General features: G+C 38.4%; 1 protein-coding gene across 2 annotated transcripts; it reads right to left on the bottom strand.

Annotated features, from left to right (window-relative positions):
* Positions 1 to 303: 303 nt before the first annotated feature.
* Positions 304 to 40,573, bottom strand: LOC117307017 (suppressor of tumorigenicity 7 protein homolog). 2 transcript variants are annotated; one of them, XM_033791647.1, is made up of 12 exons: positions 40,421 to 40,573; positions 21,181 to 21,263; positions 16,992 to 17,121; positions 13,898 to 14,068; positions 10,404 to 10,485; positions 9,000 to 9,154; positions 6,730 to 6,827; positions 5,458 to 5,645; positions 4,761 to 4,863; positions 4,106 to 4,349; positions 1,607 to 1,746; positions 304 to 870 (listed from the first exon to the last, which is right to left on the bottom strand). In XM_033791647.1, the coding sequence occupies exons 1-12, from the start codon at positions 40,428 to 40,430 to the stop codon at positions 775 to 777; spliced, it is 1,500 nt and encodes a 499-aa protein (XP_033647538.1). In that variant the 5' UTR covers positions 40,431 to 40,573; the 3' UTR covers positions 304 to 774. The 2 variants fall into 2 exon arrangements, with proteins under 2 accessions (XP_033647538.1, XP_033647539.1); XM_033791648.1 differs by lacking the exon at positions 40,421 to 40,573 and adding an exon at positions 29,952 to 30,593.
* Between the last annotated feature and the right edge of the window lie 20,382 nt (positions 40,574 to 60,955).

Genomic DNA, 60,955 nt, shown 5'->3' with positions numbered 1-60,955 from the left:
TCACCTTGTAATTATATTCTGTCACATTGTACTCGTATGTACTAATAGTTGTACACTACTAATCCTCCACTCTGAGGCAAATCTTAACAGCAAGGTCTTTAAAACAGACCTGCCTGAACAACGACAAAGCAAGAAACAAAATATTTTTAATTGAGTAAATTGAGACGCACAGACAATTTGACGTTCATCCTGAGATTTTCTGTGATAAATTGCGGCAAGATGTTGTGATTTTTTTTGTCTTCCTTTGAGTGGAATTCACTTACATTACTGTGTCCAGTCTTGCTAAAATATATTTCAGTTTTGTTTTTTTTTTTGCTTAACAAAATAAATAGTAGGTCAGGTCGGTGGAAATACGCCACCAATGCTAGGGTTCAAAAATATATAGGAGGGGAAATCAAAAGGATCGCTTGTTGATAAAAACCCAGATTTCTTGTTCTGAAAAATTGCAAAGCAAATGTCACTTAAAGGTAAACTATAATCCATCAAAAGCTTAACAAAGCCACAAAAATACATACTGTAAGGTTTTTTACAGCGTAGAACAAACTCATGTGACCATAAGACAAACAGTTATAAAGACCACAAATATACCTCAGTTCAGTAATATTCAGTTTAATGTCACTACGAGAGACAGACAAAGTCATTTCAACAACAGGTACTAGGGGTCCCATTGGTCAGTTCCCCCATCACCTGATCAATCACATGCTAGACTAGCAGCCGGCCTATTGGCTTGGGGCGTAGTGTCACATGACAAGCACTTCGGTAGATGATTGGCTATTAAAGGCGTGTGAGCTGCTGCCAGAGGCTTGCAGGCACAATGCTCTCTATCTTCTCCAGGACAAAGCTGAATGGAGCAGACAGTGAAGACAGGAACTAAACAACAAAAAGACAGAAAAAATCAAACTTAGTCATTTCATTTCAAATGATTTCATTTTGCCATCAATAGAGAATAAATCACAGACAATACAGAGTGTTTTTACTAGAGGATAAGAGCTACAACCTCAAGCTCTGGTGCTTCTGTCATTGTCTGTTCAGCAGAGTGTAAGTTTGAATCCCGGTTGTGACACTTGTGTCCTTGAGCAAGACACTTAACTGTAATTGCTTCTCTCCACCCAGGGGTAAATGGGTACCTGTGAGGGCAGAGATGGTTCTTGTGATTGATTTAGCCGTGTAGCGCATATTAATGTTGCACAGGCTGCATACTCCCCACCAGGGAGCTGAGATGGTTTGAGGAGTGATTTAAGGCCCAGTGACCAGGGGTAATAATGTGAAGCGCTTTGGGACGCCCTTCGGATATGAAAAGCGCTTTATAAAAACGGCTAATTATTTTTCATCCTATTAACATGTTTCTGCTCAGCAAGATTCTTCAGTGCTAAGCATTTCTGTGTGCTAACAGCCTTATACAATTTGGTCCTGTGCCCAACAATTTCATCTGCATGACATGTAAGCACAAAAACTAGCTAAGAACGGAAACATTTTTCTTAGCAGAAATAGTACATGTACACTGTTCAGAATGGTAACCTCTTGCTGGTAAGCGAAATTGTTTTGCACTTAGCAGATTTTTGTGCTTAGCACTTAGCAGATCGACAGCAGGTCTGCTGGTACTCACTGCTTTGGCAATAACTCCCATGGGTTCAGGAAACTGGTGTGTGAGTAGGGCTAGCAGTGCTGTGAACGTACAAAGCCCCGCTGTAAACAGGATGAAGAATGGAAGCTCCTTCTTTGGGTAGACGGAGACCTCATGGAAAGCTGACACAACGGGAGGAAGAAAATGTTCAACCATGAATCTGGCGTTACTGCAAAGGGAAACGGGGGAACTCTGGGACAAAAGCTGGCACCTGGCGATCAGGGCAAGGAATTTTCACCACATCAGGGCAAGGAATTTACACCGCACTGTGGACCCGAGGCGAGTGATTTTACCACTGGGCCTCAAGGTACCCGCATGACCAGACAATTCAGACGGCCTTAGGTTTTTAAACTGAATAGTACATGTGCCTCATAATGGAGGGGAACAAAAACAACAACAAAAACTAAGTCTCACAAACATCTTACAGTTCTGTTAAGTATTGAAGTATGCTAACCGATAAGGCAAAAGAGATCAAGCATATCAGTGCTTGTTCAAATAAAAGAGTATTGATTCTCGTCCAGTGACAATAATTAAAATGTCAGATTCAAGAGTCTGCAACTTTAGTCACTGGTCCTCACGCTAATGTCCGTATTACACCAACATTATGAGCTATCACACAAGCGTGAGTGGAATACGGAAAAATATAGCGCCTATGGGACGCAGACGCGCTATCTTTTTTCGTATTTCACGAGCGCGTGTGTGCTAACGAATTTATCTTCCAGTCTCACTTGGAACGTGCAAAATTTGAAATTTCACAGCATTATTTCACGTGCACAAAATTTTAGAATGTAATTTTTGCACTGTCCGTATTTGGAGCGTGACAAAATGACATTTCACCATACGCACTGTGTAATAAAAACAGAGGAAGTAGGATACAAAACAGAGGTCATAGCATATATGTTTTTATGCCCCTAGTAAATCGAGCTTCTGATTGGTGGATTTAGCGCGTACTGGAAGATAAATATAAATATATTGCTTCTTTCTAATAGTGTGTTGTAATATTGTCAATGTCATGTACAGTGTAATTCAGCCTTTTTTTGGCTGCAATGTGTTTGTTTTTTTTAGCAATAAACCAATTAATAAAAAAAAGAAATTCTGTAACTCACATTACTTTCCTATATTGTGACAACAAGAAAGTTTGCATCGCTTTTGCAATTCTCATGAAGTATGAGCCAGGATTAATTGCAATCTATTGATCATTATCAATGCTTCATAAACACCCTAGACAGTTTCTCTACTCCTATTGGTGGAGAGCGCGTCACGTGGGTGTGCATAAACCTTTTGTTAATGACCACTAAAAAGTGGTAATTCATGAGCGTGACACGCGACCTTGCACCTGTTCTTATAAGACAGTTTCTTCATGCCTATTGGTCGAGAGCAACGGCTGAAACATTTGTGCCACATAACGTGATAGCGCGACGCCCACAGCATTCCCTTATAAGGAGTTGTTCACGCGAGGGCAGCGGAGGGCTCTACCATTTCATAGCTAGGGGGTGTTGTGTTGAAAGAAATCGTTTAACAATTATATTTTTTGCATTTATTTTACTTTTTTACCAAAAGTAAAATGATGTGTTTAATGGAAAAGGTATTTATGAATGGGAATCAAAGTGTGTTGAATCGGTTTTCAACTAGTGGTTTACACCCGCCGAGGCCTGGTTCTTTATAATTTAGCTCGACTTCGTCTCGGTAAAATTATCAAGAACCAGGCCTCGTTGGGATTAAACCACTAGTTGAAAACCTCTTCACCACACATTGATTCCCTTAATCAAGTTGATCACTGATCCCAAAGTTTGTCTGAAATGGGTAAACATCTGAGCACCATCATAAGCACCTGTTAGAATTGTTTGTAGCTCCGCATAGTGTGGGTAATCAGGGACAAACTATAAACATATAATAGATACCCGAGTAACATGCCTGTGATATTTTTTCACAGGACAGGACTCGGGAAAGTACTGAGTATACAGTGCTAACACACATCGGTGTATGGGTAAAAACCAAAATTAATATTCTTTATCCCCGATGCAAATTTAACATCTATTATATCGTTGCGGTACCCGCTGCCAAAACATAGGATTTGAACTGCCTCTAGCTGCCGGGAAACCTCGGTAGTCTAGTTGGTAAGACACTGCTCTAGAATTGCAAGGGTCATGGGTTCGAATCCCACCCGAGTAACATGCATGTGATATTTTTTCACAGGACTCGGGAAAGTACTGAGTATACAGTGCTAACACACATCGGTGTATGGGTAAAAACCAAAATTAATAAACTATAAACAGTAAACTTGCGGGTACAACCATACGTTTTTTGTTATTTTTTTGGTATTTTCTCTGTAATAGCGCCCTGAGCACTTTTGAGGATTTGTGTGCTCTATAAGACCTCGTTATTATTATTATTATTATTAGTGCTGGCTCTGAGATGAGCCGGTGGGGTCTCAACGTTTCAAACAGTATACTCTCTCGTCTTCATGAGAAACCATCATACCTGGAAGGAGTTCTCTGTCGACACTCTCCGTACAGCTAGGGTAGGGATAGAACAGGTGGCCCTTTTCCAAAGGGCTGGGTATCATTCTGAAGGTACCCTCCCACGTACACTGGAGAAGCTGCAGCGCCCCCTCTACCCTCTTCCAGTGGGGTAGATGGAAGAAGCTGTAGGCGATGGCCTCGCTGTCTCCTCGCTTCAAGATGTGCTCCGGGGGAAGGATGAAACTCTTTATCTCTAAGAGATACTGACATAACAATAACAGCAAATAACATGCATTAATATAGTGCTATACCGGGTTTCTAAGCACTGCAACAAGAAGTGTACGATAACAAAGACATGACAATTTCAATGACGTAATCAATTTCAAACTTTTTTTTTTTTTTTCTGTTCCGATCTTGTATAATGGCTTTAACCAGTGTCCAAAGAGACAAGAGTCAGGCATATAAAAAAAAACATTGAGCCAACCCTGGGCATTATTTCATAGAGCTGCTTAAGCAGAACAGTTTTCTGCTAAGCAGAAATAAGACCAGTCACAAAGTATACCCTTGCTGGTAACCGTAATCTCAGGTTAGCAAAATTTTGCTTCACTTGGCTACATATTTTTCTGCTAAAGCAGCTCCACGCAATTGGGTCCCGATTCACAAGACTGACTCACCTTTGGTACATGAGGATTAAACTCCACTGCTCTATGAATAGCTTCAACTGCATTCATTTCAGCTGTAGTTAGACCACGCTTAGAAGCTACCTCCGGCGAAAATCTGCATCCATTAAAAAAAGAGGTCAAGATTTTTAAATCATACTCTTCTCTCACAAAATCAACCATTTTTAATTGTTTGCTAGCTCTGTGCTTTGTATTTCCGCTGTGTAATATATATATAGTAATAATTTCCTGTTTAATATCCTTAATGTTAATTTCTATTAGATTTTTTTTTTTTTTTTACATATTGAATTGATGTTGGCATGTGCAATGGGAGACTTTGGGACGCTAGGTGGCAGCAGACTTACCAGGTAAATTTTCATTGTTTACGAAGTTATGAGCGTGCGCACATGACCGAAAACAATGGATTTTGGTAAGTCTGCTGCCACCAAGCGTCCCAAAAGTCTCCCATTAAGTTTTTAACTGCGATACATGTTTTAATAAACCATTTTTGAATTGAATAAATTGAATCAAATTAATTGATCAAATTAATTGATCTATTTTCTATTTCTGTCCTGTAATTCATGTGCAATTTCAGCTTCACGCTGCAAAGCAAGATCATAATCAACCATTAGGAATGACCAAGGGAATAAAACGGTCGCGGCGAGTTTTGACACGGCTGTTTAAAAACCCAAACACACACAACAGAACTCACTTGTCACACACTGCCCTGGCCTTGAGCAGGGCCGCCGTGTAGCAAATCGTTGCCGACTTTGGGAGACTGATGTCGTCATACTTTGCCAGCAAAGCCTGGACGTCTGCGTAGTACTGCATCTCCAATAGAGCTTCAATCAGATTTTCGTGAATCTGAAACATGCTGACCACTGGGAACTCTTTAATAAGCTGCTCGAAGGCAAACAAAAATAAAAAATGTATATAATTGCGCTGAAAGGGTAACATTTGATGCAATGGGAATAAAGACAGTAGAAAAAAAAATGCAGGACCAGTGTAATACTCTCCCTATTGGTAATTGTCAAAGACCAGTCTTCTCACTTGGTGTATCTCAACAATGTAATAATCTGACAGGTACTTTAGGACGCATAAGTAAAATGACACGGACAATATTCTAACGTCATGTGTGTGCTTTCATGTTAGATTCTCACATGTGCGCTGAAGCACTTAACATCAATGAACAAACACTAGTGTTGAAGCATTGTATAATAATAACACGCATAGTGGATATTACAATGCATAAAATAACAAACCTGTGAAAATTTGAGCTCAAAGTTGCGAGAGAATAATGAAAGAAAGAACGCCCTTGTTGCACGAAGTTGTGTGCTTTCAGAAGCTAATTTCTTTCAAAATCTAATTCTGAGGTTTCAAAATCAAATTAAAATATTTTAGTGAGAAATTACTCCTTTCTCAAAAACCGCTTTACTTCAGAGGGAGCTGTTTCTCATAATGTTTTATACTAGCAACAGCTCTCCATTACTCGTTACCAAGTAAGGTTTTATGCTAATAATTATTTTGAGTAATTACCAATAGTGTCCACTGCCTTTAATCTATTTTAATTTTACACTAGCACTGGCACACTAGTGAAACGACAAGCTGAATAGTCTCGCCGGACAGTCAATGAAAAGTTTATTCGTCAACGCTGGATAGACATGCGTTAATGTCCATATAATTTTCCCAGTAAGTGTTAAACAGGCATGCAACTGTAACATCACCAAAAAAAAAACGGATATAAAAAAAAATCAATGATTTTGTATATTTTTTTATTCCATAATGAATGGTAAAACTGAGATTAAAAAGAGAGGAAATCAGCTGATGCAAGGAAAAGTCTGGCTAAAACAACAATTTGTGTATACAATTTGCAGCCAAAATCGACCCATGCAGTTGAATGGTTTCAAATGGTTGGTTGACTCCCTCCAAAATGTTATAAAGATTTGGAGGGTACACTGTGGACTCTCAATGAATTGTGACTTACATCTCGCATTATCTTGACCGCTTCTTTTGTACGACCAAGTTTGCGCATACACATAGCAAGACGACGCTTGTTATACACCAAGATGTTCAGGTCACGCCCTGTATGACAGGAAACAAGGTTAGGAGTCTATGAAAAAAGACTTACATGTAGGACTAGATTAGTGCGTCTGCCCATGGAGAAAGGAAGAGAAGGAGCTCGAACGACCCGCAAAACCGCAGAGTAAAAAAAGAAAAAACCTGGTCTGACCAGTGGAAAAAGATAGGAGACCTCCAGCTGGAAGGCCGATTAACGAGCAGGATTAGGTGTGGTACCGCCAGTCTGCGCCGTTGGCTTTGTGTACAGTTGAATTATTGGAGACAAGAATTGTGAATATAAACGTTTTCAATAACCGTTTGTGGTGTTTCATGGAAATATTATGGCATATTTTTACATTTGTTGTGACTTTCCTGTCCCTAGCGGTGGTTCAAAATTTGGGTATGAGTACACGTGGGTGGTTGGTGCAAACTCGCATACTCCAGGTCGCCCATTGTTTGTATAAGGTATGTGGGTACGAGGTGTCGTTTAACGACCGCGGTACCACGGGTTCGACTTTTGAAGTCCCTTCCCTCGAGCTCCTTCTCTTCCTTCCTCCATGGTCTGCCAGTGTTGAAGAATAGGCAGCGAGTGCGATCTAGCCATAGCAGTATAGCTGAAGTTGCCGTTTCAGCCACAGCCTCACACATAAACAATAATGACCGTACATTAAAGATGACCTTTTTGAACGGTCAAATTCAGATTGTTTTGTGATGCACTCATTTTCCAATTGATAGAATCTTCAAGAAAGTGAAAAATTTAGAACTCTCTTTAATACTTCACGTTTTAAAAATGGTTTAAAATTCAATTATATTTGATACTCTTTTAGAGCGTGCAAAATACAAACGGGTCTGAACATGCAAAAAAGGAATTTCTTTGCCAGTCAATATGTCAAATGGACCTATTGAACTCCGTGCGTCACATGACCTAGGTACTGGGTGTAAGCAAACACGGCGTACTGCATATAAACGTGCCTTAACAAGATATGATTACTGTTGTAATTTTTGGCTCAAAAAAAAAGACTTAATTCTCAAAATCACTGAAGAATGTTCCGGAGCTTTTAGCTTCAGATCTTACCGGTGGCTGAACAATACCAGTAATGGGTAAACACAATTCCACCAAATAGAAAATTCCAAGAGAATTTTTACACGATGTCATGTGTTTGTGCACGGAAAGTGTGGTTTTACAGTGCCCTCATGTAATAACTTTGCTGGCAATATTTTCAATAAAAATCTCATTAAGAAGCTGCAAATCCCTTTATTTTCACCCTCAAAATGTTTTATTAGAATGGGTAGCTATGTCATCTATGAGTAGGACAACTTCGCGATCTCCCTTATCACAGCCCAACTTCACGCCGTGCACAACACAAAATCCACGGCGCTTGAGCTCGCTCAAACCTCAGTAGTTTACGTTACGGAGTCTAACCATACTCTAAAAAGAAACCTCTTTTGTAGTAGCATCTTCATCATCATCAAACAGCAAATGTGATTTAATCATTGTCACAATATTCAACTTTATAAAAAGGGCACAGTTTTTAGTTTATAATTGTTATTTATTTCAAATACAGCCAATTATGGTCCATTGGTATGAGTCTCCCCATGTCTTTACTGTGTAGCTGTGTTTCTCTATACCCACTATAGGTCACGTGATCACATGTGAACATTGGTAGCGCAATTGGTCTATTAAATGATCAAGAAACTTTTCATAATTGCTGAGATATGAAAAGGCCAAAACTAAATGAATATAAACCGAATACAAACTCCAACTGAAGTCCAGAAGGGGTTGAAGGAACATGTTGCCTTGGATCGGACGAGTTGGTCTATAAAAAGCGTTTGAAACCATTTGTTATGAAATGCATATGGTTAGAAAGATGTTTTAAAAGTAGAATATCATGATCCACACAAGTTTTCATGGTTTTCATGTTACGTCGCGAACTAACACGGTCAGCCATATATGGGAGTCAAAAATTTGACTCCCATAAATGGCCGACCGTGTTAGTCGACGAGGTAAAAAGAAAACCACGCAATTTCAAGGCATATTTGTGTAGATCATTGTATTCTACTTTTACAACATCTTTGTAACCATATCGATTTTATAACAAACGGTTACAGAACGCTTTTCAAAGACCAACTCGACCGATCCAAGGCAACGTGTTCCTTTGATGTTTCTGATATTATTTTGATGCTAAAGATACTCACTGTGTATTTTTTCATGCGTTGGACTGTGATGCTGTAAAGCCTGACTCCGCTTGAAGTTGGTATCGGCCGATTTGAGAGCTTGTCTGAATAACCGCTCTGCCTCGGCAATCGTTGTCGATTCTTCCTCCGCCAGAAGGATCAGTGCTGCTGCACAACTAGTCAAGAGAAAAAACAACAATGAGATGAGAGAGATTAGAGAAGAGGTGGGTTATGCACCTTGGTCAACTAGTTACATTAGAAGACAATATTAAGATGAGCAGAGGTGGAACCTTTGCCCAACTTATAAGAAGACAAAAATGATGAGGTTGAATTTGAAACTCTGCCCTACTGGTTCTCGACCAATAAAACTTCACAACTTGTTACCGAGGTATAACAATCACAGATGACACATGAGCAATGTAATGTTGGCTGTACACCTATGTCTGTACACTTGCGAAGAAACCTTTCTATTACAGAGGTTTTGCAAGCGTACGGATACAGATACGGATACTGATACGTTGACACTTTGTGTATTCACGCGACGCGTATCCACGACTATTGTATTTTGCATACATGTTAGCAACGGATACCGGAGTCGTAGAAAAACGGATACTGTTTTGCAGATTTTTAGTTGTATTTTTGTCCCAGATAAAAAAACATTTCCCATGGATTTGCTTTCACTGGTATCGTGCTTGATATAGATAGAAAATTGCTAGCCATTTGCAAGCAAAACGATGTGTATAAAACCTGGGATCTCTATCGGTCATGTTTGTCAGAAAAACACTCATAACACTCATGATGAATGCAAGCGCACTCAAGTGAATACCTTTAGTTTGTGAAACAAAATCCAACAAGCGGCCATTGTGAACAAATACGGTTATCATATCCGTATCTGTATCTGTATCCGTTGCGTGCGAAACCTTTCTATTAGAGAGGTTTCGCAGAGTCACCGATACTCTTACGTGAACGGATACGTCATAATACGTCATCACTTTTTGAGGTCCATGTGACGTATGACCGTTGTACACAAGTTAGAATAGTTGCTCAAAACGGGAATCTGTCGCCATACACGTAAGTAAACAACGAGTATATTTTGTTCATGTTTTTGTAGCGGATTGTTATTTTTTAAATGCACCAGGTTTTCACCATGTCTATTAGAGGTGTCATACATGGATGTAGTTGGACATTTGTTAACCACCATGCTTCAGAAAAAGAGAAACAGACTAAAAAGTCCATGGGTGCAGCCATTTGGTTAATAGCGCCCTCTTGAGCCTCAAGTTGAGGGTATTTGTTAGAATTTTGCGAAACAAAACTACACAGCTCACTTGACGCGAACGCGTACGGTTCGATACCTGTATGCGTAGTCGTATCCGTGACTCTGCGAAACCTTTCTACATGTATTATCCCCCAGTTTGGAACACTTACTCTGGTGACTTTTCCAAGGCTTCATGGGCCGCTTTAATTCGATTCTGTGGGTTTCGCTCCCTCCACGCTCTTAGCATCACTGCTAAAGGAAGAAAAAATCAAAAAGACAAAAAAAACATGTCAAAACAATAGTTTTGCTAAATTTTCACCCCACACTCCAGTGATATGGAGAACAAATTTATTGTGACCCATAACTGGTCCAACTCTCAGCAAATCACTTCTTTTTTGTTCCTTCAGAACTGAGATGGCATCTGGAGCGTGTAACATTTTTGGCCCCGGTTGCTATGGCTGCTACATGTACGAGCCTTGGTTTTCACAAAGTTCTTTTTTAATTAAATCAGCAATTGGAAACAGATTTGCATGTTTCAGGGTCTCTTCTTCCCCGATATGTATACAAAGATTAAATAATTTATTTCCAGTTATTTCAAAATTAGCTTTACTTCAAATGCAGCCTATGGCTGTCAAGTTTGAATGCATGGGATCGCGGGGACGGGAGGCACGGAGGCGTGGGTTAGATATGGGACGGGATAGGGAAGGGGCACACGGTTGGACAGGGAGTTGGAAAAAAAAATGAATGGGGCTGGTAAGGGGGAAAAAAAAGAAAAGGTACTTGAAAAGGATCCAGGACAGGTAAATAATAAACTGAATGGGAACAAAATCAACGAAACGGGTTATAAACGGGACTGGGAAAAACCACTATCGGGACCCGCTGGAAACTGGAAAATATGGATGTAGAGCTTTCTAGCAGGGTTGCCGTGCGAAGCGCGGCATCCAGGTAGTAATAATAATAACATAGATACCTCACCATGCAATGCCTCAAATCTCAATGGTGAATGTGTGTACTTGTACAAATATGTAGAAAAACATCCAATTCCACAAAGGGATTTTGTGAATGAACGTTCATGATGTGTAAAATGTTTGACAGGATGAACTGAACCCCAGTTTCATAAGAGCTATGCAGTTACATGTATGTAAAAAATATGTTTAAAATCAACATTCTGCTAAGCGGATGATACAAATGTATACATGTACATGTACATATTATGGTCAGATACATCAGTACAGTACGTACATGTAGTACATGTAGGAGGGTGGAGTGTGTAGCATGTAACACAAACTACCTGCGGTCATACAATCGTTCAAAACCATATACATATAGTGGCTGATACTGAACGATCAGAAAAGAGGATTCTAAGCCCCAGTTCTTGAGTGAAACTGAACATGGAAACCACGGACTTCAAATTAAATCTTCCCTTAAAGACAGTAGACACTATTGGTAATTGTCAAAGACAAGTCTTCACATTTGGTGTATCTCAAAATATGCATAAAATAACAAACCTGTGAAAATTTGAGCTCAATCGATTGTCTAAGTTGCGAGATAGTAATGAAAGAAAGTACACCCTTGTCACACGGAGTTGTGTGCTTTCTGATGCTTGATTTCGAGACCTCAAATTCTAAACTTGAAACCAAATTCGTGGAAAATTCTTTTTCGAAAACTACGCCACTTCAGAGGGAGCTGTTTCTCACAATGCTTTATACTATCAACCTCTCCCCATTACTCATAATCAAGAAAGGTTTTGTGATGATATTTATTTTGAGTAATTACCAATAGTGTCCAATGCCTTTAATGCAGTATGGAATCAACCTCAAACCCATTAGCCATGTTAGATGAAGTCTCAAAGTGTCCAGCGACGAGTGCAAATCATGCAACTTGTGAGAGTGATTTCCAAAAAGGGGAACAAAGCATCTTTTTTTTTCCCCTTCAGACACAACGCAGCCTTTATCATCACTACAATTTAGGTTGCAATTATAATATGGTGAACCGCTCTCACAAAAGCTCTTAATACGGTACGGCCATTAGCGGCCGAGCCTTGCCACCCAAATCACGGTTACTACTATTTAGGTGAAATGAATCTGTCAAAACAACAGTATTCCATCACGGTTTGTAATGATTTAGATGGACATTGGATGTGATTATAATTTACTGATGTAAAAAACAAATGAAGATGACGATGATGATGGGTCATTAGGGCGTCGGGCCAATTGGCCACAAACCCTTAACGACAAAAGTAAATGACCTGAAAAGCATCGAGGAAAAAACATATTCGATATATTAGATAACATATTTTTGTACATGTTGGGGACCAGGTTAGCTTAGTGGTTTTCTTTCTGTGGACCCACGTGTTTGAATCACGCGCCAGAGCCTTCCTTTTACTATCTGTGGGATTTCCCGAGTAGGGATTTTCCTCCCACAACTACAACCGAACATTTCTTCATCCCATTCTCTACCAGGTACATGTACAGGTATCTTGCAGGCGTACACATGCTGATCTAATTTGTACTCGGTATAATCAAGGAGGAAGAAAGAAAGGAGCTCGAACGAAGGGACTATAAAAAGCGAACCCGTGGTACCGCGGTCATTTAACGACACCTCGTAATCACCCACATACCATATACAGACAATGGGCAATCTGGCGTATGTGAGTTTGCGCGTGCGCACTTGTTCTTCACTCAACTATGGTGCCGTATGTCGTATGGATATAATACAGAAAAAAACTACTTTTTTGAGACCTGATAAATGTTGTGTACACTTTCGCCCACCAAATCGAAAAACGCAATTGAATACCAACCACCCTCGTGTGCTAATACCCAAATTTTTAACCACCACTAGTGACCTTCTCTTCCTTCCTCCATGGTATAATCAAGAATTAATAGACACATCAATGCAAAGTGTAAAACATTAGTGTCTGGATAGAAAGCACAGTTACCTTATACATGTTATACATTGCGGCCCTGTATGCCTCGTTTTTGAAAGGGCAAGAGTACCAGGGCATTTTCTCCTTGGTAAAGGGCACCCTAGTACATGTATGAGGAAATTGTAAAGGGCATAAAGGCAATGACTAGGGGCATGGAGGCAATCGCCTTTGTTGCCTCTGTGAAGTATCACGCCCGCATTGTTAAATTTACTACAGTAATTAATAATAACACCAAAAGGGAAAAAGATGTCAACATCTTTGATCAGGCCTTGAACATGTACACACTCTTCCAAGGGGTACAACCATTTCTCTCTGGTAAAAGGGGCACTCGAGGAAAATACAAATTTTCAAACAAATTTCAAACAAATATTTCAAATTTCATCATTGAAGTATTTCAAACATCCTTGTCCCAGAATTGTCCTTTCGTCTATACATAAACTTAACCGATTAATTGCATAAATGTTTGAAAAGTCAAAACTAAATTAAAACAAGCTCTAATGAGAATTGTTGTTGTTAAACTTCGGTATTTAGAATAATTTAAAGCAAAGATTTGATTTGATAAAAAAACAAGTTTGTCATCTGTCATGTTTTCTCGCTTCGGTGCGCACGAGACTTGCACAGTCTATTGCAACTTGGCAAAGGGCACCACATCCAAAGCAAAGGGCACCACAGTATTTGCTGTGGGTGACATGGGTCAAGTCGAGACCTGCAACACTTTAATAATGTTCTTAGTTCTACCTTCGTCCGATGGTCTCTTGGAGTCGGAGTCACATGTGAATAAAGTTTGGTGGTCCTGTGCCGATTGGTTCATGTCGTAGTACGTCAGCGGATCCTTGCCCGTCACCCATGTATAACGATTGTACTCTGAACCGCGAAACAAGTTCAGCGGATTTCGCCACGTCTTGCATTCTGTGAGTGTACAAAAAAGTGACAGTGGATGAACAAGAATCAATAATACCAAGAAATAATGTTTGCATTTATTTTACTTTTTGACCAAAAAGTGATGATGTTTTTGACCGAAAAGGTGTTTATGAATGGGAATCAAAGTGTGGAAATGGGAATCAAAGTGGTTTAAACCCGCCAAGGCCTGGTTCTTTATAATTTACCTCGACTACGTCTCGGTAAAATTATCAAGAACCAGGTCTCGTTGGGATTAAAGTCACCTGGAAGTGGTATTTTGTCAAAATAAAGCTTTTGTCACTAAAATATGTGTTTTGATGAGTGGAATATGAATAAACAAAATAACTAAGGGTTAAAAAGGGTTAGTTTCCATGTTATTTACAAATTAGAAAATAAGCCCGACCCGAGAGGGCGCTGTTTGTGACGTCAATCGAGGCGCGATGAATCGCATGCGGTGCCAACATAAAATAGTGACGCTTGGCGCAAACTAAAAACAGGCCCTCAATTTGATACAATACCTGATTTTGTTTACGTTAGGTAAATTCTCTTTAAGGTTCGTTACGTCTTTCAGGTACCTTCTTTGACTTCCCCACTAGCTAAAAAAATGTTGGGATGGCGTCATCTTTTAGAAAAGATTTGTTCTCTTCATGTCAAAATGTGTAGTGTTTTTCGGAAGTGTTTACTGCATAGCGCTGGAAAAGACGTCGGACCGGACCACTTTGCAAACTGACCCCATCTTTAGTTGTTTTGCTGCATCCAGCAGCGATGCACCTGGCCGACATTGCCGTAAAATGCAAGATAACCCTTTTCGAAACGTACACACTCACGACTAGGACTTGAATGTACTTGCACGTAAGTGTGTTCTATGTTCGATCGAGGCAAAGTATGCCTCAATTGATGTCACAAAAGGGGTAGGCGGAGTCACCTCCACACGGCTTTATTTATTTTTTTTAACATATAAATCGTTAAAAACAATTACTAAAAAAATTATTTTATTGTTCAGGAACATATCTACTCTAATGTTTGTAAAAAAAAGAAAAATCTATTTCCAGGTGACTTTAAAAGTCATTAGTTGAAAACCTCTTCACCACACATTGATTCCCTTATTAATACTACCCCTTATCGTATTCCCCATGATGAGATTATCACCATAATGTTGACATTAATAACAAGTGTGTTAGTGATCTACGGCGTACTCATTGAACATGGCAATAATATTCATGTACCAAAGAGAGTTATTACGGAAGCCAATTAGGAAAGCCAATTAGGAAAGCCAATTAGGATAGGAAAGAAGTTGAAAAAAACAGCCACTAATTGGAGTGTGTGGATTACTTTGTACCTTCTCGGAAAATAGATTAGGTAAAAAGATATTCATTGCTAGCTGACTGAATGGATTTCTTTATAGGTCCAACTTCATAAAGCTGTTCAGCAGAAAATACTGCTCAACAAATTTATTTGCTTAGCAAAAAATGAGTGGGGCAACAGTCATTAAGTTAACTTTTTTTGCTAAGCAATATTTTCCGCACAGGAAAAACGCAGGACAGTTCAAAATCCAAAAAATCTACTCCGCTGTAGTAGAATACAGTAGCTAGACAGTTCTCTAAAGAACAAACTCTACCTGGCAAGTAGACACACACATGGTGATTAAACTGCAAACCAAAAGGTAATTTTTCACTCAAATATTAAAAGACTTCAGGCCTGAAGCGCTTTTTAGGCATCTGAAAGCACACAACATGTGCAATTTATTTTTTTGTTCTTCTTTCAGTATCCTCTTGCAACTTTGATGACCAGTTGAGTCTAACTTTTCACATATTATTTGTTATTTTATGCATCACACTAAGTGAGAATACTGGTCTTTAATAATCACCAAAGGTGTCCAGTGCCTTTAAGTACGTATCGGAACATAGGGGAGGGGGTACATCATCTTTCGCCTTGAGTACCTTGTTTGGTAGATACGTGCGCTATATAAGACTTCGATATTATTATTATTATTATTTCCAAACGAGTTGCTGTGGCTACAGCTTTGGCTTAATCTTTTCATTGTATCCACAATTAATGACCTGTCTTAAAGCACAGGAGGCCCATAGCATCATCCTAATACCCTGTTCACACATAGACACTGCTTCTACTACAATGGAAAAGGGGGCAAGCGCGTGGCCAATCGTGGGCCAAACGTGGGAGGATCTCCATGAGTGTGGTTTGGTCGGGGTGGGATCTTCTACATGTACATAGGTCAGGAAGCTGCATTCTCTCCCCACGCTTATAATGAACTTGTTCAAAATAAGTGTAGCCCGGTCGTAGCCAACAATGAGCGGGACAGTCGTGGGAACGCCATTATTGTGCAAGCAGCTTTAATCGTCAGTAATCATAATGGCAGCGAGTCAGAAACACTTTTTACGTAGAAGCAGTAAAGTTGGGCGGAGTCTTCAAGTTGCCAAACTGTTGAATTTTGACGGCGATCATACCCCGACTTGATAATTTGTTGAGATCGGAGGATTGGCATGATCTTCGTAGTGTTATGTGAACGGGGTATTAGCAACAGCTGCCATGTCTATTGAGTAGTGAAACTTGTCTTGCTTGGACCTTTTGTGATCCATGTGGGAAAAAAATAAGTGTAACACTGTACTGTACAAACAACAAAGACGAAAGATCTGGGCCACATTTTCATGGCTTTGCTTACCACAAGCAAAGAATCTGGGCTTACTGGAGCAGAGAATTCCTCGCCTACGTGTACAATGTACGCCAAGTATATTTTTGACGGTTAAGCAGGGTATTTTTGTTTGTGCGTGTGCGTACTCCACTAGGCATTCTTCACTTACAGTATGTAGTGCAGAAATTCGGTGCTTGCACAGTAAGTGGAGAATGGGGTTCATAAGCGTAGAAAATCGGCGGTAAGCAGAGGCATGAAATTGGGCCCTGCTCTGAAACCTACCAGGTGGAGACTGCTGGTTGGTGCCACTGCCACTGGTATCCGACCCTCCAAGCCATGGAGAAAGGTGATTCAAGGAGACCTGCTCTATGAATGAGGTGCCATACTTACGGAAGTACCACCACTCAAATATCTAGAACATCAGGAAGAACAAGAAGAAAAAAGTCAGATTGCAACAAACAAATCACATACAATAAGAGATGTTAAACTTGCATGGGGGATGAGGAATATTAATTTTGGATTTTACCCATACACAGATGTGTGTTAGCACTGTATACTCAGTACTTTCCCGAGTCCTGTGAAAAAATATCACAGGCATAATACTCAGGTGGGATTCGATCCACGACCCTTGCAATTCTAGAGCAGGGCAGTTCCACGGGGTCGGACGTACATTTCGGGCACTTTAACAGAGTGTATTATTACAGTGGTATAAATAAAAGGAATTTTTATTCTGGATAGAGGTATAAGGCAGTCACTAAAATTATTTTATCAAAAAATTATTCATCCATGTCTTTGGATATAGACGCCATTCGCCCAAAACACCATGGTGTCGGACGTACTCAGAGAAACGCCTTTTTATGAAAACCAATATTTGTAGTTCAAACTCTGTGATGTGTTTGAACTTTAATGCAATTTTTTCTTATTTATGGATTTATCAGACCTCTGTCATTACACTTTACCATAAGACATTTGGTTTTTAAATTTTTAAATTTTAAGGAACGGCATTTAATATATTGGTGTCGGACGTACATTTCACAGTGTCAGACGTACTTGTCCGAAATTGCATTCAAAAATAGGTAACAATCAGTTCAACTTTTCACTTTTGTTATAAAATAATGATTTAATCTACCAATTTGGTGTTGTAATATCAGATTAAATCATTATTTGTTGAAAAAAGTGGTTTAATTGTCAAATTATACCACGTTTTGAGATCAATAGAAACAATGTGCATGTGTAATGCAACTTGTACATGATGTACATGCATATCCTTATGCATTGCTGTGGCAACCAAATCTGGCAAAACACCCAAGTTTCAAAATGTTGCCTAACAATGAAAGATATGAGTCTGCAAAATAACATTTGGTCCAAATATATTGTAGATTGGACTTGTGTTTAAAAAAATTAAAGTTTAAAGTTCTTGGTGGGTAACTGTTGCCAAGGTCAAAGGTCACCAAGAATTTTGGTGTTAAATGTTTTGATATTTTCTCTTAAGAACCAACTTTAGAGCATTGTCAACAGTTTACTAAATGAATGAGAGCTCTATCCTTGCTTGGGGGTAACCACATGTACCTGAATTTAACACATATACTGCAAAAACCAAGCTTTTCTTATATTAATTATAAGTACCAGTGGGTTTTGGAAATGGAAATTAAAACTTTCTGCGGATTAAAATTATTGTGTTTTTAGCAGCCAGTAGAAAAAAAGGGGAATGAAATACACTTGTTTTGAGGCAAGATTTGAGTGATTTGGGTGAGAGTTACCCTAGGTACCAATTTAGAGCTTTGTATGATATTTTAAAGGCATTCAAAAAGGCTTTCACATAATTATTTTGGAGGTGTCGGACGTACTGGTGTCGGACGTACGAACAAAATGCACGTCCGACACCAGGATTTTGTATGATTAAGAAGATTTTTTTAAAGAAATAATTCCATGGTAAGATAGAGGGCATCAATTGTGCTTTGTAGTGTAAATTTGAAAATTTTCTGCCCACGGTTGAAAAAGGGAGATTAAAATATTCACTATTTTGGTGTCGGACGTACATCGGAAAAGTAAGTTTCCTAAAATATTGAATATCATAAAATTTTGAAAGAAATTTTTAATTTTTTTTCCATCATTGTGTTGTTACCAAAGCAAACTTCAAACAGGTGCAAAACCAAAACAAACACTATTTAACCACAGTCAAAATTTTGATTAATTTGGCAAAACATTATTTTTGAGCCAATTTCACTATTTTAAAAGTATTTTTTCAGTCGAAAATAGCACTTGAGCCGCTGAATATTTTCAGTAACAAATTATATTTTATTAAAATTCATACAATTAGCTACAAAATGATATCTCATTTGTCCCATTAGTGCCATTTTGAAATTTTGGCACTGAGGTTTACATTTCTATGGAACTGCCCAGCAGTGTCTTACCAACTAGACTACCGATGTTGCCCGGTAGCTAGAGGCAGTTCGAATCCTATGTTTTGGCAGCGGGTACCGCAACAATAATAAGAAATGTTAAATTTGCATAAAGAATATTAATTTTGGATTTTACCCATACACCGATCAGTACTTTTCCGAGTCCTGTGAAAAAATATCACAGGCATGTTACTCGGATGGGATTCGATCCCACATACATGTATTCACCTAGGCCAAGTTTCATAGAGATGCGTAAACAAGCAAACAGTAATCCTATAACAATTACCAATTATAATAATAACAATAATATGGATCTATAACGTGCACTTCTTCAGAAAACTGATCAAGGCGTCTACACAAAATGAAAATATTATACAATAGAAAATTAAGACTTTATAAACATAACTTAACTTAAATATGAAACCCAAAGAAAGTCTACATGTAAATGAACAAGTTCCCTGCTTAGCAAGTTCCCTGCTTAGCAAAAATACATAAGCAGGATACCAGTCACATATGGTTAATGTGGCAAGGCATTTGGGCTGGTAATGGTTTTGTGCTCAGCTATTTTGTATTTTGAAAAGCAGGTCTATGAAATTGTGCCCTGATGTCATCAGTCACAATAAATCTTGGTTGTTCCTTCAGCTTGTAACCCCTTACCAAGAGTTGTTTTAAGCCTTACGCAGGAAAATAATTTTAAAAAGGAGAAAAGGGAGAGTATACATTTAGCAATCACTATTAAAAATTAATGGAAATAAAAACTTTTGGTTAGAAGGCTTTTGGTACAGCAGCTAATAATAGCTAATAATTTGGCTTTTTTAGTACACATTTCACTTGTAATACATGTATGATAGATTACAATGTATGTAAAAAAGCATTACTGTCAGTATTAGTGCTGGGCGAATAGTGAAATTTTGGTATTCGGATACCGCTGGCCAACTATCCGAAATTAACCGGATATTCGAATAGTTTTTTTGCCGCCAGAGGGCGCTGTTCGTTTGTGAATCAGATCTTATGGGCGGATTGATATTAGTTTTAGACAGTGTTACTCGGTTCATTCATAAAAATAACCGGATCTAATTTAAAGATGGCGATTTGCTGTTTCTTTTGATCGTGATTGACTCTACGTGAAGGAAAACTTTCGTAATCTTTGAACAAATTACGTCAGAAATGTCATTGTTTTAACTCTTCACGGAGGTGAGCATAGTTAAATACTTATTTTATGCTGTGTTATGCTGTCTTAATAGAAGTTTCATAAGGATTCAGACAAAATATTCCTATCAGTTGTCGCCCGACGTCCGCGGATATTCGGATATTAAAGAATATCCGGTTACTTGGTTGTAATTACAGAACTATCCGGTTTATAAATAGCTATTCGCGCTCTATGCGGATATCCGGTTAAGAAAAAAAAAGGCATTCGCGGTTACGGATAGGAAAACCTATTTGCCATTAACCGGATATTCGAATAATTCGCCTAGGCCTAGTCAGTATATGGTTCCTCATATTGTGTATGGCATTGGGGATTATTCTTCTGGCTTTAGACATATTCGCTTCGGATTTTAAACTAGACTTTCTTACGAAATAACATTTTCATGCGTTAGTTTTATTGTATGCATCAACATCTTCATTGAAACAATTGAACCGTTCCAAAAAATCAAGGGTCTTTCCCTTAAAGACAATGGACACTATTGGTAATTGTCAAAGACCAGTCTTCTCACTTGGTTTATCTTAACAAAAATAACAAACCTGGGAAAATTTGAGCTCATGGTTGTCGAAATTGCGAGATAATAAAGAAAGAAAAAACACCCTTGTCAACTGAAGTTGTGTGCATTCAGATGCTTGATTTCTAGACCTCAAACCAATTCTGTGAGGTCTTGAAATCAAATGCAAGGAAAATAAATTCTTTCTCGAAAAACTACACTACACGTACTTCAGATGGAGCCGTTTCTCACAATGTTTTATACTGTCAACAGCTCCCCATTACTCGTTACCAAGTAAGTTTTTCTGCTAATAATTATCTTGAGTAATTACCAATTACTAATATACCAATTTTGTGAGTAATTACCACTTACCAAGATGAGTCCAGAAATGAGGGAAGATGTCCCTGTCAGAGCAACGTAGAACTTTGGGGTCAGTGTATTCAAGAACATCGCCACTGTAAAATAGACAAGCAGAGAAACACCAACTTAATTTATTGGCACTATGAAAAATATGTCAAATAAATATTATCAACAAACATCTGAACATGCCCAGAGTACTGTATATTTTAGGTTATAAACAGCCCGAACAAAGATGATGAACAATAGAGAGACTGCCAACATTTGGCCTTGATAGCTCAGTTAGGCCTTGGTAAAGTGCAGGCACAGTTAAAGATGCTATGTCAGATTTTTGGCCGATTGGACCCAAACATTTTGATTTAAAATTTAATAGGTATTTTGATGGGGGTCGAGAAAGTTACAAGCTTTCAATTGAGTGATTGCTCGAAAAAGTCCGACAATTATTAGTAATAGTAGCAGTGAAAGAAAGTGCTCAAAATTAGTTTTTGTCGGGATCCCGACAATATATCACATGACCAAATCTTACATGTTTTATAAGAAATGTTTAAAATTTTTGTCATGGTTCCTGACCATTAAAAGTAAAATTTATACTTTTTTTCGCTAGAGCGGGTGATACTCTTTGAAATACCATTAACTCAAAAAATTCTATTTTTGAATGTTTGGGGCAAAAAATCTGACATAGCATCTTTAATCTGGAGATCGCATCTGCAAGTGCGCGCGTGTAATGTTGTCCTTTTTCAACAGAAAGTTACTATTATTTCAATTAACTTCTCAACAATAAAAACAGATAATACACTATTGCACAAGCTAAAGTCAATAATTGACAAAGGCAACAAGTTGAGAGGGCAAAGCTGAGGAGGACAAAGGCCTAAAAGCATTAGGTTCAATCTGCCCCCAAAGAACAGGGGCATGGGGGCAACTGGCTCGGACATCGAAAGCCAATGCTTTAAAAATAAAAAAGCTTATTGGTGTCATCGCAAGAAGAACCAATTCCATACGCTTGACATTTTCACATCGAGACAATTGATAAACCCGTATTGTGACTGTAATTAGTAAACGAAGCTTCGGTCAATACTCAAATAAAGAAATCACAAAAAACATCAAGAGAAAGCCATGTTACTACATTTCCATGTTTTCTCCCTTGTAGCCCTTAAAGGCAGTGGACACTATTGGTAATTACTCAAAATAATTATTATCATAAAACCTTTCTTGGTTACGAGTAATGGGGAGAGGTTGATAGTATAAAACATTGTGAGAAACAGCTCCCTCTGAAGTGATGTAGTTTTCAAGAAAGAAGTAATTTTCCACGAATTTGATTTCGAGACCTCAAGTTTAGAATTTGAGGTCTCAAAATCAAGCATCTGAAAGCACACAACTACGTATGACAAGGCTGTTTTTTCTTTCATAGTTATCTTGCAACTCCAACCACCAATCAGGCTCAAATTTGTATAGCTTTGTTATTTTATGCATATGTTGAGATACACCAAGTGAGAAGACTGGTCTTTGACAATTACCAATAGTGTCCACTGTCTTTAACCTAGTTTTTAGCCTTGTTTTGGGGGAACTTGCAAAAAAAAAAAAACTGTATGTGAAATGTCCCAGATTGCAAGTCAAGGCCTTTAATAAAACCAAGATAAACATGACAAACACACTAAGTAGAAACCCTTCCAAAGACCTTGCTTCAATTCAGCGTGCTTCGGCCAAACTACTTACGTGTACATGTGGTAGACCTACATGTACGTACATTTGTTTACATTTGTTTTGCTAATGGTGCATTTCATACGTGCAATGTACTGTGTACATGATAGGCCTACATATTATGTGCAATGTCGGCCAACATGCATCCACATTTGCACACTGTTCAACAAAATTGTCAACTAATTTGCTTATTTGTAGGCTACATTTAATAGTAACACTGGACTTATTAGTTTTTGTTTTGACCCTTACACCTATGTGTGTACTGTTAGCACTGTATACTCAGTACATTCCAGAGTCCTGTGAAAAAAATATCACAGGCATAGTACTCGGGTGGGATTCGAACCCACATCCCTTGCGATTATAGACCAGTGTCTTACCAACTACATGTACATACAAAATGTACAGACTACCGAAGTTGTCCGGTAGCTAGAGGTAGTTCGAATCAGTTCTGGCAGCGGGTACCGCAACGATATGAGAGATGTTAAATTTGCATCGAGAATAGAGAATATTTATTTTGGAATTCATACATGTATATTGTAATCAGTATAAATTTCACCTCCTTCAACTTGAAACAATTGACTTCTACATCACAAATCAGGGCGGCCAGTCTCCCAAGTAAATCATTGTACTACAATACAAGTACTAAATATAAACAACAAACATAATGGGCAGTTGCCATCAGATTAGTTTTCCAATATACCATAACAAACAAACCTTGCCAGAACATTACAGCATTCAACAGCCTCCTGGGTTTGGTTGCTGAGGGAAGGGGGACCCCAAAACCCCAGAAATCAAGGATGAACTCAAGTGGAGCGCTAAACAATAAACAGAAGGTTTTGTGCACAGCTTCTTGTGCACAGGGCATGTCTTCCTAAAGCTGGCAATTTCTACGTATTCATAATTTATGTATTGACATGGCCTTTGGACAGAGGCTTCTCAGAGCCAGTTAAGAGCTGTCTCGTGTTACATTGTACACCACACCAGGAGAGGTTACAATTAAAGGAGTCCTCTGCATGCCAACCATCAACAGGAATGGTACAGAGGCAATGAATCACAAGAATAACATTTACCAAAATGTGACAATTACCGAAAATGACCATGAAACCTCCCAGATGTAACAGTACAAGTTGGTGACCGAGCTTTGGTCACCTGGACTATGGAATAAACTTCCCACTGGTATTGGGAACTCAACTAGGCCTAATGCATGTCTGCACTGCTTTCAAAAAGACTCTTCCTCTCCTACATTTATTAATAAAGGAATCAATGTGTGGTGAAGAGGTTTTCAACTAGTGGTTTAAACCCAACTAGGCCTGGTTCTTGATAACTTTACCGAGACGAGGTCTCGGCGGGTTTAAACCACTAGTTGAAAACTGATTCAACACACTATGATTCCCATTCATAAATACCTTTTCGGTCAAAAAACACCAACACTTTTTGGTCAAAAAGTAAAATAAATGCAATATTTATAATTGTTCAAAGATTTCTTTCAACCCAACACCCCTCCTGCTATGAAATGGTAAGGCCCTCGGGGGGGATCGGGTAAACAACTCCTTATAAGGGAATGCTGTGCGCGTATCGCATGATGTGGCACAACTGTTACAGCCGTTGCTCTCGACCAATAGGAATGAAGAAACTGTCCCGCTCACAACCGGTTATAAACACTGGTGATTATCAATGGTTTAACGACCCTACATGACGCGCTCTCCACCATAGGAATAGCAAAACTGTCTGAGTTATTTATGAATATTAATTTAAGTAAAAATGTTTAAAAACAATATAAAGTCACTTTGGTCAATTCACTATGTAGGTTTTTAAATTGACTTCTACTGTACCCATGTACAATGTAGTACAAACGATTATTTGAAATAAACTTGGAAGACTCTTTAAAACGCATACAGAATTACAAAATGAGCCATAAAAAAATACACACAATTTTTGTTGATGAGGTTTCGACTGAAATGAAATCTGACAGGAAATTCTCATTACAGCACTGTGGGCGTGTATCAATCATTAATTTATCAACAATTGACTCAGCGGGTACACAACAAGCGTCTGGGCCTTGGTTTAATGAAAATTTCCAGCGCAGTGCAAACACTGCTGTAAAGTTTGCTCACTGCTTAAAGGGCTGCCAATAGAAGCTGACCCCCTCATCAGACAGACTCCCTCATCAGACAGACTCCCACATTCAACATTTTATGCTTCAGTTTGAAAAATGTTGGTGAATTCAGTCTCTGTAAATCATGTTATTTACAGTACAAAAACTTAAAACTTTCCTTTTTTAATGGGTGTATGTCATTTTTGTAGGACAAAAAACACAATGTCCACAGATTTACACTAAACTTACACAGTTTGAAGATAATGATAGTAGAAAGCTTCCCTGAAAATATTACGTGCTGAGGTGCTGTAGTTTTGGGGAAATGAGTAGAACAATGTCATGAAAATAATTTTTCGTCTCATGAGACAAAAAATCATTAAAATCATTCACAAACTTATTTTCATTATGACATTGTTTTACTCATTTCTCAAAAAATACAGCACCTCAGTAAGTAATATTTGAAGGGAAGCTTTCCACTGTCATTATCTTCAAACCATATCTCCAAACCAAGTTTAATGTACATACGTGTAACTCTATGGACATAAATCCTTTAAGAAAGCATTTGGTGGTGTGCAGGGAGTTTTTAAATCTTTCATTTTATTATGGTTTATTTTTAATTCTGAGCCTTTCAGTTGCAGGACAAACAAAAAATTCCTCCAAAGTTCAATTTATCTGTAGATATTAGTCCTCGTTTATCAGCAAACCTTGTAGTTTGCAAAGTCCCCCGCCATGTTCAGATAAATTTTCTAAAAGTAATATTTGTTTGTACACATCAAGGTGAATTTTAGACACATTTTCTAAAAATATGGTTTTGGTTTTCATCACTGGACATCTGAGGATCAATACGTGATGTATGCATCCAAGATAATTAATACAAATCAATACATCCGGCCTGATAAAAAATAAATCCCAAACAATCAATTTAATCAGTTTTTCTGTTGACCCCCTTGCACTACTGTCATCACACATGACAGCTGTCAGCCTACATGGAGACGGTGTGCAATTCATCAATTCTAGCAGTTAAAGGCAGTGGACACTATTTACTCAAAATAATTATTAGCATAAGACCTTACTAATACTTGGTAACGAGTAATGGGGAGGGGTTGATAGTATCAAACATTGTGAAGAACAGCTTCCTCTGAAGTGATAGTTTTCGAGAAAGAAGTAATTTTCCATGAATTTGATTTCGAAACCTCATATTTAGAATTTGAGGTCTCAAAATCAACCATCTAAAAGCACACAACTTCGAGTGACAATGGTGTTTTTTCTTTCATTAATATCTCACAACTCCGACGACCAATTGGGCCCAAATTTTATTTGAAGCATACATATATGTTGAGATACAGCAAGTGAGAGGACTGGTCTTTGACAATTATTGTACCAATAGTTATGGTGCTCATCCAAGCCTTGTGGAGCATTGCCTGAAAGATCCCTATGTCAGATTTTTGGCCCCAAACATTTAAAACAATATTTTTTTTTTAGTGAATGGTATTTCAAAGAGTATCACCAACTCTTTTACTTTTAATGGTCAGGAACCATGACAACAATTTAAAACGTTTCTTGTAAAACACATAAGGATTGGTCACGTGATATATTGTCGGGATCCCGGCAAAAACTAATTTTGAGCACTTTATTTCACTGTTACTAATAATTCGAGGAATGGCTCAAATGAAAGCTTGTAACTTTCTCGACCCCCATCAAAATACCTAAATCAAAATGTTGGGGTCAAATCGGCCAAAAATCTGACATAGCATCTTTAAATGTGCCTCACACAGTACACGAGGAAACAGCTACACAATGTGCACTGTGTAGCTTCTATTTTAAAATAAGAATGTACATGGAGGAAGGAAAGGATAAAAACAGATTTTACACAGATGCAAAGTGATCATCACAATGATTTCTTGAAAGCACAACCGGATTAAGGTTCACCATATTGATACACAAGAAACAGTTATTTGTGGTTTTGAAAACGGATATTAGCCACGTCTTACGAACAAAATGTAGACCTATAGTAGAGGTACATATATTCAAGTCATTGCATTGTATTTTACTGTTGTGTATGGTGTTCTGTTACACCAGCTTTTTTATGCTTGTTCATTTATTTCATAGTTTGCGCTTAAAGTACACTGGTCCCCCAAAGCGCTTACCTTTGATTTTCAAAGTTGGAGAACACAATCTGTGGTTGTCCTTCCACCTCTAAAACTGAAAATTTCTTCAGATCATCTTCTCCACACATGTCCTTTAGGCCTACTGATCACAGTGCTAGTTATTTTGAGGGTCCCTCGGTTTAATTACCAGATAATATACAAATGCTGACAATCATCAAATTGTAAAACTTCTGCATGAAGTAAATTCTGTAGGGTTTAGAACAGTGATGAGTCACTCTGACAAAAAAACCCTCTGATAACCCCGGGAGTTAATAAAATCCCATCTGTAGTAAAAATTCCAAGGAGCGTTTGGAAACAGCATCCTCGATGGTTGGAGAAATTGATAAAAGAGCACGACTTATTTGATTTGGATAAACATACTGCTTGATTTGTTTACCAGGAAGACTTTGAAAAAGGGTCTGAATTCAGACAAAAGTCTGACATTTCTCATATTTTTTTTATCGCTAGAGAGCTCAAGGTGCACTACAACTTCCAATGCTTTTGGTTTTTAACTTTCATCATTGGCTGAATAAATAATTCTTATTTAAATAAAAAATTAAAAAAAAAAAAAACGTTAGAATCATCAGAGAGTTTGAGCGACACTTGAAGAAAATTCTAAGGCTACAGAAAATGTCGCGCAGCTCAAATCAATCTCGTCAAGATCCAAATCGAATAAAATGAAAATTGCAATCGGCATTGAGCAATGGAAATCTAATCAAATGTGAATTAGATCAGCATGATCAACCCAGTTTTCTTTTGTGATTATGTTACACAGTGATACATGGTAAGCTGAGGTGGGTTAAAACATGGAGCAATAAACTAGTTTTTGCTCCATGGTTAAAAAGAGTTGTACAAGTGCTAGCCAAGGGCCTCCCCCCCCCCCCCCAACCCACTTCAATCACTAAATTAGCAAGGCCCCTCTATATTATTTTATCGGTCTGTGTATTGTTATACAATTTTTAGTGTTTTTGTCTGTACTGTTAAATCAAGGCCAGTTTTAATTTCCCCAGTGTGGGATAATAAAGTTCTCATCTTATCTTATCTTATGTATCTTATATACATGTAGGCCAGAGTGAGACTTCAGTGAGGCCTCCCTGGTCCTTGCCTTGGTGCCCCTTGAAATGGTCCAAGTCAGAAAATTCTAGGAGCGGGTTTGAAAAAAAAAACCACAATAAATGGAGCGGGATTTGAACCAAAGTCCTTAGGATTACTGTATATGTACCAGCGCCCTACCAACTGATCTACACAGCCTTCAAGTAAAAAAAAAGAGGGGCCTTTAACAAGGAGAAAATTGCCCCCTACACCCTTAAAGATAAATATTATCAACAAATATCTGAACATGCCCAGAGTACTGTATATTTTAGGTTATAAACAGCCCGAACAAAGATGATGAACAATAGAGAGACTGCCAACATTTGGCCTTGATAGCTCAGTTAGGCCTTGGTAAAGTGCAGGCACAGTTAAAGATGCTATGTCAGATTTTTGGCCGATTTGACCCAAAAATTTTGGTTTAAAATTCAATAGGTATTTTTATGGGGGTCGAGAAAGTTACAAAATTTCATTTGAGCCATTGCTCGAAAAAGTCCGCCAATTATTCGTAGCAGTGAAATAAAAGTGCTCAAAATTAGTTTTTGTCGGGATCCGACAATACATCATGTGACCAATTCTTATGTGTTTTTTTTAGAAACGTTTTACATTGTTGTCATGGTTCCTGACCATTAAAAGTAAAAGTTGTTTTTCATTTGACAACTTATTTGTTTTTGTGAGATGCATTTAATTTTGTTGATGTCATGTCCACTTTGGTGTGGAATTGCCCCCTTGTAAATGTGCTGATTGGGTGTGTAATGAAAAACAAATTGGCCCAAATTCATGACACTACTTACCGAAGAGTTCTGCCCGTACAAATACCATTCTTTGTTTACAATGAATGTTGTCATGTTATTGATACAGTAAACACCTTTACAAAAATCTGCATGCACAACAACGGTATGCATAGAAATTATAATAATATCTGAACCACCGATTAATTTTTAAAATATTTGGCCTAATTACGGAGGGAAGCTGTTTTGGGGACTTGGTTTTTCACATGGTGATTGCTAAAGTCGAACGTCACTCATTCACAATTATATTGAACGGCCTTTCTGCCAGATGGCGGGCAGCCACACTGCTACTTTTTAACTGGCATAACAATGCTGAACAGTTTTTATGGGCCACACGTTTTGGGACAGCCAAGAAACATTCATTTCTAAACTGTTCCTGCTAGCTAGGTAACATTTTTACGCTGATTTCGACCCCTGCATTTGTGGGGAAAAACATGGCTGATGACCAGGGGTCAACAAACAACATTTGTAGGCCTATAGAAAAAGGTAATGTGTAGCAATGTACATGTACAGTACTGTGTTTCACTAAATGTTGTGCTCTTAGGTCAACAGTGAACATACGACAGGACTATGCCAGGATAATTTATTATAATTTGAACATTTACGCTGGTCATAATGTATCAAACACATTTGTCATGATTTTATCCCATTTCTTTAAAAAAAACACAAAATACTGGAAACTGTACAATGATTGTATAAAATATTAAAATTACAAAATAAAGATTATGCTCCGTCCAATATGCTAACATTATTACATTTAATGCCACGAATTTAATCACACCGAATTTTGACAAACTGGAGATCACACTCCGAGATTGAGTGATGGGGGAAGATCATACATGTATTCCCTCCTTCTTGGGAAGATCCAATTTCAATGCACACAAAGGTATTATAAACAATATGAAAGTAAACCAATAACAATATGATTTTAAAAAAACAAACCAAACGTGAGGACTTGATTCTTACCATTCATGGTGGCCAAAAGGCCTGGCTGGCTACAATTATTTCCAAGAGGTAGGAACGCTACAGCTGGTTAAATCAAGATGAACACTAGTGACATATGGAAGGGCCCCAGATTAATATCCCGGCATCAGTTTTCACACGTACAAGCACACTGCCCGATCTGTTGTGAACTACTGTTTAATCGGCCGCTGGCGGCACAGGGAATAGAGAACTAGATTGTGTTGTCTGCAATACGGTGAGGTGACCTTTTTGCCTGATGATGATATGTTAAATGTGGTCCAACTCCAGGCGCACACTGGCTGTCATGAAATGGTCAGAAATCTTGCGCTTGCACTACAATCAATCACCCCCACCCCCCATTTTACAATTGATCAATAATTTGCATGCTGATGACTTTATCTGACAACATGTAAACACGCTAATTCCAGATCAACAATGAATAATTAAATCTAACATGCAAGGCATTACAATAATGGTATAGGCGACTGTACATGTCGCGTCTCCCCATACATTCATCATCAATGCACATGTGGAGTTACAAAACGTGAGGCATGTATAATGTACAGTATACCATAGAGCTACATTGCTTGGCAGCTGTGGTCACAGAAGGGCTTCTGTGTGCATACAGCATTGAAAGGTTACCTCCAGCCAGCAGACTGTGCATAATGATGTGACCCAGATTTATGCACAGACCAGCACACCAATTGAAACAGGTCTTAGGTATGTTAATTGGGTGATTCCATTCTATGGGGGAATCCCAATGAGAATGAGGGGGGGGGGTGGCAGACAACAGACAGACTGCTACTGCTACACTTCCTGTTTCATAGAGGGGCTGTGCGATTGCTGGGCTAGACTAATGAGAACAAAGAGGGCAGTATTCACTTGCATTTATCAGCCATCAACATCTAAAACCTAAATGTTTCTGGTCACTGTTTTGAACGTGTCCTGATTTGCATTGTATATGACGCGATCCTTCCTCACTCTATCAAAATAAAACACCAGTAATTATATATCAAAGAGCAAAGTAAGACAAGCTGAGCAACCAAACTATCAAACTCTGATTTTATGTATTATTCATAGCAAAATGCTACATAAAATACCAGCTGCTACTCAAAATCATCATATAGTTGCACTCAGTCTTGGCACAACAAATGTCAAGTCCAAATATTTTGCTACATTTCCGCAAAATTGCTGGAAGAAATAATTCCTTGGTATTCTCGATCCCGTTTGTATTTTATAAAGCATTATCAGTCTACTTGTACAGTCCTTAGTCAAGGAGAAGTATAGCAAAACATGGTTCTACGATTTTACAAAGCATTATCAGTCTACTTGTACAGTCCTTAGTCAAGGAGAAGTATAGCAAAACATGGTTCTACGATTTTACAAAGCATTATCAGTCTACTTGTACAGTCCTTAGTCAAGGAGAAGTATAGCAAAACATGGTTCTACGGTTTTACAAAGCATTATCAGTCTACTTGTACAGTCCTTAGTCAAGGAGAAGTATAGCAAAACATGGTTCTACGGTTTTACAAAGCATTATCAGTCTACTTGTACAGTCCTTAGTCAAGGAGAAGTATAGCAAAACATGGTTCTACGGTTTTACAAAGCATTATCAGTCTACTTGTACAGTCCTTAGTCAAGGAGAAGTATAGCAAAACATGGTTCTACGATTTTACAAAGCATTATCAGTCTACTTGTACAGTCCTTAGTCAAGGAGAAGTATAGCAAAACATGGTTCTACGGTTTTACAAAGCATTATCAGTCTACTTGTACAGTCCTTAGTCAAGGAGAAGTATAGCAAAACATGGTTCTACGGTTTTACAAAGCATTATCAGTCTACTTGTACAGTCCTTAGTCAAGGAGAAGTATAGCAAAACATGGTTCTACGGTTTTAAAAATGGTAATGCAATGCATGGGTATGAAACTGCTCAAAACAAATTCAAATAAATGTTTTCATTTCAACGGAACCATCTTTAACAAGGGTGACCCATTTCACGAAGTAGTCCATATATTTGGGCACAGCCCTCTCAAAAAACATGAACAAGACTTGACAAAAGTTGGCACAAGCTTGTAAAAACAAAAACTAACCTGTTCTAACAGATATAAACAAGATAAAACTTGGACAGCAAAAAGAAGACCCCATCTTCCCACCTTAGTATCACGTTTAAATTAAACCTTTGGCAAAACAAATTATTTTTGGTCTAGACAAAACATTGCTATTCTGCAAGTATGTCAATCTAGAGGAGAGTTCCTTGAAAAGTGGGTCCTGGACCCTGGGGTTGATTTCACAAAGAACTTAGGACTGGTCCTGCCTTTAGGTTTAGTCCTGACTTTAGGTTTAGTCCTGACTTTAGGTTTAGTCCTCACTTTAGGTTTAGTCCTGACTTTAGGTTTAGTCCCTACTTTAGGTTTAGTCCTGACATTAGATACAGCGCATCGAACAGTGGTTTGAGTTCGTCGTGAAAAGTTTTTCTTTTCTTTTTGTCCGAGCGGGATATTTTTTGTCCGGGCGCACATGGGGCACAACGATTTTGTCCGGGCGCATTTTTTTGTCCGGATGCATTTTGATAATTGGTATTTTGAGAATTTTGTCCGAGCGCAGCGCCTGGACTTAACCGCATGTGGAGGACCCTGTTATACCTCTGTACAAATTGTGAAGTTTGATTGGTCGAGAACCAATCACCTGATCACAGGCCGTGCAACAAATACGCATGTATCATGGTTTAAGATGCGTGCTACGTGTAATGCACAGCGCACCGGGTAACATGAAAAGTGATGTAAACCGGTGTACATCACCTTGATCGTTCCCACCTTTGGTCGATTTCCAGCGCTGTGCGAAACACATGCGAGTTCGAGGGAACAGTCAGGAATTGTTTCTTGTTCGTCTGCTAATTAAACAATGAATACTCAATCATAATAATGTTTAAGATTACAACAGAACTTCGAGAAGAGGAGTAATAATGTTACCAAGGTAAACCAAAACAATGGTTGCACCCTGTAATTGGAGTCCATGGGGTGTACAAAAAGCCATGGACCCCATCACAGGATATTGACATTGTGCAAAACTACAAATACCTGGGCACAATAATTGACAATCAATTGAATTGGAGCAATCATTATCATTGCTAAGCGCTCATCACAAAGGGCTGTCGGTTAATGTATTTTTTGCGTAAATTGAATTATTTTCATGTAGACAGGGCAATTATGATTCTGTTTTACTCATCTGTTATTGAGAGTGCTATTACTCATGATTGTGAGGTTTGGTACAATGGAGCAAGAAAACAAGATAATGGTAAAATGAAACGGGATGTGAAACAAGCATCAAAAATCCTAGGGATAGACATCGATCTTGATGAAACTTGCAAAGATAAGGTTCGATCTAAAGCAGAGGCAATCGAATGTAACACTAACCATCCATTGAACAAATTCTTCATCAAACTAAGAAGTGGTAGGAGATGGCAGTCACTTCGATGCAATACAAACAGGTTCCTCAACTCCTTCATACCATACTCTGTCCGTCTACTCAACCTCAGTGTTTAACTACTTTGTTTACTTTCTGCTATGTTGTTTTCAGTTTGATTCCATTGTGGTTTATTATGTAATTTTCTGATTAATTAATATTAGATCTATGTATTTCCAGTAGTTTATTTATGATTGTGCCTTATTTAATGTTGTCTGTATTGCATGTGTTCAAAATGAATTTCCTCCATGGTAGGACCAATAAAAATTGAATTGAATTGAATAGAACAATTGTATAGTGTTGGAGTTGCTTTGTTCTCAAGATATGGCCGAATTTACAAAAATGTTCAACAAAAACAACATGATGACGTCATCATGACGTCACTGCAATTTCAAGCAGGTATTGTATTTGACTAACTATACACCAAGTTGCACCTCAGTCAAACTTTTGGTTTGGCAGACACACAACTTTGAAAAAACACCTTTAAAGCATACCACGTGACACTTGATGACCTCATCAATCTAAGCGTCCACACATATGTTGCTAATTAAGAAGGAAATTATGTATACCATAATGAAACATTTATCATAAACTTTGTCAAAATAGCTTGTCTGGTTGAGGAAATAACTGAAAGAGACTAACTGAAAGGGTATGTTGAAAACACCTTGAACGCAGACTATTGTACGCGAAGCTTTTTCGCACTCTCGTGATGATCACTGAAGCGTGACTCTGCTGCACCGCTCTGTGTAGGCCTACGTGTAAAATGTTTGTACCAATCGGGGATTTACATAGTTCTTTAGACATGAATTTTGAAATTTTGAACCGGAAGAAAATGTCAAAATGGGGTCATGTCTACGAGCCGTTTATGGAGTTTTAAATGACGTTTCCGATGGTGTGTTGATTGTAAGAATCCCTCTACAAAAAAAAACACAAAAAAAAACCCAATGACAATGAGTTGTTCGGGCTGGTGCCGGAACACCTAAGAAGTTTTCAGAAGTAAGAAAGAAAAAAAAATGAACAGAAATAAGAGGTGTTTCGGGCTGTTGGCCCTAACACCTAATAAATCTTACAGAGCGCTGGTATCTAAAAAAAAACACTGTTCAGTGCGCTCAAATATGACCAAGGGAAAAATTGATGGTCAGCTTGATGGTACATGTAGGCTTGACTGAGGAGGTAAGTTTTGAGATTGGATTTGAATGAAGAAAATTCAGGTTGTGATGGCTGCAACCGAGACACTTCTATCCCCATTACATGTAAGCTTTCAACCTTGAAGGTGGATTGGCAAGCAAGTTGGAATCACTGGACCTTAGTTACGAACAGGCTTATACGGCAGGAGAAGTCTAAGACAACGGGGATGAAGTCTCTGTCATACACCTCTTTCAAGAGATGTAGAAAGTGATATCAAAGTATGACTCTTCCACGCGTTGCTTTAAAGACACTGGACACTATTGGTAACTGTCAAACACCAGTCTTCTCACTTGGTGGATCTCAACATATACATAAAATAACCGACTTGTGAAAATTTGAGCTCAATTGGTTGTCGAAGTTGCGAGATAATAATGAAAGAAAAAACACCCTTGTCACACGAAGTTGTGTGCTTTCAGGATGCTTGATTTCGAGACCTCAAATTCTAAACTTGAGGTCTCGAAACCAAATTCGTGGAAAATTACATCTTTCTCGAAAACTACTCCACTTCAGAAGGAGACGTTTCTCACAATGTTTATACATTGTAATAAACTAAGAGGTACCAAGATTTGTTTATGCTACCAACCTCTCCCCATTTCTCGTTACCAAGTAAGGTTTGAAGCTAATAATTATTTTGAGTAACTACCAATAGTGTCCACTGCCTTAAAAGTGCATTTAAAAAAACAAATTATCAGCAGTTGATTGGCTTTTAGTGCATGAAATTTCTTCCTTGATAAAAACAGGATTATTTACCATCCAAATTTCCACGTGATTTACAGGATAAGGCATCTTCTTTATTATGTGGACCATTTATAAGTCTGAAATTCGGACCCTGATATTTTCATAAGTGAAAGTTATTTTTTTTATTTATACATTGTAATAAACTAAGAGGTACCAAGATTTGTTTATGCTACCAACCTCTCCCCATTTCTCGTTACCAAGTAAGGTTTGAAGCTAATAATTATTTTGAGTAACTACCAATAGTGTCCACTGCCTTTAAAGTGCATTTAAAAAAACAAATTATCAGCAGTTGATTGGCTTTTAGTGCGACCCAAATAGAGTGTAGAGTCATAATCATACCATGATTTCACTGTTAACAACAATGCTACAAACATGTATCTTGGTTCCAAGTCTGTGATCGTGCGGTTTATTCATCCAGGGCCCAATTTCATAGAGCTGCTAACATGGCTAAGCACCAAAAATTTGCTTAGCATGAAATTTCTTCCTTGATAAAAACAGGATTATTTACCATCCAAATTTCCACGTGATTTACAGGATAAGGCATCTTCTTTATTATGTGGACCATTTATAAGTCTGAAATTCGGACCCTGATATTTTCATAAGTGAAAGTTATTTTTTTTATTTATACATTGTAATAAACTAAGAGGTACCAAGATATAAACTAAGAGGTAGCAAGATATTATACACAATTTTGACAGCCCATGCCGTTCAAAAATCAAGGTAGAAGATTTTGAGTTCCTGACATTAGCATTTTTGACAGACCTCAACCAACTGTTAGATAATTGAGGTATTTAAATGATAAAAATGTCATATTTGCAGGCCATTTATTTAACTTTTGACAAATGTTTGAGGGATGTTGACAAATAATTTAGCAGCAAAAGACAATCAAAGTCCGACAATTAAAAAAAAAATCGATAATTTTCCGTGCGTCTTTTTTTTCCGTCAAAAATATCAACAATAAGAAACACGTGAGTTAACCAATTTTTAGGACATTCAATAAGTTCGAAAAAAATACAAAGAAAACACTTTTAAATAATAGTTATTTTGTGACAATGATTGCTGCAATACCTGGTCAACTATCAGAGAAATCAGTTTTTCAAATCTCCAGTGATGTAATTTCTTCTTGTTTGTCATTTACTTCCGCGTGACGTTCATGAATTTTCCAATCGGCCTGTAAGATGACCTTTGACCCGAGACGTACACCCTCAAACATCTGCTTGTAGTCAGGCACCCTCAGTGTTTTTACGGAATGCGCGATCAGCACATGTTTTTATCTGTGCGATCTTATACTCGGGCGAAATAAATGACATCGGCATTTACTGCCGTTCGACAATCCATCGGACAGCTCCAGACGCAAAACCAAAACGTCTTTCAGATGATTTACAGTGGAAATACTTTCTTCAGAACGCTAGTTTTTGGAAACTAAATCAACTTCCGTTCAGGTACGTTTGATGTGGATTGCGAGTGGGTAATAAAGTCTGGAACATCATTTTGCAGTTAAGTCTGTCTATTTTCCGGAACGTCATGCAAATCTGTCATTTTTTGGCGATCGTCACTTAAAATCTGTCAAAAATTACGTTCGAAACTGACTTTTTTTACCTAAAACCAAAAAAAAAAGTGGACGCTTGTCAAAGTTTTTATTTTTGATAGATATTAGGTATGAGAGGCTGCAATAATCAGAGAAATTACAGTAGTCTTGTGCCAGAAAAAAAATAATTAGACAATACTTGCTTTGTTTTTCTGTCAACCTTTTGCCCTCCTCTGTCAGGGTTATATTGTCTGTGTTTGGTGTTTTGTTGATTTGTTACTGATTTTATTTGAAAGTACATCTGTTGGGCCTCATTCATATAGTAAACAATGAATGTTTTAGGTTACATTTCTGTTATAAATTAGTTTTTTTATTGTGAAAAAATTATCTGTAGGCGGTAAAGCCATCGGCCACTATCTTGCTTTTTCACATAGCTTTTATTGTGCACAACAGAGGGCGCTTTTTGCATATGGAACCGTTTTGGCCATAGAGCTATATAAAATAGCATTGGTCGTGTTGACGGCGAGTTGACCAACACAAGCGAATCGACTGTGAATATCCACATGTATGTATAGTGATGATTGTGAACGCATAGGAATAAAAATAGCGCACCAGATTGTTAGAGATCGCAACACTCCAATCGATTGAGGTACATGTAGAAATATGATTTAATTGCTTCAGAGCCAGTGATGTTAAACAAAAAGATGTTGTGTGTTCTGTACATGTATCATGGAATATGGATGTTAATTCAGTGACTTTTATCAGTTTGTATAAAGTTTATTTAATTAATGCAGTCAATATATTTTTTTTTTTTTGCTTTTTACACTCACTAAGCATGTATTGTTTGTCTTCATCCCTTGCGGTAAATCTGTTTTTAGTGTGCGATTGAGCCCAGGCCTGATACTGCCCATTGCCTTGGTGCCCTTGAAATGCTCCAGTAGAAATTTACAACTTCCTCATAGGGTGCCCTTTGCCAAAGAGAAAATGCCTTGGTGCCCTTGCTTGCCCTTTCAAAAACGAAGCATACAGCCCTGTGAGCCATTGTTGTCCCCTTCTGAAGGGTACTTTCAATTTTCAAAAATCTTTACGATATATCGTCATATCGGCGATGTTTACCCGACGATATATTGCCAGTCAAAGTTGTCGATATTATCGTCCAGGGTTACTGAACACTTTTTGACAAACAGTAAAAGGGTTAGGGATTGGATATGAACTTTATGGTAAGAATTTTCAAACTTTTTATTTTAACAATGTTGAGATTGCGGAGTGGATTTTTTGGACCAACTTTATGGTCAATGAGAGTGCAAAGAACACATGAGCCTAGTTTTGGTGAGATTTGATAATTTAAAAAAAAAGAGTTTTATGGTGCCAGAAGAAAAAAAAAACGGAACCGTTTAGTGTTGTGATGATGATCCTCTTCTCCTAGAACTCAAATTGACATCTCTCACGACAATCAGAGAACTTTTTTTTACTGGTGGGCAGTTAAATTTAACCTTGGTCAGAGTTTGCGAGCAGTGCGCACTTACTCTATTATAAGGATTGTTTTCAGGGCTAAATATTAACATTCCAATCATTTATTTTGCACCCTAAAGGCAGTGGACACTATTGGTAATTACTCAAAATAATTATTAGCATAAACCTCACTTGGTGATGAGTTATGGGTAGAGGTTGATAGTATAAAACATTCTGAGAAATGGCTCCCACTGAAGTGACGTAGTTTTTGAGAAAGAGGTAATTTTCCATGAATTTGATGTTGAGACCTCACATTTAGAATTTGAGGTCTCAAAATCAAGTACATGTATCAAAAGCACACAACTTTGTGTGACAAGGGTGTTTTTTTCTTTCATAATCATAGTTATCTCGCAACTCCGACAACCAATCGAGCTCAAATTTTCACAGGTTTGTTATTTTATGCATATATGTTGAGATACACCAACAAGAAGACTGGTCTTTGACAATTACCAATAGTGTCTATTGTCTTTAATTTGCACAATGTGCAAAATGCACATTATGTAAGATTCAAGAATCACAATTTTTAAAATATAATTACAATTGTTACATAAAATATGTTAAAACAAAAAAATTGTGATGCATTTGTTTGTGAAATAGTTTCTGCTGTTTTCTTGTTGTACGTGTATGGTTGTAGTCTCGCGATGAAGTTAACCTTGAAGGTGGAGTAACTGTCTCGATAGTCTCAGGTATAGTTTCATTCTCAGCCCTAACTGAAGCTGTACCTCCAGAGATACCATGTTAACGGTAAAACGTCAGGGCACATTTCACGAAGAAAACTTCATAAGATGGCAAGAGGCAAGTTACGTGAGAAACGCGTTTTAGGTTTTTATTGCTCGCAATTCTGGCTCAAAAAAATTGAAAACTGAATTTAAAATTAAAAAACACGAAAAACATGACAGTTTAGTCTTGCAATGAGTCAATATTGGCAGAACTTTGATTTTTTTTTTTTTTTTTGGGGGGGGGGACTTTGTGATGGGCGGCAGTCTGTTTTTCAGCTGAAGTGCTGGGCGAAAATTGTCAGTGCTGGGCGGGCCCGTCCACCGTGGCTACAACGCTGACGACATGCAGCCTACTACATGTAGATTGATGAACTGCCGAGCCGCGGCCGAGTCAGACTAAACCAATCGGTTAGAGGGGTGTTACAAACCCGTGCGGCAGTGCGTGGGCGCTTTATGCGTGAACGGCGGGTACAGTAAACAAACAGAGCACGCACTGCCATACGGGTTTGTAATACCCCTTCTACAAAATAGTTTAGTCCATCTCGGTCATGGCTCGGCAGTTCGGTGAGTAGGCTGGTGTACAGCGCTTGGTGATCGAGTGACCAAAAGATAAAGCGTTGAGCATATTGAGAATTCAAAAAACGTGCGATGCGGCAGGAAAACAACAGTGAGTACTGACCAGAAAGTTGCATTTTTTTACGATGTTTTTTTAGTTTCACTCAACAAAAAGGAAATACAAGCATTAGACCCCTATGAATGTATATTGAGTATGTGGGGAACGTTGTGGTAGTGTAGTACAAAAGAAACTTCAGTTATTGCTGGCTAACGGTCGTAAAACTTTCACCTATCAATGCCGATTTGAAAATTGTATAGTGTTATAAGGAGGCCCAAAATATTATACCCCTATATATAAGGCTCGGTAGAAGCTATTTGGCTCTCATGCACAAAGCGAAAGTGTAATTGCAGTTTCTTTGAAATCAGTGGCTTATTAATTTAATTAAATTTTAAAATATAAATACTTTACTTTTAATATTTTTTTAATTAATTAAATATTAAAAATAACGTTTTGCATTGTAAAGTAGCATTGTTATATATAGTATCCATGACGTTAGTGTCTAGCTCAATCCCTATATAGCTTATGTCATGCTTGCTTTAAATTACAGTGCTTCACTTCACTCGGTTTCATTTTATTTTACTAATAAAAGTTTTGCTTGCTCGAGTGCATTGCCGGCGGACATTAATATTTATTTGACACGAAATATGAGGGAGTGAGAAATTCATGAAAGTTGGCAAAGATGCACACCCCTTTCAGCAGCGAAATACTCACCTAGGTTCATATTCTCACTGAGCTTTAGTGGAATACGAAGCACGTAGATAAGAAACACCACCAAAAAGAACCAAATTGCCCACAAATAGGTCCAAATCCAATTCAAAACGCCCTTCAGTTTTTCCGATCTTGACGGCGCTACGACTGCCTCTTCACCCGCCATGTTATGTTTGTGTAAGATGGTACCCAGGCGCTATGCTTGTGAGTTCCATGCACCTGCCAGTACTAAAGCCTCAAACTGGTTTTGGGAACCAGTTGATGTAGTTCCTTAAAAAATAAACAATTTATAACTACAGCGGGCGCTGTACGAAAAGTTCACGGCATGGTTCACGACGGCAAGATGTGTACCACGTGCGTGTGTGCCCCTGGCTGTAGTGTATGGGGAGGGGGGAGGGGGCTAAACTCAAAGCTATTTTCTTGTGCTCAAAGAATACTTTTATTGCTGCAACGAAAGCTCATACAGCCTTTGTATTTCCTATTAAGCCCGGTGTGGACGGAGATTCTGCCCCCCCTCCCCACTTGATGACAAGTCGTTATAGCATAGTATACAAATATTGACTGCTTCGAGTTAAAACTATGACTCCCGAGGTGATCCCCGGAGCGTTCTATTTTCCCGAGGCGAACTATTTTCCCTCCGCTTCGCCTCAGGAAAATAGAACGCTCCGGGGATCACCTCGGGAGTCATAGTTTTAACCATTGCACGAGTAAAAGCAGCCGATAATTTTGTTTTATAACACCCCAAGCATTTCTAAATACTGTACTATTATTATTAAAAGGCCGTGGACACTATTGGTAATTACTCAAAATAAGTATCAGCATAAAACCTTACTTGGTAACGAGTAATGATGAGAGGTTGATAGTATAAAACATTGTGAGAAACGGCTCCCTCTGAAGTGACTTTGTTTTCGAGAAAGAAGTTATTTTCCACAAATTTGATTTCGAGACCTCAAGTTTAGAATTTTGAGGTCTCGAAATCAAGCATCTAAAAGCACACAACTTCGTGTGACAAGGATGTTTTTTTATTTCATTCATATCTCGCAACTTCGACGACCAATCGAGCTCAAATTTTCACAGGTATGCATGTTGAGATACAGTAAGTGAGAAGACTGGTCTTTGACAATTGCCAAAGTGCCCACTGTCTTTAAGTTACAGACCTGAATGCTACAATCCACGGACGACGCGAATACACATTGCAAAAACTTTTACTGCGCTGCATGTAGAGTGTCGTGCAATCCGAAATGGTTTCAGGCTATTAATTTATCATCCTCGTACACGCAACGGACGTCTGGGTACTGCACGCCGTGTGCTAGTCTTCGGACTAGCGCACGGCAAACCGACGCACTATCACACGGCCGTAGTCTAGCAAAACTAAGACATGTCATGTGACGCGCTCTAAACCAATGAGCAGGCTTGTAAGGTGTGTTATAAAGGGTTTTATAACACACCTCTTGCTTTTTCTGTATTCTGGTTGGCTGAAACACGGTCACGTGGGATGAACTAATAATAATAGGCTAGTGATCGCGCGCGCGTGTTTTGCGGGAATAGTACCAGAGCGGGCACTAGTCTTTGCAAATATTGCCCGCGGTAACAGCGCCCTCTCTTGACTTGAACCGTGAACAAACTACAAAATTCCTTTTTCTGTTCTCATTTGACATTTTAAGACCGAGCTGTTTTATAAAACACATATTGACTGGCATAATTTGCTAACTAGTGTACGTCTATTCCCCCTTGGGCCTGTGTGACCAGAAGAGGGGCCTATTTCCCATCGGCCTTCGGCCTCGGGAACTAGGTCGCTCTTCTGGTCACTCAAAGTCCCTCGTATTAGGTAGGGACACTCGGAGTCACGACGAACCTTTCACTGATTTGTGAAAACGTACACTTGCCCGTCTTTTCCCCGTTTCTTTTCATTATTTTGTCCCGCTGGTGGTTTTCTCTCCCAGTCCCGTTTTGTACCTGTTTCGTTTATGTTATTCCCGTTCATCAGTTATCCCGGTCTTGAATAGTTTTCAAGTCCCTTTTCTTGTTTTCCTTTCTCTTATATCCCCAGCCCCCCACCCCCCCTTTAATTTTATTACGTCATTCATTTTGCCTTTCCCCCACTCCCTGTCCCACTGTGCTCTTTCCCTCCCGTCCCATATCCTGTGGCCTTTGAGTGTCACTGTTTGCCTATAACTCATCCAGTTTCGGACGGGTCCCGCTATTCTTTCCCAGTATCGTTTATACCCAGTTCTAATGTTTTCTAGTTTTGAGCGGGTCCCGCGTATAGTGGTTCATTTCCCGTTTTCACGGTTTGATTTTCCCCCGTTCAGAGTTTAACATTTTCCTGTCCCATATCCCCATTATTATAGTCCCTTCTCATTCGTTCCTTTGATCCCTACCCCAGCCCCGGTTTACTTTCCACGTCCATTTTGTTTTGCAATTCATGGAGCCAATTTCACAAAGCAAAACAAAAAATCATCGCTTGACAAAATTGTCTGTATTTAAAGTATATGTTCCTGAACAATAAAATAATTTGTTGAGTAATTGTTTTTAACGATTTATAAATGTAAAAAAATTAAATAAAGTTGTGTGGGGGTGACTCCGCCTACCCCTTTTGTAACGTCTCTCGAGGAAGACTTTGCCTCGATCGAACATCGAACACACGTACGTGCAAGTACATTCAAGTCCTAGTCGTGAGTTTGTACGTTTTGAAAAAGTTTTTTTCTTGCATTTTCCGGCATCGTCGAACAGGGTATTGCTGCTGGTCAGTTTGCCAAGTTGTCCGGTCCGACGTCTTTTCCAGCGCTGTGCAGCAAACACTTCGAGCCGTCGTGCTTCGAGAATCCGGAGTACACTACACATTTTGACATGAATAGAAAAGATCTTTTCTAAACCATGACGCCATCCCAATAACTTGTCCAGCTAGTGGGGAAATCGAAGAAGGTACCTGAAAGACGTTAAGAACCTAAAGGAGCATTTGCCCAACGTGAAAATCAGGTATTGTTTCAACTTGGAGGGCATGTTTTTAGCTTGCGCCATACGTCACTATGTCGCGCCTCGATTGACGTCACGAACAGCGCCCTCTCGGTCGTTTGTTTTCTTCAAATTTGTAAATAACATGGAAACTATTTTGTTTAAAGGCAGCGGACACTATTGGTAATTGTCAAAGACTAGCCTTCACAGTTGGTGTATCTCAACATAAGCATAAAATAACAAACCTGTGAAAATTTGAGCTCAATCGGTCATCGAACTTGCGAGATAATAATGAAAGAACAAAAAACACCCTTGTCACACGAAGTGGTGTGCGTTTAGATGGTTGATTTCGAGACCTCAAGTTCTAAATCTGAGGTCTCGAAATCAAATTCGTGGAATATTACGTCTTTCTCTAAAACTATGGCACTTCAGAGGGAGCCGTTTCTCACACTGTTTTATACCATCAACCTCTCCCCATTACTTGTCACCAAGTAAGGTTTTATGCCAATAATTATTTTGAGTAATTACCAATAGTGTCCACTGCCTTTAAACCTTAGTTAACTGTTTATTCATATTCCACACATAAAAACACATTATTTTAGTGACAAAAGCTTTATTTTGACAAAATAACACTTCCAGGTGACTTTAATGTTACCCAACCGAGGCTGGAAGAATAAATAGCCTGGTTCCTATTTGCAATGCATTCATTATTGGTATTCGATACGAGGAACATGACCAAGATGGAGGCAGCATGAACAAGGTCTATTAGTCGAACTTGAATAATGCATAGTTGAAGAGAACTTGAATAATGCATAGTTGAAGAGAAACTACAGAAAATGTTGGAATTGGAGTGCGTGCTAATGAAACTGAGTGAATCTTTTACCGTGGAAACCTTTGAATTGATTCTCTCTTTTTAGTCGAGGCTTATTCAATTTAAGAGAGTGATTCCGAAAATGGTTTGGCATGTCTGAGTGGTGTTGATAAATATCTTTGTGTATGTGCTAAAACCCAAGCTTGCCAATTTGGTTTGGAGTTACACACCTGTTCGAACCAAACAAGGAATGTGTCATGCTTCTGATTGGTTATTTTACAAGCCATGGAATGATACCTCCATTGTGTAGCAACAATACAAACTATTTTTGAGGCTGTCGAATGCTGAACACACTATAGGCTATATTATGGTGGTAATCCCTATTGAAAATCCTGTCTGCTGACTTTTTGTTCAGCAGTTTTTTAGCCATACATACCGCATATGTAACAACACAATAGACCTCTTCAATTCAATGGGATTTAAAAGTAGTATTATAAAGTTTGCTACATGGGCCATTAGCCAAAGAAACGCCTACAGACTGCAAGGAAGAAGTACATTTTACACGTGTCATGCCCGCCGCTGAACCGCCAGTTTTAACTTGTCTGTATTTGGAATTGGAGATCTCTGCCGTAAACTACACCTTTATTTACCGACTCTCTGCGTTCTGGATTTCATATGTTTCTTGGGATGATCTCTTGGATAAGATGATACCTGTACCAATCTGATGTTTCCAATTTGACTTCATTTTGACGTACGGAATTAAGAAGACAGTTGAAAATCAAACGGTGATTTTTAGTACGGGGTTATATAAAATTCACCACGTGCACTGTGACCTGTGAGAGTGTTAAGCCGTGATGTCGTAGAGCTCGCGTAAAAGGGAATTTCATCGGTGGAGTGACGGACTTTGTGAATGCATGATTTCCTCGACTTGGCTGACTCTCAATCTGGTAAGAAAACAATCTAAAACTTCTAGAAAAGGTAGGCTCTTTGTTTTCAAGACGATGCTTTTGTTTTGTATGTTTTGATTTAAAAACTAATTGGTTTTCAATTTTTGGTATTTAAGTTGAGTTTCAGAGATTAGATCCACGCAGAGCCAAATTTCATAAGCCAGTTAGGCAGAAAGTACTTCTTGACCAAATTTTGCTTTAGCAAAGGTCGAGATGGGCACCAGTCACAACAATGTAAACTTAATGTAGTTTTGGCTGGTAACTTGTTTCTATTAAGCATCTAAGCAAGTGTTTTTTAAATGAAATTGGACGGCACAGAGCATTGGTTAAAGGCTCCAATGATGGTAATGCAACGAACATCCCAGTCCAAATTTGACCCCGCCCCCTTGTCACGCCCCCGTTCGTCCCAACGTCCTCTGTCCACGCCCCGTTGTATCTGACCCTCCATACGAGCTGAATGATTAAGAAAATGTCAGTCTAACTTTGACACTTGACACCCCCTCACGCTCCTCTCTTATTATCAACGAATCGAACACAACCTGCCATTCGATTTGATGAGACGGCTGGTATCAGCGATATACCGACAAGTCCATCCATTCGCTCAACCGCCCTCTATTGAACACAATAGATAGACTTCTTTGGTTTAATTTCTTTGGATACACAACTTCCAATACCGCCCTCGTGTTGTTGTCCTTTTGTTGATAATTTTCAATGTTGTGATACATAGAGATCATTTTCAAATAATTCAATATTTCCGGTACTTCACGATTCCTTTCTATTTGTATATCATGTTAGTATCTCGCGTGCCCAAGAGATGGATGATATTGCCAATAATGTTACACAATAACACTGGATAGTTCACATCAAGTATCCCTTGTGACTTATAACTTGCAAGCCCTAAAACAGTCCTCGTGACTTATAACTTGCCAGCCCTAAAATACTTCAAATGTGAACATCAATTATCTCTTGCCCAAAGTTGTGGAATAGTTATAATGCCGATGGTATTAAAGATGCTATGTCAGATTTTTGGCCGATTTGACCTAAAATTTTGATTTAAAATTCAATAGGTATTTTGATGGGGTCGAGAAAGTTACAAACTTTCATTTGAGCCATTTCTCGAAAAAGTCCGCCAAGTACTAGTAGCAGTGAAATAAAAAGCTCAAAATTTGTTTTTGTCGGGATCCAGACAATATATCACGTGACCAATTCTTATGTGTTTTATAAGAAACGTTCTAAATATGTCTTGTCATGGTTTCTGACCATTAAAAGTAAAAGCTCAACTTTTTTTCGTTAGAGCGGGTGATACTCTTTGAAATACCATTCACTCAAACAAATCTATTTCTTAATGTTTGGGGCCAAAAATCTGACATAGCATCTTTAAATGTAAAGTATATTGGATAGTTCAAATAGGATATCTTTGTGAAACAATATAGCTTTAAAGCCACGTATGCTTCAAATATGAACAGCACTAGACTATAATTATAGTTTATGGTATATCCCGTGCCAAATTTATCGTACCGGTTGTGATAATTGGACTGTAAATTGTAAGGGTAAAATACTGTGCTTTCATGGGTAGTCTCTTACCGCATACAAGAATTGGAGTATTTGTCTTGATAGATAATACCATACGCCTATCCAGTGTCAGGGAATCTTTTTGATACAATTTTTTAATATTATTCGGTGGAATAATCTTCGCGATATTAAAGTTGTGATAATTATGTTGAAGAAATTGTTATAGATTTCATAGTGATTTAATATAGTCGTGATTGTGCCATTGAAACTGCCGCTGATGGATGATATTGAAAAACGGGTAAATGTTTCCACTTCTGGCCTGTATGCTTGTCATTCCGCAATACGGTTGTTCTGCTGTATCTCTGGATAATGAAGTTGCGATCTAATGAAAAAAAATTATCGATTTCATAGTGTTTTAGCGTAGTCATGACTATGGCATCAAAACTGTCGCTGATGCAAAGCGGCTAAACGTTTCCTTCCTCTTGTTTGCTTGCCAATAGATCGGGAGATATCAGATTTACGGAATTGCGCTAACTACCCTTTCAGTATGGTTGTCCTCCTGTATCGAAGTTTCGAACTTGGTTAAACGTTTCCATTAGGGCCCACTTATTTATTTCTTGTTTATCCTGGGAAATCTATTCAGTAAGAAAAACTCACTGATCTCCCATGGATCCCAGCTAATAACAAACTACAGAAGTGAACTTAAGATAAAAATATTACAAATTTACACAGAAAAACATTGCACATTCATTTAAAAAAAGCACTAGATCCAAGCACACATACATTTTGAAAACTACAAAAAAAACGTTTTTAAATATGACGAAGAAATTTAAAGGGGTAAAAATACACATCCATTAAAAACACACAACCAAATACAAAAAAAACAAAAAACAGATGAACCTCAATGGAGTAATAACAGAAGCCAGTAAAATTGGGATTAAGAAAGTCAGTAAGAATGGGATAAACTGAGCTGTTTGAGTTGAGTTAAAAATTGATTGAGTTCTTTTGGCTGTAGAGATTTCAGATTATGCGGCAAGTTGTTCCAAGCCTGGGCACCCCTAAAATTAAACGTTCTTCTCCCACTTTCTGTTCTAGGGGGCAAGGGGGTCACTATCCAACAGTGCTATTCCTAGTTTGGTGACGGTGTAATTCACTGACTGGAACAAAAACACTGCTAAGATAACTTGGAACAGTGCCTGTTAAACACTTAAAAACCATGGTATTTATATGAACGGCTCTTCTTTCTTCAAGAGCTTTCCAGCCTAGTTCATTACGAACTACTGAAGCTGATGTTCTAGATGGGACCTTAAGAATAGTCCGTCCTGCTCTATTCAAAAGAACATCAAGCCGCTGTAACAGGGTTTTGGATGCATTACTCCAAACAATATTACAGTAATCAAACTGAGGTAATATAAGACTTTTCACAATAAGGTTAAGGGTACGCATAGACAAGACATTTTTAAGTATGTTTAAGATACCTATTCTTTTGGAGACAGAGGATGCTACATGGTCAATATGTTCTGTCCATTTCAATTTACAATCAATATGAACACCAAGATAGTTATAGCTGGTGATTTGCTCCAGGCAATTATCATTCACAAAAATATCAAGATTGGGATGTTCACATCTGGCAAGTTTTTGGGCTGAACCAATCAACATGCTCTTAGACTTGGTAGTATTCAATTTTAATCTATTGTCGTTGAGCCAGTTAGATATTTTCTGCAGATCATGGTTTAGATATAAATTAATCTGATGGATATCTTTACTTGAATAAAAAATAGAAGTGTCATCGGCATAAAGAACAACTTTAGTATGCTCAGTCACAGAGGTGATATCATTAAAAAAAATAGAAAATAATAATGGGCCCAAGATAGTTCCTTGAGGGACTCCAAAATTGATAGCATCAGATTTGTTTGACAGGACACTCCCAATTTGTGTTACCTGTGTCCTTCCACAAAGGTAGGACCGGAACCAGTCTAGCTCCAGACCTCTTACTCCAGTGATGTGTAATTTGTTCAGCAAGATTGTGTGATTGACGGTGTCAAAAGCTTTACGAAGATCCAAAAACACTGCTCCAATAAATTTACCGTTGTCCATCTCTTTAAGTAAAAAGTCTGAGACATCAATAAGTGCTGTTTGTGTGGAATGAAGAGGTCTGAAGCCCGACTGCTCCCGTGCTAAACAGTCATTTGCTGTGAGAAAAAGAGAAAACTGGTCATGAACAATACGCTCAAAAATTTTCATCACAATATTGAGATAACCGAAATAGGTCTATATTGATTAGGGTCATGAATAGGACCACCTTTGTGGATTGGAGTAACCTTGGCCAATGTCCATTCATCAGGAACAATACCACTCTGCAAACTCAACTGAAAAATTAAAGCAAGCGGTTTGGCAAGAACATTAGCACTAGATTTTACAAAACGGCCGTTAATCCCATCCATACCAAAGGCTTTCCCAGTAGGTATTTTTCTAAGAAGCTTCATTACCTCGCCAGTAGAAACTGGACAAAATTTAAAGTTCTGTTGATCGATAATGAGACTGTTGTTCTCATTCAATTCAGTTTCAACCACGGAAATAGTGTCAAACTGGTTATCCTGAATTTGGCCCACACTAGCAAAATGTTCATTAACAATGATTTGCAATTCCAAGCTCCTGTGTTTTGTCTTCGGTAGGGGTGTATGTAACAGTTGATTTCTTACTCGGGAGCAGTCTTTTTAGAGTGGTCCACACATTTTTAGTATTCCCTTTATTGTCATAAAGAATTTTGCAGAAATACTGTCTTTTGAGTTTAACACCCAGATTATTCAGTCTATTCCGAAGAACCTTTGCTGTTCTATAAAGTTCGTCATTATTGGCTCTGTTGATGTTAGCAAGATGCTTGACCCTCATAGATTGTCGTCGGAGTTCCAAATATTCATCACTGATCCATTCTGCTTTCTTTGTGCCAACTCTCAGACTTTTCACTGGGCAGCAAATATCACAAACACTCATTAACATTTCCTTAAAAATAGGATCTGTAAATTGTTCCAGTATATCCCACGGTTGGTGTCTAAGATTATGATTAAAAACTACTTCGTCAAAATTCCGAAAAGAGCGAGCACGAATATATTTTTGAGCTTTGGGAGTTTTCAAAGACTTGCGAACAGCATAAATCAAACTATGGTCACTTAGATTAACCTCCAGTGTTCCTGAGTTACTGTACATAGTGGGTTGGTTGGTCCAGATATGACCTATGCAGGTATACTACTATGTTGAGTGACTCTTGTAGGACAGGTGATTAATTGATTTAGTTCGTAATTAGTCAAAAGCCGTTTCAGTTTTTTTCAATGGTTTGAACTTGGAGTCAAATAGTCAGCATTCAAATCGCCCATGCAGGTTAATTCCGGTGGAGCTCCTGACGTGTACATTATTTGTGACATCATCAAGCACAGCTGGAAAATCCTCAAAGAATGCCTCATTGTCTGGAGGCCGATACACGTAGCTGATAATTAGTGGTCTTGTTGATGGCAGCTGGATCTCTAGCCATATTGATTCGACTTTGTCCATACTATCAGTAAGAAGTATCTTGTGGTTAACTGTATCTCTGACAAATACTGCAACTCCACCTCCATAGCGATCCCGATCTTTCCTATAAAATTTATAGATGTGTATTTCAAGTTCCTGAGTATCTATTGAGTCACTAAGCCATGTTTCAACAAGGCCAATGAGATGAGGCTTTGTGTTGGCTACCAACAAGCGCATTTCTTCCAACTTAGGGAGAAACGATCGGACATTAAAGCATATTAATTTCATACCTTTTGCTGAATTAAGGCTTTGTTCGCATTCATGGTGTTCATTCCTTGGATGGGTGTGTTGACTTTGAGACAGCTCTAAAAGTTCACTTGTATCATTGTCAAATAGATCATGAGATACTTGTCCTCATGTGTTAAAGTATCTTATTGACGCTGTGCTATATCGAAACATGGATTTATAAGTGTTTTAGTATAGTCATGACTGTGGCTTCGAAGCTGCCAATGGATAACATTGAAGATCAGGTTAAACGTTTTCAGTGTAGGGCCCACTTGTATCATTGTCAAATAGATCATGGGATCCTTGTCCTTTTGTGTCAAAATATCTTTGTGGTATATTGAGGTTGTGATTTATCGAAGCTGATATAAATTTAAAAGAGTTTATACGTTTAGTCATGACATTGACATCAAAGCTGCAGATGGGCAATATTGAAAGGCGCGTAACTTTAGGGTCTACTTGTGTCCTTCTGAAAGAGATTATGAGATTATGTTGTCTTATGTTGTATCAATTTGTGATATTGAAGTTATGATATATTGAAGTTGTGATATATTGAAGTTGTGATATATCGACGCTGTCACGTTGATATTATAGATTTCGAGTAAACATTGTAGATAACCCACTGATGATGATAGGTTAGTGGTCTCACTGCACATCACCAGCGGGGAAACAATGTCTGGAATTAATGGTTACAATATCGACTAACCTGTCCGAAACGGCGACAGTTTTCCCCGAGATATCTGACACTTCATTTTAAGTCAATATGTTCTCAGTATCGGTCTCAGTTTGTAGGATGTTTTCTTTTTTGTTGTCCAGTTTTTTTTTCTTCTCTTCAATTTCTCTTCGGAGACTGAGTTTTGTTGAAGGTTATTCGTTGAGCTGAAAAGCTCGTTTCAATAGGCTGAAAAGGCCATGCCTGTCAGCGGGAAAATAATTAAACTTGGAGATTGGGTAACTGTGAAGTGTTCTAGTCTTAATTGTGTTGAGACAACAGGTAGAGGTTACAGAATAAATGTCTGTTTCTTGAAGGCAGTGGACACTATTGGTAATTGTCAAAGGCCAGCCGTCGATTTACAAAACTCTTCCTAACTTAGGATTAATCTTAGGACTTTAGGACGAGTTCAGTTAATTACCAATAGTGTCCACTGCCTTTAATAGTCCTTAGGTGAGAGCAAGTTCGGGTGTCGACCTGGTGTCAATTTGCGATGTAAACCACGCATAAATGCATTATGATTAAAACAGTAGGCCTATCAGGAAAAAAAAACAATGGGAGACTTTCTGGGACGATAGAGGGCACCAGACTTACCGGGTAAATCCATTGTTCTCAGAATTATGCGCATGTTCAGAACTACGTAAACAATGGAAATTTACCCGGTATGTCTGCTGCCACCTAGCGTTGGAAAGTCTCCTATACAGTTTAAAGAGGGACGAGTGAAGTCATACACGATGCCGTGTGCAATCTAGTCATTTAATGAGACAATGTGGCCATGGAAAACACTTTATTTTAAAAATGTCAACATAACCAGATTTATAGGGTTTAATATTCACAATATATAGGCCTGAGATTCACAACAAGATCAATGGAGAACGAAACTGCTTTAAAAAAAACTCACACAGTCTCATGCTTGGTTTTTATCACACTTTTTATAAGAAGAGCTTGTGGAAAAATTTTCGAACGGACCTACGGTAATATCATGGTGTCATGTCTTTCAATTTTCTCGGTTGACAAACATAAACTCTTTACGATCTTTTCGATCATCACGCTTGATTTTTTATTGTTTTTAATAAAGTCAAGTTGTGACACATTCCTCGTCTCTGTTTGGATTAAAAGAAGTAAAGAGAAACTAATCTCCCAGGAGTTCTCGGCTTCAAATAATTAATTCACCTCTTGATGACGAAACTTCTTTATTACTTTCCTTTTTTTTTCAATTGATTTTCCCGGCTCGTTGTACTTCCTGGACCAGGTAGTGTGGTCCCATGAGGGTTGGACACAGTGCAATCGCATTGGCTTTGGTTTGATGATTAATTAAAACAGCTGTATAAAGTCATAAACCACTTGTACTTTGTAAAAGTGCGATCGGTTTTATAAGCCGCTGTGAATTGGCTTGTAAAATGTTGGGCTTTCTGCGTCCCGTATTGAATATAATATATCATCATATCGATTTGTTGGTACACTCTAAATATTTCCGGATTGGAACTGACCCGGATTAAGGACCCATTTCAGGGGTTATAAGTGGGACTAGGAATCTGTGTCAAGCTGACCAAGAGGTGGGTCAAGATGCAGAATCCGGGTTTAAAACCCTATTTTTACAGCCCAGTTTCCAGGTAAGCCTCTGACCCGGATTAGTGTGTCAGACCCTCTTGGATCCGGATTCAGGATCAATACTGACCCGGAAGTATTAGATAGTTCAGCGATTACTTCTTAGCTTTTTTTTACCGTTGGTAGAATGCTAAAACGCTTTTGGGAATTAATAACTACAACAACCGGGTGTTTCTGTAAAAAAAACCTTACAGGTAATTTTAAAATATTGTTTGAATTTATGCTGTACTGATTAAATCTTTAAACATTTACACAAGGAATACAAGTTACATGGGATGTCAAAGTCACGCAAATGTATTCAAAAAAACTGTCATCGAAAACTAGACCCCTGCTAACGAAAAAGATATATTTATATAGTTATTAAAATTGAAATCACACAATAGTAAAAAATCTTTGTTTTTTGCTGAATTTTTGTTTATGTTCGTATTAGTCAGTGAATAAGTGAATTGTTAAAGGCAGTGGACACTGGTAATTACTCAAAATAATTTTTAGCATAAAACCTTTCTTGGTGACGAGTAATGGGGAGAGGTTGATAGTATAAACATTGTGAGAAACAGCCCCCCCCCCCTAAAGTGACGTAGTTTTCAAGAGAGACGTAATTTTCCACGAACTTGATTTCGAGACCTCAGATTCAGAATTTGAGGTCTCGAAATCAAGCATCTGAAAGCACACAACTATGTGTGACCATGGTGCGAAAAGGGTGTTTTTTTTCTTTCGATAATATCTCGCAACTTCGACCACCGATTGAGTTCAAATTTTCACAGGTTTGTTATTTTATGCATATATGTTGAGAAACACCATTAGAGAAGACAGGTCTTTGACAATTACCAATAGTGTCCAGTGTCCAGTGTCTTTAAAGCCATTGGACACTTTCGGTAACCAGTTTTGTCCAAGGCCCACACTATCACAACTATATAAAATAACAAACCTGTGAAAAATTAGGCTCAATCGGTCATCGAAGTCGGGAGAAAATAACGTTTCCGCACGTTTCCTCGTGTCATGACATGTTGTCAAAATAACTTCGTAATTCTCACTATCGAGAATTTATATTGTTTCAATGTTTTCTCAAAGTAAAGCATTTCATCGAATAATAATTATTTCAAGAGAAGTCTTTCACCATTACCTTCTGTAAACCCTGTAAGTTATTTATAAATCTGTGAACCTTTTCTTTGTTTCTGTACCGAAAGTATATAATGGCTTTAAATATAACCGGGTACCAATATGAAGCGGTATTTGAAACAATATACATGCGGATCATTGCATAGTTTCCCGCTTAACGCTTCACCGAGAATATACTTTTGTTATAAAACTCTGCTTTGTTTCGCACGTATTATTATTTTTTTTAAACACTTTTGAGAACCTTTGAGTTTTGAGCACCATGCACTGAACTTGTGATATAGAAACCAAATCGCGCGCTTTATCTGGGCCCATCGCGAGACATGCACAGTCTGTACTATAAACAGTGTCCTCACGAATCGATCGAAACGTCCAGTTGTTTACACCAACGGTTCCTTTCAAAATCACCAAAGCTCAAAAACAGATTTCACTGCATGGTGTCACCGCAGTCATTGGGTTTTCACGGTCCTTTCCCCACACCCATGCAAAGTTTCAAATCCCACTCCAAATCCCAATTAAGACATAAGCGTATGAAACACCTGCGATGGTTGACTTCTGATTGTCACACTCCAAGGTGAATTTTATGTAGTGCGGGCTTTGGTCTGATATTGGTGCGGGCTTTCGTCTGAGATTGACGGCAGGGCCTTACTATATCAATCTCGTCTAGAGCTACGGTGTTTGTTTTCTGCTTAATATTTTGTGATCTTGAAGGGTCGGTGTGGTGCGGGCTTTCGTCTGAGATTGACGGCAGGGCCTTACTATATCAATCTCGTCTAGATCTACCGTGTTTGTTTTCTGCTTAATATTTTGTGATCTTGAAGGGTCGGTGTAATACGTTTGATAATGACTCTGCAAATTAATGCCAATAAAATTAAAAGGTATATAACAAGTACATGAGCTTTGGATAAGATAATGCATTTGACGAGACTGCTCATTTCGAAGAACTGCGGTTATGGAAACAGATATTACTTGTTATCCTCCAACATTTGAATAAGTATGAGAAGCGTTAGTGACAGTAACTTTTCTCATATTAGGTAATTCCAATTGCAGACTTTTCTTTTTGCGTAGACATTCGGCAAAATCTCAAAAACGCTGTACCACTTTTTGAAATGAAATTTTCACAGGTTAGTTTGATGGTACCAAGGATTGAAACGAACAGCATGGTTCCAATACCAAACGTAAACACTTTATTTTGGTTAAAGGCAGTGGACACTATTGGTAATTACTCAAAATAATGATTAGCACCTTTCTGGGTGACAAGTAATGGGGAGAGGTTGATGGTATAAAACATTGTGAGAAACGGCTCCCTCTGAAGTGCCGTAGTTTTCGAGAAAGAAGTATTTTTCCACGAATTTGATGGTCTCGAAATCAACCATCTAAACGCACACAACTTCGTGTGACAAGGGTGTTTTTTCTTGACCGATTGAGCTCAAATTTGTACAGGTTTGTTATTTTATGCATATGTTGAGATACACCAACTGTGAAGGCAGGTCTTTGACAATTACCAATAGTGTCCACTGCCTTTAAGGCAAGAGAATTTATATAGACGTATAGGCCATAATTTATATTCAATTTGAATTTGTACGTCATTCTATTTAGACATGCGAAATCGGTATTGGATTTAGCATCATGTTAGGTGCAACAAAGAAATGCTGCGAATTTGAATAATGTTTTAGCAGAGTTGGTATCTTCTTTATACGGCTTTCAGTCGCGCAATGATTGTTTTAATTTTTTTTTCCACTTATAAAACTGAGCATTTTTTACTCCATTTCCCCTCATCTTTAGATAAACGAATGCCTTGTTTTAGCTCTGTACTTTCACCTGTTGCTCTAATAGTGTTCTCGAATTGTGTTGCTGCTCTCTCTGTTATTTTTGACAACGGAAACGCACTCTTGTAAAACAAAGATAAGCAATACATCGCCTTGAACGGTATAGAAATATAACCGAAGCAACCAGACTTCCATTTAAAAATAGAAAGGCATTGTATTTACCAGCGTTACCTTGGTCATATTAACCTGCGGTATTCAATGGTACTGTAAGAACGAAATGTCATATTTGTCTGACCTATAGGTGTTTTGTTGAAATACCCTTTTCCCGACCTATGATGTCAATCGAGCGGAAGATTGATTGTTTAGGACCTGTTTGTTCAGTGCAATGTTTCGCGTTTTCATTATTATCTAAATTGTTTTGTTCTATCCCACCATGTCATTGTTGACAATGTACCTCATTCATTCATATATGACGTTATATGAGTATGGCGCCCTCCTTTATCAGGTCAAATGGAGATTGCTCATTAGACTGGTCCCCTGTCTTTCAGCAAGGATAAGACTATTATATACACATGTACGTCGGATTTAAATGCGAATCTCCAGAACTAAACTGAAGGCCATGTAAACTGATGCGAGGTCAGAGATGAAAATATACGTGTGCTCAACGGCAGCTCTCTGCATGATGTAATTCACGAACCTCGAAGTTTGACGTCAGATGTTCAGGCTAAAGGAGGTTGCTCATTGGTCACGGTCCTGATGTGCACCGTGCGTGCAATTCTGCCCGTTCCTGATCCCTTTACCGGTTTACCTTTTAGTCTTGGTCGGCTGTATGACGTCATTGTATGATCCAGACCTTCACAAAGTCACGGCCAACACAAAGCCAACAACACAGTTTCTTTTCAGGTGAGGTTTGCGGTGACACCATTTTTTTGTAAAAATCCCTTTTGAAATTGAAACTGTGCATGGTGGAAATACGATATGGAAAGGTTTACGGTAACACCATGTAATGACTATCTTCAAAATAGTAATTGACATGTAATGACTGTCCCTATCTAAAGTCAAACATGTTTGACTTATCTACGTATAGTTCATGCTCCCCTCTACGCAAAAATAGTTTTTGTCAATAGCTCTTAATTGTCAGCCAACGGAATTCCTTTGTAATGCTGTCGTAGTTTTGTGTAATGGACTTTTTTGTTTTATCTCCGGTCGTAACCAGCACAAGATATCCTTTACGGATTTAAGATGTTTACCCAGATCTATACAATCTTGTCACCTTCCGGAAATCAAAATTTTGAGGATGTTTTTCAATTTACTTCCTCATTTCCAAACTACTCTCCGGTGATCTATAGGATACCAAACCCCCCGAATGTTCCCGTTTTGTCACGCAATTTCTACCCCTTTTAAAGGCCACAAGAAAATGATAAGAAAATTTAAAATATTTTTCTTTAAGTAGATCAATACCGCAGTTTGAGTTTTTTGGGTCTCCTGAATCGTTCTTAAAACTGTAGTTTTGAATTGAAACTGAGAGTGCGGTGAGTGACAAGTACAAGTTACATTTAACAGTATGACAAACTTTAATTAACATTGTCCAAGTTAGATCCAACATACTAGAATGCTGTAACTCCTTTTTATTCAGAATAATTTAACTTTACAAAGAGTTGGCACTCCACGCGCAATTACTAACTTTTGGAGTGTACCGCAACAAAAATAAAAACATCACTGCTTCACTGTTTTAGAAAGACAAACTAATTTACGAAAGAAATGCTGAAATCAAGAATGAACCGTCTAACCCTGATGCAGGTGCCATTTTCTGTTAACATTTAAAACCATCCACCATCACTATTAACCTTTACAGTAATTTGATTCTTAAAACTGAGCCAAGCACGACAGAATCCTCTCATAACCAAGAACAATGCTTTATAAGCAGCTTAAGTTTTTCGTGTAAGCCTTTCCCGCTTTTTTGTGTGGTTGTGAATATCAACCTCATTTCCTGTAAAATTATTCACGCTTGATCGATCGACTAAATGGGGAAAACTTCATCATTCACAATCTTAAAATGCCTACACGATCTTTCTCAAAGCTGACGAACGTATACACCGCTTGATTAAATATTTGACTCAAAACGTTGTGCCGTTATTTGTCAATTTGACATTATTTTTTTTTCTCGGAAAAAGATTGTGTTTGGAGCGTACGCGCGATAAACGTTCGGCCTGACATTCTGTCATCTGGGCCCCGGCGGTCTTCCACGCTCACTCGGTCGCGAGATTGTCCACGATCGATATGTGAATAATGTCGTTTGGTATTATTTGGTTTTTCAAATCGTTTGGAATATGGGACAGAAGAAAAGCTTAAAAAATCAGTGCAGTTCCGATTGTTAGACGATGTAGAAAACCAAATGACCTAGATGCAAGAAACTGGGTCCCGTCATATTTATTGTGCTACTAGAAAACGTTTAGACCTATCATATCCAATTGGCTGGCTAAAAAAGGGTCGTACCATGGAGGTAGCTATTTCTACCTCCATGTATAGACCGTGTAACATTTATCTGTACAACAATAATGACTTTGTATATTCCAGAGCCTTTCTGGTAGGCAACTGATACTATACTGGTCACATGGGGAAGTTTACGATTTTATAGAAAAGATATAGACCATGTAACATTTATTTCAAAAAGAGTGACTTTTTGTACGTTCCACAGCCTTTCTGGTAGGCAAGATACTACACCGGTCACAATGGGAAATTTTACACTTCTATTTTGAGAAGAATCGTAGACTATGCAACATTTGCTTAAAAAAGAGTGACATTGTATATTACAGGTTTTTTTCTGGCAGGCAAGACACTGGGAATAATTATTAAGAGAATTTTTACATTTCGTGTTATAGACAGTGGACACTATTAATTTGTAATTGCCAAAGACGAGTCTTCTCACTTGCTGTATCTCAACATACATGAGATAACAAATCTGTGAACATTTCAGCTCAATCGGTCATCAAAGTTGCGAGATAATAATGAAAGAAAAAGTACCCTTGTCACACGAAGTTTTGTGCTTTCAGCTGCTTGATTTTGAGACCTCAAGCTCTAAATCTGAGGTCTCGAAATCAAGTTCGTGGAAAACTACATTTTTCTCGAAAACTACATTACTTAAGAGGGAGCCATTACTCGTTACCAAGTAATTTTTTATGCTGAAAAATATTTTGAGTAATTACCAATAGTTTCCACTGCCTTTAGGTTTCCACATGAATTCAAGTAAAAAAAAAGCAATAACATAGTTTATAGTGGCCTGACGTTTCGGCAAAGCAGAGTCCTGCTCGGAGGCTTGAGAATATTGTTGAGGGTTGAAACGTCAGGTAATTGAAACTGCTATTTGCATTTATACCAGGGTGATGGGTACTTTGGGTTGGTAAGCGGGGATCTGGGGGGGGGGGGGAGACACGAGTTGACAAGTTACGTTTGTAATTGGGATGTTATTGATGTTCAAGTTAAGCCGAAGGTCAAAAACACATTTTTCTTCAAAGACCAGTCCTCTCATTTGGTGTATCTCTACATATGCACAAAATAACAAACCTGTGAAAAGATTTGAACTCAATTGGTCGTCGAAGTTGCGAGATAATAATGGAAGAAAACACACCCATGTCACACGTTGTCATGTGAGTTCAGATGCTTGATTTCGTGACCTCAAATCTAATTTTGAGGGGTCGGAAATCAAATTCAAATATTTAAGTGGAAAGTTACTTCCTTCTCGAAAACTACGTTACTTCAGAGGAAGCCGTTTCTCACAATGGTGTACTATCAAAAGCTCTCCGTTGATTGTTAACAAGTAAGTTTTTATACTAACAATTATTTTAAATAATTAAAAATGGGCTATTGTCCAGTGCCCTTAAGAAGAAGTTCTTGACTTGTTCTCAAGGCGATGGCATTTCGAGCAAGCGGCAGGATTTTTATTTGTCCTAGCTCGATGATTGGCACTTTATTACAGTGTCACCCAGTGATCTTTCAAATAATTGCGATATCATATCAGGGCACTTAGTCGTCAATTCACCGTCACTTTAAATTCTACACATTCTTGTGGTAACATTTGTGTGTAATGTTGGACTGTTCGCCGGATGAGGAGGTCTGAGCACACCGATCTATATGGGTCCAATCGAGATCATGATTTAAAGGCATTGGACACTATTGGTTATCACACAAAATAATTGTAAGCATACAAACTTAATTGGTAATGAGCAATGGAGAGCTGGAAACGGCTCCCTCTTAAGTAACGTAGTTTTTGTGAAAGAGTATCATCCAAAATGTTCAAAGACTCCAGACGGAAGCCTTTTTAAGGTCAGAAGGTAATGTGCGGCATTTTGTGTTTTTTCTTTCATTATTTTTTTGCAACTTCGATGACCAATTGAGTTCAAATCTTCCCAGATTTGTTATTGTATGGGATACACCAAGCGAGAATACTGGTCTCTCTGACCATTAAAGGTGTCCTTCAGCCAAGTTCACAAAACGCTAGGATTAATCCTATCTCGAGTTAAGGACATGGGTTCAATGCGTCCAAGCTTCTATGGAAGTTAACTCATTCTAAGTCTTAAGATTAATCCTAAGTTAGAAAGAGTTTGGTGAAATCGAGGCCGGTGCCTTTAAGATCATCGGTAGCAATAACTCCAGAAATACCTTGCACCCCGTTCTGGCGTCAGCTGAACTTGACAATTAATCCCCTCACCGTTTTAGTGTTGGGGGATTTACATAGCATTCTTTCCCCCCCCCTCCACTCTTCAACATCGCCATTTCACATCGAACCCTCGAAACAAAGTCGTTTAAGGATTCAGGAACGAGGAATTACGATCGAGCGCACTCTGAGAGGTTTCATCTTTGAACTTCAATGACGAGTGTAATTTTTTGTTTTTACGGAGGCCCCTAGATGACATATAAATCATTGAGTTGACGCGTGAATGTTGCCAATTCTTGGGGAATGGGGGCCCTGTTTATACGATGGCAAAGTGGTAGTAGAGACTAAGGCCCTTTTCGAATCCAAGGCTTTGGCTTTGTATTCGGCTTCGGGCTCCGTTCTCTCGTCATTGAGCACGTATAGCATGCAAAGCACGCGCAATGTTGTCAAAACAACCGCGGGGCCAAGCTAGCCTGAGCCGCATCTCCTGGGGCCGAAGCCTTGGTTTCGAAAAGGGCCTTTATTAAGTGACCTTGACTGCTTAACTGTCTCCATGGTACCCGGCAGGGGAGATATTAAAGGGTTGTAACCTCAAACTGATTCGTGGAATTTCCGTCTGGAGTTAAATGCTGGCTTGGTGTATCAGACAGTGATTTAACGAACAC

The sequence above is a fragment of the Asterias rubens genome, chromosome 2 (assembly GCF_902459465.1).
Source record: "Asterias rubens chromosome 2, eAstRub1.3, whole genome shotgun sequence".
Taxonomy (NCBI): Eukaryota; Metazoa; Echinodermata; class Asteroidea; order Forcipulatida; family Asteriidae; genus Asterias; species Asterias rubens.
The sequence above is the reverse complement of the archived record's forward strand: the minus strand, read 5'-3'. Positions and strand labels throughout refer to the sequence as shown.

What these genes read in the sequence shown, in the direction of transcription:
- LOC117307017 (XM_033791647.1), bottom strand. An exon ending in CAACCAGCAGTCTCCACCTG is followed by an intron (nt 14,069 to 16,991) that starts GTAGGTTTCAGA and finishes GTACACTCACAG; the next exon opens with AATGCAAGACGTGGCGAAAT. An exon ending in CAAGAGACCATCGGACGAAG is followed by an intron (nt 10,486 to 13,897) that starts GTAGAACTAAGA and finishes TTCTTCCTTTAG; the next exon opens with CAGTGATGCTAAGAGCGTGG.